The sequence below is a fragment of the Hippopotamus amphibius genome, chromosome 2, assembly GCF_030028045.1.
Source record: "Hippopotamus amphibius kiboko isolate mHipAmp2 chromosome 2, mHipAmp2.hap2, whole genome shotgun sequence".
Taxonomy (NCBI): domain Eukaryota; kingdom Metazoa; phylum Chordata; class Mammalia; order Artiodactyla; family Hippopotamidae; genus Hippopotamus; species Hippopotamus amphibius.
In genome coordinates this window covers 137,508,124-137,580,212 of record NC_080187.1, presented here as the reverse complement: position 1 = coordinate 137,580,212, position 72,089 = coordinate 137,508,124, and the positions used below count along the sequence as shown (strand labels likewise).

The 72,089-nt window shown below is 44.7% G+C and overlaps 1 protein-coding gene and 1 long non-coding RNA gene across 7 annotated transcripts; one reads left to right on the top strand and one right to left on the bottom strand.

The window, feature by feature from the left end:
- Positions 1-23,234: 23,234 nt before the first annotated feature.
- On the top strand, positions 23,235-23,912 carry LOC130845156 (protein ripply3-like). The gene is made up of 2 exons (XM_057721960.1): positions 23,235-23,468; positions 23,592-23,912. Exons 1-2 carry the CDS (start codon positions 23,235-23,237, stop codon positions 23,910-23,912), a joined length of 555 nt encoding a protein of 184 aa, XP_057577943.1.
- Positions 23,913-39,793: 15,881 nt separating this feature from the next.
- On the bottom strand, positions 39,794-66,948 carry LOC130845157 (uncharacterized). 6 transcript variants are annotated; one of them, XR_009051341.1, is made up of 7 exons: positions 66,810-66,948; positions 64,621-64,834; positions 57,749-57,924; positions 55,145-55,281; positions 50,422-50,590; positions 41,774-41,884; positions 39,794-40,594 (listed from the first exon to the last, which is right to left on the bottom strand). It is a non-coding gene; the product is annotated as an uncharacterized LOC130845157 (long non-coding RNA). The 6 variants fall into 6 exon arrangements; XR_009051343.1 differs by lacking the exon at positions 66,810-66,948 and adding an exon at positions 66,208-66,789; XR_009051342.1 differs by lacking the exon at positions 64,621-64,834 and having other exon boundaries at positions 66,810-66,947.
- Between the last annotated feature and the right edge of the window lie 5,141 nt (positions 66,949-72,089).

Here is a 72,089-nt window from a genome sequence, read left to right as displayed (position 1 = left end):
GGGGAAAAAAAGAAAGAAAGAAAAGAAATGAGAGAGGGGACATCACTACAGATCCTGCCGTCAACAAGAGGATAATAAGGAAATGTTAGAATAACGTTATGCCAAAAAATACAACTTAGATGAAACAGACAAATTCCTTGAAAAGAATGACTAGTTGACATGGCCCAAGGCTGTGGAACAAATCTCAAACTTCAATTACAAACTGAGGGAAAATGCCACCGTTTACACATCTACACACTTACACTTTCCCACTTTCTCAAAACCATTCAAATCAGAACATTCATAAATTTAGCAAGCCTCATAATTTAAAATCAAATAGCAAAATTCTTCAAGCCAAGGTGTTAGCAGAGAGACTCAAATGGAAGCTTACCTGCCAGGCTTAATATGAATACAAAAAGAGGGTTAGTAAAACCAGAAAGGGTTTCTGGATTAAGCTTTCTTTCTGGATTAAGCTTTCTGCTACAGAAAGCTTAATCCAGACAAATACCATGATGATAGCTGGTTGCCAAGTCTTTTACATCAGAGATGGCAAACTGGGATGTCAAGGGGGTGAGAGATCAGCTGGGACATCAAGGAGCTGGGTGGTAAGATGCTGACACAATCCTTGCACCTCCAAGGCTCTATCTGGTTTTGCAACTCCAAGGGTAGTCAGGGACTCCAGATTTTCCAGTTTGTTATTTGAAATCCCCCAATGTTTAAATGTTGGCTCAAATTGGAAAAAAAAAAAAAAATACTGTGTGGGCCAAACACACACATCAGCAGACCAGACACAGCTGCACTCTACCAGTCTGTGGTCTTTACTTCATGTTCTGCTTTTAGCGGGTGGAGTGTGGAGAGAGGGGACTGGGGGGGTGTGCTTGCTTGTTTGTTTTGAATTTTTATTTTTTTAAAAGGCTAAAAACTCAGGCTCTGGAAATTATTTTTTTCTTTGTCATGGCCCTTGGGGCACAGGGACTTCACAGCAAAGGGAGACCGCCACGATCACACATCCTGACTCTCTCTGTCCTGCCTCCAGGATCCAGCAGATAAGGAGCTAGATCTTGAGATCTGAAGGGGCTAGGTTTCTTCTCTCCCCTTCAGGCTGCCACCAACTCACAGTCCTGTTAGACACAGAGGTGGTTTTGTTTATTGCTATTTCCATATGGCCAAGACACATGGGGTGATGCCGGGGGCGAGAGGGGTGGGGTGGGAGGCAAACGCTGAGGTTTCATTCAATCTGATGTTATCCTGTGTCAGGAAACAAGATGAAAAGCGAATGTTCCTGAGATCCCTGGAAAGAAAGCAGACTAATTTGGGCCTCCGAGCCCAGGCACTGGGATGCAGAGCTCGCGTGTCATCCTCTGAGCTTGGCTGTCACGGCCACCTGTTCAAGCTCCAGTGAGCCAACCCAAGGTAGCTGGCGCCTGCTCCAGGAGACACTTCAAACAGGCACAACCTGCTCTGTGGAGAATGCCTGGTGCTAATGAGCCATCTCTCACCAGCATCCGGCCTCCCGGCAGGAGAAGAACTTTCCAGCATCACCCTGAAGCACAGTGGCTGCAAGGTAAGCATGAGATGAAAAAGCTCAGGAGGGCAGGACGGGAGTCCCAGCATCCCCCGACCTGTCAGAGGGGAGGCTGAATACTCAGAAACTCTAGGGGCTAAGAGCACTGGGAGGAGCCCATCAGAATGCAAAGGGATGCTGAGAGAATGTCCTCAAAGCCGCTCTCCCAGTGCACTTTGATGGGCTCAGCCAAGCTCCCCACAGATCCAGCCCCACGCCCACAGAGCAGCCCTGAGCAGTTCAGGCCCCAATTGTCCACGTCCTTTGTGTCTCTCCATCAAGGCCACTCAAGCCACAATTTTCAGCAATAATAATCAGTAAGCTTGCAGCAAAAGCATCTCTTTTCACACCAGCTCAAACAGAAAACAGAGGGTTTCCGAGGCATCTTGCTGCTCCTTGTCTTCCTGGACTGACTTCAACCCTCCCAGATCCACGGAGGAGAGGCTGAACCCACCTCCAACTTTAACGGATTCCACCCAAGCTGTACACAGGAAAGAGGGAGGGCACGGCTTCACGGGACAGGCTGGCAGGGAGCCAAGGGGGTTCTTCGGGGGATTCAGGACTGTGCAGACTTGAGGTGTGGGGAAAGAGCCCCCCCCATAACTCCTGCCCAGTCACCTGGAGGCCAGCTGTCCCCTAAGTGAGGGAGCCTTTGTTCCCGGGATGGTCTTCTCTGGAAACATGAGAGCACATTCAGAGAACAAGCCACCTTAATGTTTCAGGAAAGAAAGAACTAAAAGGGGAAACAAGCAGAGAAGTATTCCTACTCGTCTAAATGTCTTCCCAAGTCCTGAAAGAAGTTTTGCCGGAATCGTAGAGTTGAGTATTTATGATGGGAAAAGTATCAAAGTCAAGGCAAATAACAGTACCCCACATTTAGAGTGCAGGTACTGTTTTAAGTATTAGATGTGTGAATTCTTTGTATCCTCACAGCAATCCTATGTGGTAGGTACTTACATAGCTCTCAATCCGCTAATGAGAAAACTGGAGCACAGACAGGTTAAGTAACTTGCCACAGTCACACAGCTAATAAGCAGCAGAGCTGGGATTTCAACCTAGATTGTCTGAGCTTCTGTGCACAGCTGCCTCCTGCAGTTTGATGCTCTATACGAGATGATAACAAACACATAAAGAGCATGTTCTCGACAAAACTATAATCTGAAAAGATACATGCACCCCTATGTTCACAGCAGCACTATTTACAATAGCCAAGACATGGAAACAACCTAAATGTCCATCGACAGATGAATGGATAAAGAAGATATGGTACATATATACAATGGAATATTACTCAGCCATGAAAAAGAATGAAATAATGTCATTTGCAGCAACATGGTTAGATCTAGAGATGATCATACTAAGCAAAATAAGTCAGAAAGAGAAAGACAAATACCATATGATATCACTTACATGTGGAATCTAAAATACGACACAAAGGAACATATCTATGAAACAGAAACAGACTCACAGAGAACAGATCTGTGCTTGTGTTACCATAATAACGACTACTCTGAGCACTGAAGCCAAATAGAAATATGGAGACAGAGATTTTGGAGGAAGAGAGAGATAGCCTCAAGAACTGTGCCTTGCCCCCGCCTCGGGAGCCGGGAAAGATTTTACACGTGGGGCTTGCAGGCCGGGTAAATGATAAGAGTCCAGGTGGTGAGGATCTTGCACTCTTTCCTTCTGCAAATTCATGGCCAAAACTGGCATCAGGCAGCGCAGCAACCAGGTCTGGGGCCCCTGAAGTTATCAGCCCATGACCTTCTTTCTGAAATGAAAAGTGCTACAAAGGGGGGGTACTACATGCAAGGTGTAATTCATATGGAGTCAGAGACTAATCAGCTTTGAGAAGGACACATCCAGCTACAAGTGTTTGTTAGTAGTAACAGCTAAAGAATAACCAGGATTGTTTAACTCTTTCAGGCCAGGTTATCTTTCTCCTCCAGCCTGTTTGAAGTTCTTTTTGTTTTCCTTGCTCTCAAGAGGAAAAAGAACAATCACTTTTTTTTTGCATTGCAACAATTTCCCACACTGCTAGTTTATTCCCTCCATGTCAATGGAGAAACTCACTTCTGTTTGTATTGCAACAGTTGCCAGTGGGGGAGGGAAGGATTGGAAGTTTGGGGCTAGTAGATACAAAGTATTACATACAGAATGGATAAACAACAAGGTCCTAGTGTGCAGCACAGGGAGCTATACTCAATATCCTGGGATAAACCATAATGGACAAGAATATAAAAAAGAACGTATATATGTGTATACCTGGGGCTTCCTAGGTGGCGCAGTGGTTAAGAATCCACCTGCCAATGCAGAGGTCACAGGTTTGATCCCAGATCCAGGAAGATCCCACATGCTGTGGAGCAACTAAGCCTATGTGTCAAAAGAAAAAAAAAAAAACTGCTCTTCTATATGTGTATACCTGAGTCACTTTGCTGTACAGCAGATATTAACACAACATTGTAACTCAACGACAATTCAATAAATTTTTTTAAAAAACAATATTGATCAAAATTTGAATCTAAATTGAGGTCAAACCATAAAATAAAGAAAATCAATCTGGATTTAAATCCTTTGAAGATGGAAAACAAAACCCAGCAAGTTCTAACTAAGTGCTTTCACTGATTTGTTTGTTCCCTCAAACTGTTTTTGTTTAGCACCCACCAAATGCAGACCCCAGAGACAGAGTGGTGAGCAAGCGGTACCCAGGCCCTGCCCTCATGGTGCTTCTCCTGGAGCAGCAGAGACAGACCAAGCCAACTGCTCCTGAAATTAAACACAAGGGCAGTCAGTGCTACAAAAGAATGGATATAAAGGTCATTACTGTGGAGCCCTATAACAAGCACACAGAACAAAAAAACACCCGGACTGAGGCCATAGCAATTGCTGCCATGGGCTCCCCTGACCTAGACCAGATAGCCCCCAACTCCATATTAGGTAAAACATACACCATATAGCAACCTAACCAATCACCTAATGACCCCCTTTCAGCAGGAAATTTCTTTGTCTTGAGACTATAAAAATTGGCTGCAAGCCCATGAAAGGGGTCGACTCTCCCTGGCTAGCAGGAAGTCAGCCCGCTGTTCTAGAAGTGTCCCTTCTCTTTAATAAGTCCTGTCTTCTTTACACTCTGCCTTATGTCTGGAAATTCTTTTCCAACCTGCACGTGGACCATGACAATCACTTTTTGAAACAAATTTTATTTTCCTGATTTTACAGATAAGGAAACTGGGATTTTAGAGTGAAATGCAATATAATAAAAAGAACACACTAAATTTAAATTTTTTAAATTTTATTTACTTTCAGTGGGTTCTCAATGTATCCATACAATTTGACATTCAAAAGATACCAAAGGGTATACAGAGAAAGTCTCCTTTCCGCAACTACCCCAGCCTCCCAGAGGCAATCAGGGATGGGTCTCCCACCGGAGACACACAAAAGCAATTGAATACACACACATCTTCTTCCTTTACACAAATTACAGCATTGTTCTGCCCCTTGGGGTTTTTCTCCAACAAATAATTACACCATACACTTCCTCACTTTCTTATGGCCGCACGGCATTTCATGGTCTGCTTTTGCTTGTCCCCTACAGATGGTCATTGAGGCTATTTCCAATCTTTTACCAGCACAAATAATGCTGCAGGAACCCACTAAACATACAGACTACTTCACACACATGTGAGTGTATCTGCATGATAACCTCCCAGAAGTGGAATTCCTGGGTATACGGCCATGTGCATTTGTAATTTTGATAGATATTAGCCATACTGTCCACCGCTGAGATGTCCACAATTTACACTCACCCAGCCGTGGATGGGAGTGCCTGATTCACCAAACCCCAACCCAGTGAGAGAGCACTGCTTGAGAATCAAATGACCCGGGAGCCCACTCCATCCCCGGTTAACTGTGGGCCTTTAGCCTCTCAAGCTCTGGTCCTCAAGGACCTCACGAGAAAAGTGGACTTAGTAGTGACCCCTGCCCTGTGTTCCTGAGGTGTCCAAGCCCCTTGGAGCCAAGGTGGCTAGCCCTGGAATTCCCCAGGAGAGCAGCTCATGAGACATGTCCCCGAGGCCAAGGCCAAGAGGGCCAGCTGCACTGGGCCAGGGGCCAGACAGGACATCTTGAAGCTGACACCAGCAGAACAGCTCAGCCTCTGCAGCCAGACCGGCCACTGCACAGGCTGCATGACCTTGGCAAGCTGCTTCCTCTCCACCTTCCTCTCCTGTGAAGAGTCAGGCAGGCGAGCACGTGAAGCCCTGAGCACAGAGCAGAGGCTCCAGTGCCGGTCATGGTCACTGGGCAGACCCAGGGCTCTGGGTACATTCCTGAACACGCCAGCACTTCACTCCCATGACCACCTGGGGCTCTCTGCTCAGGGTGACGAGCCCGCTCTGCCCTTGAAGGTGGGACAGCCCTCAACCAATGCAGGATAGGAGCTGGGGACGTAGAATCCAGCTTCTCCATCCCTGGGCGGGGAGGGGCGCTGTAGTGTGTTTGGCACAGTCTCCCGGAGGCCCTGGGGGGACTGCGCCCAGGTTCCCACAGCGATAACGGCTCGTCAACCTGCCCTCTTGGCTCACGTCCCCGTCTCACCTCTGACTCCCCAGCAACGCAACCCGGGACACTCCCAAATCAACCGCTTGTACTCGGATCCTATCTCAGGCTCTGCTTCTGAGGCAGCCCCACCTAGGACCACCGTGATGGCTGAGCAGAGGAGGGACGGACAAAGGAGCGAGCAGTGGCCGGACACGGAGGCGCGCACATGAGGCAGCCACCACCCAGGCCAGATCTCGCGGGCTCTCAGGGCCCAGAACAGCATCTTCTTGTGTGTCGGGCAGAGACGTTCCGGTCAGGCCTAAGGTAGAGCCTGTTCAGGGGAAGCCGCTAGGAGACACTGCTCTCTCCTGAGCTGCCCTCCCTGGAGGAGCCAGACGAGCATTTCTTGACTCTCCAAGTAGCAGCGCACCAAGCTACTGAAGGCATGTTTGGGGTGGGTGGCAAGCCCCAGGTTGTTTTCCAAAAAGTTCTATAATTGGCTTAGGACCCTGGAAGTCTGAAGGACGCCCCAGCTGTGTGGTTTCTGAAGTAACTAAGGCAGCTGGGGGACCGTGGAGATCCTCAGGGTGCAGGGGTAAACCCTAGAAGACCAGTTTTCAAAGTACCAATGTAATCTGCTCTTGGCTTACATCCTGGTGGGCAGAGGGAATGTGTGAGAACCAGGGCAACCCACTTCTGCACTCTAGCTCATTCCTGTAAGACACGTAAAGGACAACAAATGTCATCACCAGGGTGTGGTGGTGCCTTAGGGAAATGAAAGGAAGATACAGAGCCTGGAGCAGAAGCCAGTGGCTGGAAATGGGTGGAAAGTTTGTAGGACAAACTTTAACACCAAGGTAGAAAATAAGAGAGAAGTGAGAGGAAAAGAATCTCATAGTGATGCGAGAGCTACTGTCCTTGCCCTGCCAACACCCCGTGGGCCAGTGCTCTGGGTGACTGCCCCTGCCAGGGGCATCTCTTTGCTTGGGGCTCTCTCAAAGCTCTAGAAGATCAGCAAGTATTCAAGGAATCAATACCCCCAAGACTCCACCAACCGCTGGCAAGTGGGAGTGTAAATACCCCAGCTCCCTTGCCCCTCGGATGGGATAATCTACTATTATACATCCCACATTTCAAGTTCCAGCTGCCCATGGTGGGAGCTGGCTTCATAACACCCCTTTGTTGGCAGCCTTCCCTCCCTTGTTTCATTTCCCCCAACTCCTTACAGTATGTCTCAGGTTTTGCTTCCGGGGATCCCAGACAAAAGCAGTTGGGCACCTGCTGCGTGCCAGGCACCAAGCTAGAGTGCAGAGCTGATACAGCTTCTATCAAGAAAGGAAAGCATACAACAACAGCCCATGCATAATGGGAAAGGCCAGGCCTTTGTTTCAAAACAAACGTCCAAGATAACACAGGGAAAGTGATCCAGTTCAAGGCCAGGCCAGGTGAACATGTGACCAAGCTGATCTTTTTCGGGTCGTGAAAGCTCTGACAGAAGAAAAACAAGGCCAATGGAGGGTGAAAGAGGTTTTTCCAAACCACATCAAATGCACACCCATTGTCTGGGGTCGTGTGTCCTTGCTGAGCACACACTCCTTGGGGAAATCGCTTTGCCAAAGTAGTTGGGGTTTAATCTGCCCAGCTTTTGCAAATCTGCGCCTTGCTCCAGGGTTGGCCTGAATTCACCACAACAGGTGGGGGAGGGGGTAGTTTTCTGTACCTCTTCCAGGAAAGGCAGAGTGAACTCTAGTTAAGTTTAGAAGCTGGACCATTAGCATCTCATTAATGACTCTAATCTCTCGCAAGCTCAGAGAAGGCACAGAAAATCATTGCCTGAGCCATGAGCTGTAATTGCTGCCCTCCTTCTAAGCAGGGAGGAAAACAGGCCATGCTTTGTAGCTTCTCTCCAACAAAAGCCCCATTCGTTAATGAGGTTTCTTAATTTAGGGCAGAAGAAAACTTTTGGGTTATTATTAGGCCACAAATGAAGGCCTGTATTTCATTTTACTGCCCCACTTAACAAAAGAAACTTTGCTTTGGTAATTAAAGAATTATTTTTAAATGGTAGAGGCTTCTGGATAACCTTGAATGAAGCCTCAAACGTGATGAGGCCTTGGTGCCCCATCTGTAAATTTAACAAACTGGGGCAAATGATCCCAAAGGCTTTGTCCAGCTCTGACGATCTATGGTTTTATTCCTCTCACCGACTTTCCCTCATGGGGTGCCTTCAAAATCCACGTCCTAATGTTATCTGTTCTTTCTAACTCTCAAGGTCTTTGGATACCGTTGGGAACCACAGCATCTCCAGTCTATCTGGGATCTCCACTCCAGTTCCCACAGAGGATCCCACCTATGGGCTACACATCTCCCCTCTGCCACCCATGGGAGAAAAAAAAAAAGATAATCACCTTTGTCAGTTTCATATGTTAAGTCACCAGGTATCCTCTGAGGTCTCCTCCTGGCTGAGTGAACTACACAAATCATCGCCCCAGGGGGAAGTTCATGGGTCCTAGAGAGGGGCAGCCCTGCGTTATGAAGGCTTTAAAACCCATACTCATAAAATGTGGTGGGGAAATTCATCTTTGAGGTTTACGGCCAACAAAATCTGCGATGTCTCTTTTATGGCTGCTTTTAATGTTCTCTGCAGAGCGGTGAGTGGCTGACCCTGGGGGACGTGTGGGGTTGAGGCTGCTTCCTGAGTGGAAACAAGAGGTGGTCACTGTGTGTCCCCTGTCGGTGACCCTGCCCAGGCTGGTAAACCAAACCCCAGGCTCCCAGGGGTAGCTCATCCTAGAGTCTTCTCAAGATGCCTGGCTACACACAAAACGAGATGGATTCAGCTCCACCATCCAGGCTTTGGGGGCTTTCCTTTGGGCATTTGTCTGGGAAAGGGTGTGACTGACCCCAGAATGACTGGCTACCCTCATGGGTTCTCGCTCTGTGGTCACCATGGAGACAACAGAGGATGCTCTTTGGGGGCTTTTCTGAGCATTTGCTCTCCTTGCTACTAGCTCTTGACTCCAAAGCTACCCACCATTCCCAGCACTAACCTAAGCACCTCGAGGAGCCCGGCTCAGGCCCTGGGGGTCAGGCGAGGTCCCCACACGCCGTGGGCTGGCCTTTCCCGTGGCCTCTCTGCTCCTGCGCATCAGCCTGGCCCTGCCCAGCTTGAGCTTCCTTGGTGAGCTGGCCTCTTTCTGCTGCTCCCTAATTGCCCTGTGCAGATACTATCTCCTCCTGTAAGGATTGTTCCTGCACAGTAAACAGAAACGCCCTGGCGGAGAGCCAAATACCAATCATGCTGAAAATTTATCACTGGCTCCTCAAAAATGAAAAAGGCCCCAGTCCTGCCCCAGCCTCTCTCCTCCCAAGCTTCCTGACTTCCGGTGAACTTGCTGCACTGTATTTGAAAACACTTCTCACTCTGTTCAAACTGCAAAGGGCAAAGACATTTAATGAAGTTCCAGCGGACCCAGGAGCCCACCCATTTCCTCCAAGCATCACTCCGTGTTTTTAGTAATGGTAACGCTGTCTCCTTATGAGCCTGCCAGCTCATATTCCTACCCCAAGGAGGAGTCTTTTGCAGCAGAAGCTGAGCCGGGCAGACGGAAGCTCCAGGTGTCATCCAGGCATGCTAATCAGTCTGTTTCTAACAGAGCCTTCAAGGTGGGAACCCTGGCACACGTGTCATCATCTGGAAGAATGAGTGTGGTCCAAGAGCTCCAAAGGGCTTCCAGGATCCCAGGGAGATGCTGGTGACACTGGACTATTCCAACTGAGAACTGGAAATCAGCTCGGTGACCTCCAATGACAGTCTTAGACTCCAGTACTGAGAAGGACCCTAGAAACCAGTTAGAGCAGGGCTCACAGTAGGCTCCTCTCTGCTAAAGATGCCTCACACAGGGACAAGATTTGGGGGAGAGCAGAGATTGAGGAGAGGAACTGGAAGGCTCTCTGTGCCCACATCAACCTAAGCACCTCCCTCGTTAACTGAGTTATGCTTTGGGTTTCTTGTATACATGGCTACCATTTCGGAGCACTTACTGCATGCCAGGAATTGTGCTGAGATCTCTTTATACGCTATCTCGTGTATGCCTCCAACCAAGCTATGTGGAAGGAATTATTACTAGCCCTATCTGCCAGGTGGCGACACTGAGGCTCAGAGTAGCTGTGACTCAGCAACATGACAGAGCTGGTACATGCGGGCACTGGGGATCTCGGGGTCACACACTGCACCCCACGCTCTTCACCGCCGGGCCACACCGCACAAGCTCGCGACTGAAGAAAGACTCTGTAACTTAAAATAGATAAACAGAAACCGACTTCTCCAGGAAATGTAAATCAAAACCACAGCGAGAGACCATTTCATGCCCACTAGGATGGCTGTTATAAGAAAAAAACAAAACAGAAACGAACAAGTGTTGTGAGGATGTGGAGAATTTGGAAACTTTGGGCACTGCTGGTAAGAATGCCAGAGAGTGCAGCCACTGTGGAAAACCATAGGGTTGTTTCTTGAAAAATTAAACATAGCATTCTCATCTGATCCAGCAATTCCACTTCTGGGTATACACCCAAAAGAATGGAAAGAAGGGACTCAAAGAGATGTTTGTACACACGTTCACAGCGGTGTCACAGCACGTCCCCTACATAGCAACCTTCAAGTTGCCAACTTTCAAAGATGCGGACGTGCGTTCCGTCAACGTCAGGCCCTCCGCCTCCTGTTGCTGATGATCCTTCAGCTCTACCCTCTCCCACCTCCTCTCCCTCCTCCAGTCAGGAACTCTTCTCGCCTGTTCCCTCGATGCCCGCCCCTGTCTGCCAGCTGTTGTACTTTTCAAGGTACTGTACTGTAAGATTTAAAATGCTTTTTTCTTTATTTTTTGTGTTTGTTTTCTACGTATCATTTGTGTGAAAAGTGTTATAAACCTATTACAGTACAGTACTATATAGCCGATTATGTTAGGTGGGTACCTAGGCTAACTTTGTTGGACTTACGAACAAACTGGACTTATGAACATGCTCTCTGAACAAAACTCATTCGTATGTAGGGGACTTACTATATTCACAATGGTCAAAAGCTAGAAGCCACTCAGATGCCCACTGATGGATAAATGGGTGAACAAAGTGTGGTCTATATATACAATGGAATATTATTCAGCCTTAAAAGGGAAGGAAATTCTGGCACGTGCTACAATGTGGGTGAACCCTGAAGACATTATGCTCAGTGAAATAAGCCAGATACAAAAAGGATAAATACTGTACGATTCCACTCACATGAGGTCCCTAGAGTCACCAAATTCATTGAGACAGAACAAGAAAGAAGAATGGTGGTTGCCAGGGGCTGGAGAAGAGGGGAGTGGGGAGCTGCTGTTGAATGCATACAGAGTTTCAGTTTTGCAAGATGAAAAGAGTTCTGGAGATGGTGGTGGTGGTGGCACAACACTGTGAATGTGCTTAATGCCACCGAACTACACACTTCAAACTCATTAAAATGGTAAGTTTCATGTTCTGTATTTTACCATAATGAAAAAAGGATTTTTTTTAAAAGATGAAAATGTTGTTTTATGTTATGTATAGTTTACCGCAATTTCTAAAACACCAAGCTCTCCATTCTTTAACTGAAAATGCGGGCCCGAAGAGGAGAAGCGCCCTCTCCATCCCACGTGGCTGCTCTTGTTCCTCCCCCGCTCCTTAGCCTGTGGCCACCAGGAAGCAGAGACTTGCTGGCCATCCGCTCGTGAGAGGCACTGCTGGACGAACGCTCACTCAGGAGCAGGCTGGGGAGCAGCTCCACTCCTCTGCCTTTTTCTCCCTCTTTCTCCATCTCCTGCTCAAGGCCTACCTGCCTCTTCTACAGATTTTGAGATTCTGAGGACAGGCAGCAGGGCTGAAGAGTTTTTGCAAAGCTTGTGAAAAGGCTTCCTGGAGACAGTCAAGGCTGTAAGGGTGGGCAAAGGCCAGTGCTAGCTCCCCCTGCTTTTCAGCACCCCGAGATGCCACCTCCCAGAAACAGCTTCTGTCCCCCCAACCCCAGGCGGCCCCTGTTCACTCAGGTCCCTGGGAAGCAAATCCCGCTCCACTTCGGCTCTCTGGCGCCATCTTGTGTTAGTCTGTAAACACCCATAAGATTTTTTTTCTCAACTCTAATATTTTTAAAGAACAAAATAGTTTTCTAAGTTTTATTGTAGGAGAATTTCTACAATAGTCTATAATAATATAAAAACTTGAGAGTAATAGTTACAAAAATATTCTAGAAGAAAATCAGCTTCACCCATTGTTTTAGCAGCGAGGGCTCAAAGCCTTTGTTCCCTGAACATATTCATAAATATTTCAAAGATAACCTTACGTATAGAAGCTGGTTTTATTCATCTTGCCTTTAGCATTGCCTTTGACAGAAAAACTACTTGTGAAATAAAAAGGAAGGTACGTTTTGTGTTTAAAATTTTATCAGCACTAGAAGAGGAGCAGTGTAAGTAAAAGATACCATAACCCTCATCTTTACCTGGTGTTTCACCTGCACACACTGTACGTGGGCAGGATTTCAACAGATGCTGGAAAAACTGTCTTGTGCATAGGAAGCAAATTCAGTCCAGGGACACTCCCTAATAATTGAATCTGTACGTACAGATCTATAAGTCTATACGGTGGGTTACGTTGCTAAAACCAAAATTGATACCTCAAAGGAGAGGAAGAGGAAGCAAATGACACCTAACTGTGAAGAGAAATCCATCATTGGTTAATCTATAGTAAAACTGGTTAATCTAGTAAGATCTAATATCAGGACTGTAAGCACCTGCACCTCAGAAGTTTCCTGAGCCTTTCTTATTCTTGTGGAACGGCAAACACATTTGCCCTTGCTTCACAAGGAAATCAAGAAATGAAAGTTGCTTCTGGCAAGTTGCACAGGAAAAAAAAAAAAAAGTGCTACTTTGGTGTTATAATCCCATCTCGGGTTATCTGTGTCATTGAGAGGGCTTTAAAATATCCGCTCCACTCACAGGAGGCCCTAAGCTGAAGGGAGACTCACAGACCTGGACTTTGTTCTGGAGATCCAGACCTTTTTCCACTGACGAACTCCACCAAGTCTGTGAAGTTCAAATAGAAGAGAGAGGCCATAAGACCCCGGGAAAGGGAAGGACGCTGGGGCCTTCCACATTGGCAGCCAAGACGTCAGTCAATTTTATATTTAATTTTTAAAAGTAAATCCTTACAACTTGAAGTAGAGAAAGTCTCAAAAGGAAAACCCAACACTTCCCCAGTGAGAATGAAAGCACAGGCCTTCTTTTTCTTTATACACGTCACGTTTGTCAGCCCTGCAGTAAAAGGAGTCAGGCTTGGAGGTCAGAAGAGCTGAGTTAAGGCCTGCCTATGGTGCTGTCTGTATGACTTTGGACGGCTTCTGCAGCAGCTCTGGGCCCCAGAGGCCTCATCTTAACACCAAGGTTAGCAAGGCCTGCCTTGGAGGATTGAAATGAATACAAGTGAAGCACCCCTAAAACAGAGCCTGGCACTAGCAGGGGCTCAGTAAAGGACAGGTGGCCTCCTGATGATGTAATGATCACCATTCTACAGCTCCCCTCCTGCTGGCCCACCATCCTCCCAGACACAAGCCTGCCTCCTTTTCTAACTGGCAGGCCTCTTCCCTCTATAGCAATGGCTAACATGCCCTGAGCACTTACTGTGTGCCAGGTGCTGTGCATTACATTATTTCACATAGGGTGAAATTCTTAGGGTACCCAAGCGAAGCTATAGCTAATACCCACCTTTACAGGTAAGGAAACTGGTTCAGAGAGGTTGGGTGATGTATTAGGGCAGGCAAACTGCTGTCACAAATAACCCCAACCCCTCAGTGACTTGACACAGTGCAGGCCTCCCTCTCCTCCATGTCCTGTGGGCAGAGGGCACGGGAGGAAGGACTCACTCTAGCAGTCATTCAGAGACCCAGGCTCCTTCCATATTGTGACTCCACCACCTCCTGCACCTGGGTCCACTACTGGCTCTTCTGCATCTAGCTAGCAGGTGGGGAGGAGAGACTGAGAAAACCCATGGCTCTTACTCCCCTCAATCCAAGGTGACACGTGGCACTTCTGCTCTCACTCCACTAGCTAAAGCTAATCTCTTGGCCCCACCCTACATGCAAGGGGCTGGGAAGTACGGTACTGGTGTTCCCAGGAGGAAAAGAACAGAGATAGATATTGGCAAGCAACAATAGTTTCTACCACAATGAACTTGCCTAAGGTCATGCCAATGAGAAAGGAATTGGGACTTCCTAGGTGGCACAGTGGTTAAGAATCCACCTGCCAATGCAGGGGACACAGGTTCGATTCCTGCCCCAGGAAGATACCACATGCCACGGAGCAACTAAGCCCATGCACCACAACTATTGAGCCTGCGCTCTAGAGCCCGTGAGCCACAACTATTGAGCCCATGTGCCACAACTACTGAAGCCCACACACCTAGAGCCCATGCGCTACAAGAGAAGCCACCACAATGAGGAGCCCACACACCACAATGAAGAGTAGCCTTCACTTGCCACAACTAGAGAAAGCCTGTGTGCAGCAACGAAGACCCAACACAGCCAAAGAAAGAAAGAAAGAAATAAACACATTAAAAAAAAAAAAGGAAGTGAGGTGTGACCCTAGGTAGTCGGAGTCCAGACCCTAATCTCCTAACCACTTGACTACACTGTCATCTAGGGAACTGGGGTGGTTTTAAAACAGAGCCCCCAAATTCCCTAATTCCTCCAATCATGAGGTGGGGGCAATGTTGAATCTGGGCCATGTTAGTCCTTGGCCAGTAGAACAGAGCAGAAGTAACACTATGACTGTGTCCAGGCCCTCAAGATAGCATCTACTTCCTACCTCCTGGGATGCTCACTCTGTGAACCCAACTACCCTGCTGTGAGGAAGTTCAAACTAGTCTATTCAAGAGACCACATGGAGCAGTCACCTGTATTTGCTGGAGAGGTCCCGGCCATCATCCACAATCACCTACTAGACATGTGAGTGAAGATGCTGCCATCCTGACCAGTGTGGGATGGTACCTCATTGTAGCTTTCATTTGCATTTCTTTAACAATGAGTGATGTTGAGCATCTTTTCATGTGCCTGTTGGCCATCTGTATGTCTCCTTTGGAGGAAAGGAATATTCCTCAGCCTAAAAAAAAAAGAAGGAAATAATGCCATTTGCAGCAACATTGATGCAACCAGACACTATCACACTAAGTGACATAAGTCAGAAAAAGAAAAATACCATATGATATCACTTATAAGTAGAATCTAAAATATGACACAAATGAACTTATCTACAAAACAGAAACAGACTCACAGACATAAAGAACAGACTTGTGGTTGCCAAGGGGGAGGGGGGTGGGGAAGGGGTGGATCGGGAGTTTGGGGTTAGCAGATGCAAACTATTCTATAGAGAATGGATGAACAACAAAGTCCTAGTGTATAGCACAGGGAACTATATTCAATATTCTATAATAAACCAGAATGGGAAAGAATGAAAAATATACATATGTATAACTAAATCACTTTGCTGTACAGCAGAAATTAACACAACATTGTAAATCAACTATACTTCAATTTCAAAAAAGAAAAAAGAAAAAAAAGGATGCTGGCAGAGAATTCCAGCCCCCAGCAGTCAAGTCATCCCCAGCTTTTAGCCTTCCCAGCTGGAGCCCCGGACATCACAGAGCAGAGACAACTGATCATGGCAGTGCCAGTCTGAATTCCTGACCCACATCATCTGCAAGCATAAGAAAGTGATTTATGCCACTAAGTTTTGGAGTGGTTCCTTATGCAAGCCATAGTGATGGAAAAGAGAATTATACAAGAACTTCATGTTACTTAGCCCCTGTCACTTCTGGGGGAAAATTTTCCAGTCTCTTTACACCTTCCTTTTTATCTTCTTTCTTGTGCTATTTGATATTTTCCAAACTTCGCACAATAAAACTTTGTAACTTCTACCATCAGGGAAAAAATAGATTTTTAAATGACTCACCCTCTGCTTAATCACGAAACGCCACTAACTTCTGGGCGCCCTTGTCGCTTCACTGCCAGCAAATGAGAGTATTTGGTCCACATGGTAAAGCTGGGTGGCTCTGCAGATCCCAGGGGAGGTCCTTGTGCCTCTTGCAGTAGGTCTTGTTGTTTATTTCTTTTATATATAGTAGTGTGTATCTGCTAATCCCATACTCCTAATTTATCCCCCCACTTTCCCCTTTGGTAATCATAAGGTTTTTTTCCCTATATCTGTGAGTCTATTTCAGTTTTGTAAATAAGTTCATTTGCAGTATTTTTTTAGAATCCACATATAAGTGATATCATATGATATTTGTCTTTCTCTGTCTGACTTACTTCACTTCATGTGATGCTCTCTAGGTACATCCATGTTGCTTTTTGCATTTTTGTTTTTAATGAAAATACATAGGCGTTCAAGTCCACCATAGGTTAGCTAGTTATTTGGTGCCAGCTCCAGCATTTATGTGTTTTATATGAGGAAATACTGTTCAAATCCTAAAATCCAATGATATAAATGAACATGTATAGTACAATCACTTCTTGGGTTTCACATGCTTACACTCTAGTGCTATTGTTTTTAAATTTTTATTTTTGAAGCACCAAAATAACTATTTTATCATGTAAGAGCTAAAGTGTCCCAAAATGAAGAAAATACGTAAACTTGGATCTTCCATGGCTGAAGGGGATGAGGCCAGAGTCCAGCCTGTTCAGCCTCCTTGTCCCTCCCTTCAGATTTCCTGGCCTCCGCTGGGGACCCTGGGACTCCCTGGGAAACGTTATCTTCATAAATTAATCTGCAGTTTCAAGATCCAACACTAGAGGGCCCATGGCTGAGCCTCAGCTGAGCTCGCGATTCATTATTCAATTTGTGCCCAGGATGATAAAGATTCCTGTTGCAAACCACATTTTTTTTTATTCTTTTTTTTTTTTCCCCCAGCCAAGCTGTGCAGCATGCGGGATCTTAGTTCCCCGACCAGGGATCGAACCAGTGCCCCCTGCAGTGGAAGTGCGGAGTCCTAACCACTGGACCACCCTGGAAGTCCCAAACCACATTTTTAAACAATCCATTTTCAGAACCTAAAGTTTAACTCTTCTGGAAATATAGGTCTCCATTAAAAGCAAGAGTTGTTGTAAAAGGGAAAATTAAACAATTGAGTAAAACCATCCTTCAGAAGATCAGACTTCTGCTCTTCTCAAACAGGAAAACAGCTAAAAAATATATTCATTGAGAAGGCAATACACGGACCTTGAGAGGGGACAAAACATGGACAAGCTTAGGTAATAATTTTTTTAAAACATAATAAAATAATTATACTAAGTCTTTAAACATAATGAAACCATCTCATTAAGCCTAAATTAATTTAAAGGTCAACAATGCATAATTTATGTAGGCTCATAAAATGTATTATGTAAATAATGATTAAACCAGTATCTCCTTCTTTTTTCTTATCTCTATCCTATTAACTCTAAAAACACTAGAACACTGGTATATTTTATGTGATACTAACAAATTTTAAAGGTATCACATTTTCCTAAGGTTATTTCTGATAAAAAAAATAACACAAACTCCAAAAACACCTAATTCACTGACATTTTATCAAATTCCAGTTTGTGTCCCAGGAGATCAGCATTGTAAGGAAGGGGCTGTAAGGAAGACGCTATAGGAGTGAAGAAAAATAGCCCAAGATAAAATATGCCAGTTTCGTAATATGGCTGGGAACTGCCCTAGACATGTTTTCGGTACAGAGGAGCTGAGCCTCTATGAGTCCCAGTGGAAAAAGATTCACTCAGCACTCACCTGTTCCAGGCCACGGGAATACAGATGTGAACAAAACCCCCAAAATCCCTGCCTTCATGGAACTTACATCCTTATAAGGGGAGACAGTTAATTAACAAGCTGATTGCAAGTGCTATGGAGATAAAGTAAATCAGGGGAGATGGTAAAAGACTGTGAGAGGAGCAGGGGTGTAGGGATTTACAATTTTAAATAAGGTGGGGGAAACCTATTTCAGGAAGAGAGAACAGAAACGGAAAAGGCCACAAGGCAAGTGCAAGGGACAGAGAGAGGGTCCGTTTGGCAAGAACAGGGTAACTAAACTGGAAAGTAATAGGGACACCAAGTCAGACAGAAAAGATAGAGTCGGGGTGCGGATACACTGGAGGACAGCGCAGCTGACTGCAAGGATTTAGGCTTTATTCTGAGGGAGATGGGCTTCCAGTGGTTGGCTTGTAAGGAAAAAAACAGCACCGTCAGACTTACTATTCTAATAGGATTACTCTGGCTACTAGGGTGAGAACAGGCTATAGGGGGCAAGGGTGCAAGAAAGCATATTACAAAAATACAGGCAAGAATGAATAGCGGCTTGGTAATAGTATAGTAACTCAGCACAATATCCGCCTATTCCTCCTGATGGTCACAGTTACACACTTTGGCCTTTAATAGACACAGCTGTTTGAAGACACCATAGAATGACCAGAAGCAGACAGATAAGGATTTGATGTTTGGGGAAAAGGGAATCACACCAGGCAGGGTCCCTGTGCCCTTGCTCACTCCCCAATCCGTCCGGCAAGGCAGATAGAGTCAGGCAAAGCCTGGAGATTTTTGGTCTGTGGAGTCATAAGAGAAGTTCAAGGCTGCAAAAGCAACTGGTTATTGAGTGGAGGAACTCACAGAATTCCACAAAATGGAGGAAGCCACAGAGGAGGTAAACTTGAAATCTCCATAGAAACTCCTCTCAAATCACTGGCTGATCCCAGAACTGCACATGTGCAGAACAAGACTACAAAGAGCCCAAGAGAAAACCAGCCGGAAGGACCAAAGAGCTGAGATGAAATTTTAGCACGTGCCCACTACAGGAAAGACAGAGTTTATAGATCAAGTTCTCCCAAGTTAGAAGGGCTTTCCATCAAAAGTCCATAAAGGCCACATGTAGGAATAAAGACCATCTTCCAGGACTAAGGTATTCACTTTAGAAGTAAGGGTAAAACTAAAACAGAGCTGCCCTAACAAGTGTAAAATCAAGCCTCCACAAGATTATGGTGATGTAAAGTAATTTAACTACCTTCTAAAACAAAACTCAACATTCTTCAAAGGTAGCAGAGAGATTTGAGATTCTCTACAGTACATCTTCCACAAGGTCCAATATCAATAAAAGATTATTAGAGAGGTGAAAACAAAAGAAAATGAGACATAAGACAAATAATAAAAATAAGAGAAAAATAAGTCTATAAAAATTAATTTCAAGATGACTCAGAAGTTGGAATTAGTAGACAAGAACTTTAAAATAGCTATTATAGTAGTTCCCTGGTGGTCCAGTGGTTAGGATTTGGTGCTTTCACTGCCATGGCCCAGGTTCAATCCCAGGTCAGAGAACTAAGATCCTGCAAGTGGTGCAGTGTGGCCAAAATTTTTTTTTAAAAAAAGCTATATAAATATGTTCAAAGACTTAAAGCACAACGTGGTCATGACGAATGAACAAATTAAACCATTAGCAAAGAAATGGAAAATCTAAAAAACAACCCAATGGAAATTCCAGAACTGAAAAATACAATATCTGAAATTGAAAAAACAAAACAGAAGGCATTGAATAGCTTATGTGTAGACGGGACATAACAGAAGGAATTATCGTGACCTTGGAAAGCAGCCAACAGAAATCATACAAACTGAAGTTTGAGAGTACTCACCAAGTTCCCAGAATAATCAATAAAAGGGGATTCACACAGAATCAGTTGAGAATTTAATTGTCATTACCACCCCTAGGCCTAAAGAAGTGAGAGGGTGAGGTATCGAACCCGGAGAAAGAGATGCAGAAGGACTGACCTCACTCCCTTCCTGCCCTTGGTCCTCTCCCCGTGCCTCCCAGTGGCCCAACCAAGCAGAAGCTCTGGGGCATGGGAGTCGATTGATTCAGTCTGCAAAATTCCCAGGGCCCGGGCTTCCTAGGTGGTGCAGTGGTTGAGTATCCGCCTGCTGATACAGGGTACACGGGTTCAATCCCTGCTCTAAGAAGATCCTACATGCCACGGAGCAACTAAGCCCGTGCATCACAACTATTGAGCCCATATGCTGCACCTACTGAAGCCCACGCGCCTAGAGCCCGTGCTCCACAACAGGAGAAGCCACGGCAATGAGGAGCCCGCACACCACAACGAAGAGTAGCCCCCACTCACCGCAACTAAAAAAAGAAAGCCTGCGCACAGCAAAAAAAGACCCAACACAGCCAATAAAATAAATAAATAAATTTATTAAAAAAAAAAAATTCTCAGGGTCCGAAGCAGGGTGGGGAGCATGGAGACTGGATCTAGAGGGGCAAATGGAAAATATCTAGCTCACACCTCTAAGTATATCCCAGTAAGTGATTTAAAAGACAAAGAAAAAAACAAAACAAAACACTCCAGCATAAATCCCAGGTCATTTACAAAGGAATAAAACCCACACTATTGCCCACACTATTGCAGCAATAGCAAGGAGTCCCAAAAGACAACAGAGTCATAATATCTATTCAATTTTGAGCAGAAATGTTGCAATCAAACATTTTTATATCTAATCAAAAGGGTTTTCATGCATAAAGGCAACACAAAGTTATTCTCAGATGTCCAAGGATTATAAAACATATCCTGCATGTTGTTTTTAGAAAAAATTATTGGACGACATACTAAGGCTCACTGAAAGAAAAGTCAAAATTAAGAACTCAAAAACAGGAAATTTGTGATATAAAAGAATTTCTGTAATGATTCAACTTATGCAAGGAAGGGTCTGCACATTAGAATTATCTACCCTTTTTTATTTTTACTTTTAATTCACAGTTGAACAACACAAGAGATGATGGTATGCCTCCCACCAATAGCCTGCTTCTAGGGTGGGAGGGAAGAGTGGGAGGCTTGGTATCTCCACAGAGACAGGAAGTTTGAAGAAATGGTCCATGTTATATAGGCACTGGACCAATGGATCCTTCTTGCTTCTGCTGGGCACGAAACTCACCAATCCCATTACATTATGTCGTATCTGATGGAATGTGGAGCTTGGGGCAGGGCTTGGCCCTGCATGCGTCTCTCGTGTTCCCATTCTGGATCCGGTGCTCCCCACCTGCTACATTCTTCACCCTGCAAAACACACACAATCTTCCATGTTCGATTCCCTTGAAACAATAACTGTATTGTCCTGCCCCACAACTTTCTAACAATGGCTAAACTTTTTAAAGGATTGGGACACAGTGCCAAGAATCACTGAATAATCTCCACAAAAACTGAGTTATAACAAGGAATCACACACTAGCTAATGTCATTGCAAAGTAACTTGAGAAATGACTTTTCTTATCGAGTGAATAAAAAAAAAATCTGGTAGAATATATGCCAGACAATTAACAGTGATTATTTCTAAGGGTAGGATTATGGCAAACTTGGACTTTCCATATTAACAATTGTAGTTCTGTAATTTTTCTCATTTTTTACGACAATCATTATATACTTTAACTAGAAAAGTCTTTAAAGATAAATCATTTTAAAATAAAATAAAATACAAGGAATATAGGAACTAATTAAATAGCAATACAAGGAAGCAAACTGACAAATCCAACTGTAGGATAGTTTCTAAGACAATTGAACTAGTTTTTGCAACATGACAATGGCAGTGAAAGGGGATAAGGGGTTGGTTTAGATTTTAAAAGAATTAAGGATCAACAGGCAAATATCATATACTGACTTCGTTTAGATTCTGAACAATTCTCTAAAGTAAGACTTTTTTCGGTAAAAAGGGAAATTTTATTGTGGACCGGATGATACCAAATTTTGTTGGGTATGATTGCAGTGTTGTGGCTATATAAATAAGCCCAGACTATTAGAGATGCATATGAAAGTATGTGGCAGCAAAATGACATGATTACTAGAATTTGCTTTTAAAAGAAAAAAGGAATAGATCCTTATGTGGGAAAATTTTATAATTACTGAATCTGTGTGAAGGTATATAAAGGTTCATTGAATTATTCTCTTTATCTTTGTATATCTTTGGACATTTTCATAATTTAACTATTTAGTGAAATTTAAACATTATTTTTAAGAACTAAATTGCTAGTATTTGTAACTGTTGAAGAGAAGTTAACCACCAAAAGCAGAGATTACCTGTCACCAAGGCCAAGGCTCATTTTATATTGTCTTTCATCTAAGACTTTACTCCCATGTTAACTTTGCTGAAAAATAAGTATATGCAGTCGTTTTCATTATCTACAAATTGCAAAGAAAATAAAAGACTCTAAGATACAAGTAATTTTTAAAAAGTTAATGTTTATCACATGGGCCAGTAGTATGCAAGCATTTTCTAAGAATTAGTTTTTTTTTTTTTAATGTATTTATTTATTGGCTGCGTTGGGTCTTTGTGGCTGCACACAGGCTTTCTCTAGTTGCAGCAAGCAGGGGCTATTCTTCATTGTGGTGCACGGGCTTCTCATTGAGATGGCTTCTCTTGTTGCAGAGCTCAGGCTCTAGGCGTGTGGCCTTCAGTAGTTGCGGCACATGGGCTCAACAGTTGTGGCTCATGGGCTCTAGAGCCCAGGCTCGATAGTTGTGGCACACAGGCTTAGTTGCTCCGTGACATGTGAGATCTTCCTGGAGCAGGGATCAAACCCGTGACCCCTGCATTGGCAGGCAGATTCTTAAGCACTGCGCCACCTAGGAAGTCCCTCAGAATTAGTTCTTTTAGTTTTCAAAACAGCTTCATAAGGTAATTGTAGGAGAGCTTCAGGGGGAGCTAGGTGAGAATTCTGCCATATAACTCAGACTTGAGGGTCTGGAGTCTTAGCTCTGTACCAGTCTGCCTTGGGAATATTACAGATTTCTATCTCTTGCCATCTATTAAAGAATGTCACTCAGTGACCCAAAGTTCACTGCAGCACTATCTACAATAGCCAAGACATGGAAACAACCTAAATGTTCATCAACAGAGGAATGGATAAAGAAGATGTGGTACATATATACAATGGAATATTACTCAGCCATAAAAAGGAATAAAATTGGGTCATTTGTAGACACGTGGATGGACCTAAAGACTGTCATTCAGAGCACCCTTGCCAGAGCGGTTAGAGGCACGGCGGATCGCCAGGGCTCCGCTGGAGGGGCGCGGGCTCCGAGGGCACCATGAAACCCGAGGCAACGGCCGGAGCCCGGGAGGCTTGGGGACGTGTCTGTCACTGCCCCAGGGACGGTCCCTGGGGACCACCATCGCCACGCGGGCCTGAGAGCCAAACACCATGGAGACCCTGGATCCTCACCTCCCAGGATGCTGAGGCCACCAGAGCTAGAATCGAGCTCGAGCCTCGGGATGACCAACAAACCTTTGGATCAAAGGGTGCCTTTGGGTTTCAGCATTCTGTAAGGGCTTGCGGGATCTTAGTTCCCCAACCAGGGATTGAACCCAGGCCCTCAGCTGTGAGAGCGTGGAGTCCTAACCACTGGACCACCAGGGAATTCCCTCATATCTGCTTATTTACTTAGATATTTAGACTTTACCTACCCATTTCTAAGCGTCAAGAGTATCTGCACAGTTCTGGGGAGAAGGTGCTGGCCAGTTTCCCCGTGCAAGCCACCATTCACTTCTACAACGATGAGTCTGATTCAGATGAGGAGCAGGAGGAGGACACCCAGCCCTCCGACCTTCAGTGCCAGGAGGTGGAAGATGGCCCAGGAGGAAAGGGCAGAGACCGGCCGACAAATCCAGGACGGCAACCCCGAGGCTGCAGTGGCTTCGGTGGTAAGGGTCCACTCCCCCACCCTGACTCCACGATGGAGGATACTGCGTGCCCCTCATCCAAATAAATCTGTCTCTCCTGCACCAGACCTACATCACATGTGCCTTGGGGGACAGCCCTTGGGGACAGCCATGCCAGGACACTTTGTGTTTCAACTGGGTGTACAAGGACTTGACTTTCTCTAACCAGCTCCCCCCTCGCAGCCAGGACTCAGCTTTTACTCCTTCTCCTAGTGATTCTTTCTGCCTCAGTCATACCTTTGAGAAAGGATTCTAGGTCCGAGAGGCTTGCTTCTACATGGGTTGTTATGAGGTGGGGCCAACTTCCGGAGCACATTCAGCAATGTCACTGTGCCAACCAAACGACAAATTACTCCACGTCAGTTATTAACCCACCCATGCCTCTCCCTTAACCTGAGACCCCTTACTGGGCTATTTCCACTTTTGTAAAAATGATTCAGATGTTGTCCAAGGTTGATGTGATTGCTTAGTGGCATTCTGAAAAAATATATATTTATGAAAAGCATACAAACACACTGAATAATTTCCATAAAAGTAACAAAAATAAATAAGGATTTGGCAGTGGGGGGACCATTCTGGATAAAAACATATGATGCTTGTCTAAGGGCTGTGTGTATGAATAGAGAGACGAGTTTAACTCTTAGTTGGGAACTGCTTTGGGCTTATTACTTGAATAGGATAACACTGTTTTCAATCAAAGTACCTAATGTAATATTATTTTCAGCTTTTTGTATTTTGATGACCAAATGAGTGTATTCATCAAGGTTTTTTACTGAACTATTTTACATGCGGTTGTCTTCCCAGTTTCTGCTTGAAATAAATATTTTGAGACAAAAAAAAAAAAAAAAGACTGTCATACAGAGTGAAGTAAGTCAGAAAGAGAAAAACAGGACTTCCCTGGTGGCGCAGCAGTTAAGAATCTGCCTGCCAATGCAGGGGACACAGGTTCAATCCCTGGTCCGGGTCACATGCTGTGAGCAACCAAGCCTGTGAGCCACAGCTACTGAGCCCATGTGCTGCAACTACTGAAGCCTATGTGCCTAGAGCCCATGCTCCACAACAAGAGAAGCCACCGCAATGAGTAAGCCTGCATGCTCCAGCAAAGAGCTGCCCCCGCTGGCTGCAACTAGAGAAAGTCCACGCACAGCAACAAAGACCCAACGCAGCCAAAGAAACAAATAATTATTAACATACAATAACATTTTTTTAAAGAGAAAAACAAATATCATACATTAGTGCATATATGTGGAATCTGAAAAAAACTGGTATAAATGATCTTATTTACAAAGCAGAAATAGAGACACAGACGTAGAGAACAAATGTATGGATACCAAGAGGGCGGATGAACTAGGAGTTTGGGACTGACATATATACACTATTGATACTACGTGTAAAACAGATAATGAGAACATTTTACATAGCGCAGGGAACTCTACTCAGTGCTCTGTGGTGACCTAAATGGGAAGGAAATCCAAAAAAGAGGGGATATATGTATAGGTATAGCTGATTCACTTTGCTGTACAGTAGAAACTAACACAACATTGTAAAGCAACTATGCTCCAACAAAATCTTTTTAAAAAGAAAATAAAGCAAAAAAAAAAAAAAGAATGTCACCCAGTGAAAATAAGTCTTAAAGGGATTTTCAGCTTGTCACTAAATGATATCTAGATTCTTTTTAATTCTGAGTATTTTATCTTTGCTACTAGACATGAGACATGGACCATACTAAGATACCTATACAAGCCCAGCTCCAATGTGTCACAAGAACCCAGGACTCGTAGGAAGCTTGGAGAATAAACATGTATGACTGGATGAGGCAGCTGTCTTCAGCCTCGATTTGGGAGAATTACACAGGGCCATCCCAGCTCCAGATATTCTAATGGAATCAGCTGAGCCCTTCTTGAGACTGCATTGCAGTTCAGTTTCTCCTCTGCCCAACCCCACAGGTGTTAATTCCAAGAGCACTCTCCAATAAACCCCTGCATGCAAATAACTGACTGAGTCTGTTTCCCAGGGAACCAGACCTAAGACAGTGACCACCAGCCAGAGAATCCCTTGCTTTCCTCCAAGTTCCTCTCAAGATCCTCGAAGGTCATGATGACCGAAAGTAGGATTATGGCCCTAATGATGTTGTGAACAAAAAGCTCTGTTTAACAAATGAAGATACAGCTAGCAACATGTTTAATGGTGAAAACAATGCTTTCTCCCTAAGATCAGAAACAAGACAAGGATATTTGCTCTCACCACTTCTATTCATCCTCGTGCTAGAGTTGATAGCCAGCAAGAAGACAAGAAAGGGAAATAAAACCCATGCAGATTGGAAAGGAAGAAATAAAACTGTCTTTATTTGGAGACATAATCATCTGTATAGAAAATCCTAAAGAATCTATAAAAATGCTATTAGAAATCAGTAAGTCAGTTTAGCAAAGTTGCAAGATATGAGATCAATATAGAAAAGTCAGTTGTATTTTTATATACTAAGAATGAACAATTAGAAATTAAAATTTTTCTGGAGAGAGGCCCTTCAGACAGCAGCAGCATAAGCGACACAAAGCATTCCCAAGTGCCAGGTGTCTGCTGAGTACCTGCCACACAGGGTTCCAAGTAAAGCCTGTGGATGGGCACCACTGTGGTCTGCATTTCACACACCGGAGAACAGGTCACAGGCAAACCAGGAGCCTACCCAGACCTGCCCACGCCTGGCCTGCAATTCCCCTCCCCCAGAAGCTCCAGATGTGTTCCCTCCCATCGCACCTGGGCCCACGGCATCTGAGCTCCTCCCTCACTGGAGATCTGGCCAGTGGGTCCCTGCACCTGACTTTCCTCACTGTGATCGTGACTGTGGGCCATGCGCCTTCTTTGAGGGCCTGGGCCACGAACACGCTGTCTTATTGCTCTCTCCCGCCCATCTGCACGTGGCTGTTCTGTCTAGCTGCGTGGTGGTCCCGAGCGCCGTCTGTGTAAATGGGCATGCCCATCCCATGCCTCTCACTGCCCATGCGCTGCACCTGCTCGCCTGGATCTCTGCTCTGCGCGGCTTCCTGGGGCTTTGGTGCCACTGACGGCCCCCTGAGGCTTCACTTGGCCACAATAGGGGATAGGGAAAGAAACGGCGTGGGGGTGGCGTGGGATACAGGAGTGGGTTTTCTCTGGAGGAGTACCCCAGTCAGGCCTCCCACCACGGCCACGCTGGGGGGGCAGGTGGGGGGCCTAAGGGCCCGGGGTCCTATCAGGTGATGTTGGGAAGTGAAGACCCGTGTGCGCGCGTGCGCACATGTGTGCTGCTGTGTCACTGTCAAGAGCAGGCCGCTGCCACTCCTGCCACTGCTGCTGCGTGTAGCACGTGGGTGCTACGGCTGCTGCCGCGTGCCGTCCTGCGCAGGGAGGCCGAGTGTCACGGGTGTGTCGCCGCCTCGTGCCTGACCGGCACGTGCCGCTGCTCTGTGTGGGTGTGCACGCCGCCCGGCGTCTGTCTCAGACCGCATGGACTTGTTCAGTCGTGTGCTGCCACCAGCCTCTATCACCACGCAGCCGGCCCAGGTCCTTCGGGGTCTCCTCATGATAACAGGGGGAAGTGGTGTGGGGGGGACTTGGGGAGGGGTATTCCCAGAGTCTTACTCTCCGGGGTGCGGGTGGATGGGGCAGTGTCCAGAGCTGGCGTCATGGGCCGTCAGAAATGGGGTGGTCAGCCCTTTGCCCCAGAGGCTGTCTTTGCTCTGGCGGCGCCCTTGGAGCCCCCACGGAGTGGAGGGGACCAGGGGTCTTACTCCTCACAGTCCATTCAGTCTAGGGCCCCCTCCCCTCCAGCAGGGCACTGGCTCCGCCTCTGGGGGCCAGGCCAGAGTAACCATTAGGACCCTACCCTTCTTTCTCCCCCTGGCCCTAGGGCTACCCCCCAAGTCCCAGCCCACGCCCTCCTGCCCTCCCAGCGTCCTCCGGGCCGCTGGCCCTGTGCCCCTCCACCCGCCCCCACCTCGCCTACTGCCCCTCACCTGGCCTTGACCCCCTCTCCCTCCACCTGCTCTTCAGCAGTCTAGGTGAGCTGAGCTCCATCTCAGCGCATCGCAGCGCAGCCCTGGGGGCCCGGGCGGCGGGGTCTCCTACTCGGTGCGGCCGCTACCCGGTGGCGCGCCGCGCCCCGCCCCGAGCTCAGTGAAGCCCGCGTCGCTGGAGCGGATGGAGGGGCTGGGGGCGGGCGCGGGGGGCGCGGGGCGGCCCTCTGGCCTCAGGCCCCCCACCATTCTCAAGTCGTCCAGCCTCTCCATCCTGCAGGAGCCAAACGAGGTGCGCTTCGCCCTCACCTTCACCGCTGCCCTCGCCAGCGCCCCGTCCCGGGGGCCCCCAGCCCGCGCCGGCCCTTCCAGCAAAAGCCGCTGCAACTCTGGAGCAAGTTCGACGTGGGCGACTGGCTGGAGAGCATCCACTTGGGCGAGCACCGCGTCCGCTTCGAGGACCACGAGATCCAGGGCGCGCATCTGCCAGCACTCACCAGGGACGACTTCGTGGAGCTGGGCGTCACGCGCGTGGGCCACCGCATGAACATCGAGGGCGCGCTCGGGCAGCTGGACGGCATCTGACCCCACCCCCACCCCCCCACCGCGCCCTGATTGCAGGGCTCCCCACCTCCGCCCCCGGGCTCGGCCTGCCCCTCACCCTAACGGCGCCCGGGCCAGGAATGTTGCTTGAATCGTCCTGTTTGCTGGTGCTGGGAGACTTGCCCTGTGCATTGCTCAGTGCCCTCCCAGGTCGTCAAGCCCCACCCAGCACACGATCAGGAAGGGCGCGGGCCGGAAGGGCTGGAGCGGGAGGAGGCTGGGGGTGCGGTGCTCCGGCCTGACCATCTCCCGCTCAGCTCCTGGCGGCTACCTTCCCAGGGCGGGGAACCTAGTCCAGCATGCGAGGTCAAGACAGACCTTGGTGACTCGGGGGGAGAGGGGAGACATTGGGGTTCTCGGTTGGGGGCCATGGAGCCCCCCTGTTTTGCATATTTTAATCCACTCTATATTTGGAACGAGAAAAGGAACAAATATCTTTGTCCTTAATAGCCTCCCTTCCCCTCCCCTCCAGCCCCCCACTGGTTCCGCTGCGGCTGCCCAGTCTTCCATCTCTGGCCCCTCAACTGCACCCCACATGGGGCGGGGGACGCTCCAGCCGGTCTGGGGCTGGCTCGGGTCCTAGTAAGCCGCCCTGGCTGAGCTAGAGTGTGCCCCCCTACCCCCGACCCCTCAGGTGCTGCGTGGTGGAGGCGCGGCAAGCAGCGAGTCCTGCTGGGCACTGGCAAGGTCAGGTGGCGTGCGAGACCACGGCCCTGGGGCGCGGCTGGGGGGCAGGGCCCTGGCACCCGCCCCCCGCTGTCTCCCTCACAGGGTCCCTCCCCAGTAGGGGTCTAGCCTCCTCCCTGCGCTGCTGGGCGACTAGAGCAGAGAAGCCTGCCTGCCTCAGACCCGAAGTCTCCGGTTCCACCCTGTGTGTGTGCGCACAGGTGCACGTGTGTGAAACCCCGGGTGTGACTGAGTGCATCGGAGCCCCACGTGTGCCTGACTGGAGAGCGGTCCCAAGGGGCCACTCTGCACTAGTGTCGGGGCTTCAGAAGTGTGCACAGTGTGCGTGCTGGGTGTGTGCCTGTGAAAGCCCCCGTCTCCACTTCCAAAGAAAGTCAGAGGTCGTCTTGCACCCTGGGACCTGCTATTTGCCCAGTCTGTCCCTCCAGAGCCTCCCGGAGCCTGAGCAGGCCTTCTTGGTGAAGCCCCACTGCTTGGGAGAGGCCCCCAAGGGCCCTTGGAGGCAGTGGTCCCCCCTGTTGGGCTTCTAGGGGGGATCTAGAAGCACCCCTAGAGTCAGGCCACCATAAGCCCTGGGGAGAGGCAAAGACCCCAGCGGGCACCCCAGCCCCCCTTCCTGTGACTCCTCACGCTCAGCAATGACCTGTGGGGAGGGGGGCCCAGGATGTTTTTAAATCTAGGGTTTGGAGTCTGGACTAAGCTCCAGCCACATCACTCACAAGTTTCTGTTTATATTTCTAGCTTTTTTTAATAAAAATTTAAAAACCCAGAAAAAAAAAGAAATTAAAAATTTTAAAAACATAGCATCACCAAACATGAACATGTGGGGAAATTTTAGGAAATATGTGCAAGACTAGCACACTGAAAACTACAAAACATTGCCGAGAGAAATTAAAGACCTAGAAAAATGAAGAAATATATTCATGAATCAGATGGCTCAATATTAAAATATATTTCTCACCAAAATGATTGATATAGTCAATTAAAATCCCAGAAGGCTTTTTTATAAAAATTGACAAACTGACTGTAAAATGCAAATTGAAATTCAAAAGACCTAGAAGAGCCAAACCAATTTTGAAACGGAAGAAAAAACTCAGAAGACTTACACTACCTATTTTCAAGATTTACTATAAAGCTAGAGTAATCAAGACAATGTGGTACCGGAAAAAGGATAGACAGACACATGGATGATTGGAACAGAAGAGAGTCTGGAAACAGACCCACACATGTATGGTCAATTGGTTCTCAACAAAGCTGCCAAGGTGATTCAATGGAGGAAAGAATAGTTAGTTCAGGGACTTCTCTGGTGGCTCAGTGGTTAAGAATCCGCCTGCCAATGCAGGGGACACAGGTTCAAGCGCTGGCCCAGGAAGATCCCACATGCTGAGGAGCAACTAAGCCTGTGTGTCACAACTGCTGAGCCTGTGCTCTAGTGCCCTGGAGCTGCAACTACTGAACCCACATGCTACAACTACTGGGGCCTGGGTGCCTAGGGCCCATGCTCCGCAACAAGAGAAGCCACCACAGTGGGAAGCCCAGCAACGAAGATCAAACACAGCCAATAAATTAATTAAGTTAAAAAAAAAAAGTTAATTAGTTCAACAATAGTCCTGCAACAATTGGTTATCCGTATGGGATAAAAAGAAAAGAACCTCAATGCTTACCTCTCATAACACACAAAAGTTAACTAGAAATTGATTATCAATCTAAACATGAGTTAAAACTATAAAACTTCTAGAATAAAATATAGAGAACCTCTGTGACTTTAATAAGACACACATACCCACATTCACATGCACACACACACACACACAAAGTCCATGAACCAAACAAGCCAAATAATGAATGAATGAATAACCAATTATGGTATATCCATACAATGGAATATTATTTAGCCATGAAAAGGAACTAATAACTGATACATGTATGCATGAATCTTGAAAACATTATGATAAGTAAAAGAAGCCAGACACAAAAGATCACCTATTATATGATTCCTTTTAGATTCCCTTTATATCCAGAATAGACAACTCTATAGAGATAAATCAGATTAGTGGTTACTAAAGGATGGGGTAGGGGAGAAATGGGAGTGATTACATATGGATATGGGGTGCTTTTTTCTGAGGTGATGAAAATGTTTTGAAACTAAAGAAAGTGATTGGGCAACACTGTAGATACACTAAATACCACTGATAAATTCATCAGTGGTATCTAAAAGTGTAAGTGATAATTCTTACACTTTTAAATGGCTAACTGTATGTTATCTGAATTTAAAAGAAAATAAATTATAAAAATAAATGACAATTTTAAAAAAAGAGACAACTTGAGACTTACCCAGAGATTCGAGAAGTTTGTGCAGTGGACCTCAGAACGGTCTGGATTTAAGGACATCCTCTTAACCACCACATTTAGCTGCTCCCCTCAGCCTCACTAATTATAAGCAGAGCTATCTCTGGTTGTAGGAAGCTGGAAGATTTACATTCCCTGTTTAGGCCAAATTTTTTATAGTGAACAAAGAGACATGTTTCTATAAACCGTTGTACATCATGCCATAGGACCATGACTCTATGAATAAATTATCACATCATAAACACCAGACAACACGCACAAAAGCGTTCTCTGAGAAATGGATTTTAATGAGCCTTGTCTTTTCTGTCTTCTACTTCTCAGGATTATCCTGATTTTTTACAATAATCAATTTTTTATTTTTTTAATAATTCTTATTGGAGATTTACAATGTTGTGTTAGTTTCAGGTGTACAGCAAAGTGAATCAGTTATACATCTACATATATCCACTCTTTTTTAGATTCTTTTCCCTATAGGTCATTATAGAGTATTGAGTAGAGTTCCCTGTGCTGTACAGTAGGGCCTTATAAGTTATCGATTTTATATATTGTAGTATATATATGTCAAGCACATTTAAAGTTTCATAATGAAAGAAACAAACTTTAAAACCTTTTAAATTAAATAGCTGCCCCAGACAATACTGAGTGTTCCCAACATTTTAGGTGTTCAAGAAGAGCTCAATTTATCTCTTGATGGAAATGTTGTAGATGGACCAAAGCACTGGCTAGGAGACTGAACTCGATGGCTCCTGAGGTCCTTCCCAGATCTAGTAAGTCCTTGGCCTTAGATAATTCAGAACTGCTAACACCTGTAGAGCAACTGCCTTGTGTCAGATGCTGTAAAGGCACTTTACATCACAAATCTATATGATGAGTACTCTTATTGTTCCCATTTTCACTTGAAGGCACTAAAATGGAGACATTCTCCTCAACTTGGCCAAGGGTTCACAGCTGGAGATCAAGCCAGATCTGCTCTACTATGGAGCCCATGATTCTAATACCTCCTATGCCCTAACTGCTGTACTCCATACAGCATATCAATGCATGTAAGCAAGGGTTCCCAGTCATAACTGCACAGTAAACTAGAAGAAGCAAAGATTGAGTATTAGAGACGTTTTCCCAAGATCTGTTACTAACTCACTGTGTGACCTTGAACCTTCTCTCTTAGCTGCAGTATCCTTTTCTGTAAAATTCAGGGAAAATCACATTTAGCTCTAAGAATCCACTCTCTGCTGGCCATTATAGTGCACACTCTCTGACTACCACTGCTCTTGGATTCCTGACAACTACTTTACTTCTCCAGGGTAAAACTGGCAAGATTTCTTGCCAGAACCAAAACTGTATAACCTCCTAAGTACCATTTACTGTCTTAGAGAATAGATTTCTCCAATGGAACTTTGATTCTCAAGGACTGTTCATTTCTCTCTCATTTCAGATAGAAGCACAACACAGAGAAGAGTATAAATTCGGGACAACCAGCCAATGAGTGGTTTCAGCAAGATTCACATAAAGCAGATAAAAAGTTGTCAAAAAATAAAACTGAAGAAGCCAGCATCTTTAGTGTTTCCATAGGTGGCCTCAAGGAAGAGAAAGGAGAACCAGACAGCAAAACCAGAGAGGCCAACCTTGGGGATACCCCAATACCTTCTCATTACAGGCAAACAGGTGTAAACTCACCGCTAGGCATGACATCAGGGAGCTCTGCTCTCTAAGGAGCTGGAACAAAATGCCAGGGAAGAATAAGGGCATTACTTGTGTGTGTCAGCCCAATGCTAAGCCCCACGCATGTAGAAAAGCTCTATTCTGCCTGCCTGGGCTATCATTTTCCATCTGTTGAGATGATCGCGTGGCTTTTATCCTTCATTCTGCAAGTATGATGTATTACACTGGTTGATTTTTTTCTATAACCTGTTTTTTTAATTTTTATTTTTTACTGACGTATAATTGGTTTACAATGTTTCAGGTATACAGCAAAGTGATTCAGTTATACGTGTGTGTGTGTGTATATATATGTATATAAAACATATACATGTGTATATATATTCTTTTTCAGATTCTTTTCCATTATAGGTTATTACAGGATATTGAATATAGTTCCCTGTGCTATACAGTAGGTCCTTGTTGTTTACCTATTTTATATATGTGTGGATACATTAATCTCAAACTCCTAATTTATCTCCCCCCCCACTCCCACTATCCCCTTTGGTGACCATAAGTTTGTTTTCTATGTCTGTGAGTCTATTTCTGTTTTATAAATAAGTTCATTTAGAAATGCAGATGGCTAACAAACACATGAAAACATGCTCAACGTCACTAATCATTAGAGAAATGCAAGTCAAAGCCACAATGAGGTATCACCTCACATCGGTCAGAATGGCCATCATCAAAATATCTAGAAACAATAAATGTTGAAGAGGGTGTGGAGAAAAGGGAACCCTCCTGCACTGTTGGTGGGAATGTAAGCTGGTACAGCCACTATGGAAAACAGTTTGGAGATTCCTTAAAAAACTAAAAATGGAACTACCATTTGACCCAGTAATCCCACTACCGGGCACATACCCAGAGAAAACCATAATCCAAAAAGAAACATGTACCATAATGTTCACTGCAGCACTATTTACAATAGCCAGGACATGGAAGCAACCTAAATGCCCATCAACAGATGAATAGATAAAGAAGATGTGGCATATATATACAATGGAATATTACTCAGCCACAAAAAAGGAGTGAAATTGAACTATATGTAATGAGGTGGATAGACCTAGAGACTGTCATACAGAGCGAAGTAAGCCAGAAAGAGAAAAATGAATATCGTATGCTAACTCATATATATGGAATCTTGTGGGAAGACATTCAGAAGTCTTTCTGAAACCTTGTAAATGCTACTAAAAGTAATTAAAGTATGTGGGCCGAGTGACTGGATGCAGGATGTCCTGCTTGAGCAGTGGAGGAGCTAAGGGTGCTGGGCGTGGAGACCATGGGGGCATAGGCTACCGTGGAAAAAGAATATTGACCCTCTCTGGGGGCGCAGCCCCTTTCTCTCTTGCACACCTCATATCACCCTGTTTGGCCCCGGAGGATGGCTGGTTAGCCAAAGACGGGTAAGATTCCTCAATGGAGGAACAACCTAAGACAGGCACAGTCGCAGAGGGGCCAACAGGGGTGGGGCACAGACCCCTAATTCATCTGAGAGAGGTCTCCTGCCCCGAGGGCTGCTTTGCTCTCCATGCCCAGCTCAAACTCACGCCACGCCCAGCTCAAATCCACACCCAGCTCAAATCCACACTCAGCTCAAATCGGACCCAGGAGGCAAACAAAGATCATTGACCCCAGTCATGTGAGGCCTTTGTTTGTTTACTTCAAAGATAACCTTGTTTGTGGGACTAAAGTGGGAGTGTTAGACCCTTAGGCTATGCCAAGAACTCAATAAAAGCAACGTGGGATGAATCTGCGACGCTCTTGATCCTAGAGGTCTTGAGCCCCCCGGTCCCATCTTTCTCTTCAGTCTGTGTCTGTGTTTTCTTCAGTCTGTGTCTGTGTTTTCTTCAAGCTTGCAGCACCCGTCACTCACCTCGAGTCGCCAAGCTGGTCTCGGCAGAATCTGAAGAAATGGTACTGATGAACCCAGTGACAGGGCAAGAGTGGAGATACAGATGCAGAGAATGGACTTGAGGACACAGGGCTGGGGTGTGGGGCGAAGGGGAAGCTGGGACGAAGTGAGAGGGTAGCATAGACATATATACACTACCAACTGTAAAATAGATAGCTAGTGGGAAGTTGCTGTATAACAAAAGGAGATCAACTTGATGATGGGTGATGCATTAGAGAGCCAGGACAGGGACGGGGGGAGGGAGTCACGGGAGGGAGGGGATATGGGGATATATGTACAAATACAGCTGATTCACTTTGGTGTACCTCAAAAACTGGTACAAGAGTGTAAAGCAAATATATTCCAATAAAGAGCTTAAAAAAAAGTATTTTTTTTTAGATTCCACATATGTGATATCATATGATATTTGTCTTTGTCTGACTTACTTCACTTAGTATGATGATCTCTAGGTCCATCCCTGTTGCTGCAAATGACATTATTTCATTCCTTTTTATGGCTGAGTAATATTCCATTGTATATATATATACCACATCTTCTCTATCCATCCGTCAGTGGACATTTACATTGCTTCCATGTCTTGGCTATTGTAAATATTGCTGTTATAAACACTGGGGTGCATGTATCTTTGCAAGTTAGAGTTTTCTCTGGATATATGCCCAGGAGTGGGATTGCTGGATCACATGGTAACTGCACTGACTGATTTTTATGTACTGACCCATCTTGCATTCCTGGGACAAAAACCCCTTGGTTGTGGTGATAATCCTTTTCCTGTGTTGCTGGATTCAGGCTGCTAGTATTGTGGTGAGGATTTTTGCATCTGTGTTCTTAAGGGATATTGGTCTGCAGTTTTCTTTTCTTGTGATGTATTTATCTGGTTTTAGAATCATAGAGAGAATGAGAATGTTTTTCCCTCTTCTGTTTTTTGGAGGAGTCTCTGAATGATTGGTGTTTATTCTTCCTTAAACATTTGGTGGAGTTCACCAGGGAAGTCATCTAAGCCTAGGTTTCTATTTGTGGGAAGTTTTCTGATTAAGTCAATCTCTTCACTTGTTATAGGTTTATTTAGATTTTCTATTTCTTCTTGAGTCAGTTTTGTGCCTTTCTAGCAATTTGTGCCTTTCTAGCAATTTGCCCATTTCATCTAGATTATCTAACTTATTGGGATACAATTGTTCATAGTACCTCCTTATAGATTCACTTTATTTCTGTAAGATCAGTCGTAATGTGTCCTCTTTAATTCCCAAGTCTAGTAATTTGAGCCTTCTCTCCTTTTTTCTTGACCAGTCTAGCTATAGGTTTGTGAGTTTTATAATTACGTTAATGAGATTAGAAACCAAAATGCTCCCTATAAGGGAAAACAGGTACAAGGATGAAATCTAAGAAGTTATGTAAAACCCTTGGAATGATAAATTTGGATTGTAAGTATCAGTAGTAATGCATTATTTTTACTTTTGTCACTGGAAAGGTTTAGAAATAATAAAAAGCCTGAACAGTAAGTATTGTACTGTACACTCAGACTGTGGCCTCCAACAACCATCCTCCACAAAGGTAACCAGAGATCATGCAAAAATACCTGGTTCCAGGTCTGAGGAAGGAATTGTCTGGAACAGCTGTACAGAAAGCAGGCAAGCTAAGAATAACGGGGTCATTTCGAAATGACACAAAAGCCAACTTAAAAGGATTCTCATTGGCTATAGATGGTACAGTGGGAATATCAAAGCACGAAGGGCTTTCTGTGAATAAACTCAGTTAATCTTTACATCAACCCTGAGTTACCTCCAGACTATCGATGGGGAAACTGAGACACAAAAAAGAGGTTAAAAGTCACTTGGCCCCTCTCTCACTGTTGGGAAGGGGTGTACCTGAGCTCAAACCCAGGCCCCCAACCCCAGAATGTGCACTCAACTTCCATTTTTAACTGCCTGTCAATAGTTATTTTATCATCAGAAAAAGAAAATGTTGTTTTTAAAAGCTCTTATCATATACTCTTTAAGTTTCCTAAAGCTGAAATTAAGACACTGGCGCTGACGTTTACCATTTGAACTTGGCTCTTTGGGTGAAATGCCTCAGACCAATGGTAGACATGGAGCATTATTTAAGATCAAAGCTTTCAGATTCTTTGGCTTGGTAGGCAGAGCTGGGTTCCAACTCCAAGGTGCTGTCTGGAGGTTGCCCAGTTCTGTGCTGGAGGCTTATAAAGAGATAGATACATCAAATGCCAGATGTTAAATCCATGGCAGTTCTTATTAATATGAAAATCCCCACTCGCAAAGGGCTTTTTCTACCCCATTGAACTGGCCCAGTAAAGTAATCCTGTTGAAAACAAAAACCTGTCTCCTGAGGCCCAGGAGGAGTTGCATGTTATTTGCATAGATTTGCACAGATTTGCACATCAATTCAGCTGGTGAAGTTCCTCATTAAGGGTTGGATTTCTCCAGGCTACTGAAATCCAAGGAGGCAAATATTTTTCAACTAATCAATTTTTTTATTTTTATTTTTTTTAGGCTCTTTATTGGAGTATAATTGCTTTACACTCTTGTACCAGTTTTTGAGGTACACCAAAGTCAATCATCTGTATTTCAACTAATCAATTTAATAGATTAAAAGTAGTCTCTCTTTCCCTGCTACCAACCTCTCATTTTAAAATAATAATAGTAAGTCTTCACCCCAAACACAGGTTTTCCCTGGAAATTCTAAGGGGGATTGGGAACTGGATGTCCATTGGTTGAGGATTCTAAAGGAGGGAGACAAGAAACACACTTCAGGCCAGGAGCCAGCTCAGATCCAAAGGCAGCATCCCTGAGATCCAGAGCCTGCAAAGGAAGCCCAGAACAAGGGCAGGAGCCCCTGGCTTCTCCACAGTCTCTGTTTTCTGGTGTTCCCTCTCAATAGCCTTATCTGATTCCCCTCTGCCTATATCCAAAATGCCTTTAGTTCCATCCTTCCTTTCCTTCACATTCTTCCCCCGCATCTTCAGCACCCTCCTCTGTAAAGTAAGGATGACAATAGCATGACCTCAAGGATTAAGGAGGGGAGGCCTCGCTCTACACATTTTTTTCTACAAATTTTTATTGAAAGATAGCATCTGTGGCTAATTTAGGATAAAAATCTGGATTCTTTCTGGCTCCCAACTTATTTGGCTTTTATATATAAAATTATGCATAAAAGCAATTATATATAAAAGCAATTATAAGTAAAAAGTTAAGAATATAATAGACAATACTTTGGGAAAGATAGCTAATGCTAATAGTGAATATTAAAACATTAAAATCATGAGATCACATTGAATCTGCAAACCAACTCATGGGTAATTGGCACCTTAAGACTATCACCTAGCACTATACTGTGCAGAATAGTCAAGAAATGTTAGCTGTTTGTCTGGGGTCTCCAGTGCTGCATAAAAAACTACGCTATGACTTAGTGGCATAAAACCACCACTTTGCTTGCTCAAGATTCTGTGAGTCAGGAACTCAGAGAGGCTCCGCTGGTGCCTTTTCCACTCCACCTGGCATGGCATCTCCAGGGGTCATTCACTTGGCTGCACTAGGCTGGGGCTGCACTGGAGCGGAATTTTCAAGGCTTCACTCCTCTTTGCTTTTTCATGTGGCCTCTCTCTTTTCATATGGCTAGCCTGGGCTTCCTCACAGCATGGTGGTCTCGAGGTATTCATACTTCTACAGTCTGATTCAAAAGGCAGCATTCTCCATGATGCTTCAAAAAAAGCATTCCAAAGAGGAAGGCAGAAGCTGTCAATCTCTTAAGATCTAGCCTTAGAAGTTACACAGTGTCACTGCCAATGCTTTCAGTTAGTCAAAATGAGTCCCAAAGCTAGCACAGACTCAAAGAGCAGGGAAATAGGCTCTACCTGTGGATGGGAGAGTGGCAAAGAATGGCACCCACCTTTTTAATCCATCTCACCGTTGTCTGGCAATGCTGTCCACTTCTATGCTCTGACTATGTGCCTATCTTCTAAACCTTTATCTACTGCCCTGGGAATTCTCTCAAACCTGAGATCACAGGTCTTTCCAAAACACTGACTTAAACATGTCATCGTCTATTAACATCTTCCAGGCTCCCCCTGCCTTTGGAAGAGAATCCAGATTCCCTAGCTTGGCATACAAAACCTTTCATAAATGGCTCCGCTCTACAGCCTAACCTCTGACCACTACGCAGGCGCACACACACACACACACACACACACACACACACAGTTCCTCTCACAGATGCTCTTGCACAAGCAAGTACACAATACACACACTCAAACACATACACCTTCTTGACTGCCAATTTCCCAGAAGGACCACCAGAAGAGCCTGTGCCCCACACAGACCCATGTCCTGTACTCAACCGCAGTCAGAGACAGCAGCTCCACCCTGACCAACCCCAGGAGTGTCTCAGAAGGGGGAGACCAGGGCAGATACCTACTGCGTTATGGTGTCTAAGCTCAAGTGGTTCAACACTGGGTAGAGTTCATGATGTTATAGTTTAGGACTGGTGGCCACAGCAAGGCAAGAGCCCTAGAGTGAGTCTTTATTAGCACATGGTTGGTTGGCTAGTGGAGTTTTTACCCAAGTGAGCAGCCAGTTGTTCTGAGAATGGGGCTATGTGCCCAAATGCACAAGCCCTTATTTGAATAAACTGGTTTTCAGGAATTTCCAAAGCACACAGTGAAATATTTAATGGTTTACAGTTGTATCTTCCTGTACAACTTTCTGGAATACACAGCAATCTTGTTGACACAGGTGGTTTTGGTCTCTCATCCTGAGAGCTAACCCATGTGCATCTCAGCCTTGAGCACAGAGTCACATGCACCCACCTCTGCCAGACTCTGAGTGGTCTTCCTTTTCCTCCAGCTTTGCATTTTCACATCCTCACCCTCTTTCTTAATAAAGTTTATTTTCTCTTTACAAGCATAATGCATGCTCATCACTGGAAAGTTTGAAAAGAAAAAAGGTTAAAAGAAGTCATAGCGTATACATGGAGATTCATGGAAAGATGGGGCTGTATTCTTTTCCTAGGGCTGCCAGTAGCAAATTGCCACAAACTGGGGTACTTAAAAGAAATGTATTCCCTCACAGTTCTGGAGGCTAGAAGCCTCAAATCAAGGTGTTGGCAGAGTTGGTTCCCTGTGGAGGCTGTAAGACAGAATTTTTTAAAATAAATTTATTTATTTATTGGCTGCATTATGTCTTCGTTGCTGCGCACAGGCTTTCTCTAGTTTCAGCGAGCGGGGGCTACTCTTCATTGTGATGCACGGGCTTCTCAGTGCGGTGGCTTCTCTTGTTGCGGAGCATGGGCTCTAGGTGTGCGGACCTCAGGAGTTGCAGCACTCGAGCTCAGGAGTTGTGGCTTGTGGGCTCTAGAGCGCAGGCTCAGTAGTTGTGGCGCATGGGCTTAGTTGCTCTGCAGTATGTGGGATCTTCCCAGGCCAGGGATCTGTGTCCCCTGCATTGGCAGGTGGATTCTTAACCACTGCACCATCAGGGAAGTCCTGTAAGACAGAATTTGTTCCTTGCTTCTCTTCCAGCTTCTGGCAGATCCCAGAAACCCTCGGCAGTCCTTGGTTTGGGGCTGCGTTAACTGCAGCCTCTGCCCCAATGTCTGCCTGGCCTGTTCTGTGTGCCTCTGTGTTTATTCTCTCTTCTTACAAGGACGCCAATCCCTGGATTTATGGCCCACCCGAAATCCAGGATGATCTGATCTCGAGATCCTTAACTCAATTACATTTGCAAAAACTCTATATCCAAATAAAGTCACATTCTAAGGTTCCAAATGAACATGAATTTTGGGAGGCCACTATTCATCCACTGCAGGGGTATAAGAGACCTAAATCCTTATCTACCATATCAGGAAGCCCACACATAATGTCTAAAATCAATAAATCAAGAAATGGCATGACCCAGCAATCCCACTCCTGGGCATTTACCCTGAGAAAACCATAATCCAAAAAGAAACATGTACCCCAATGTTCACTGCAGCACTATTTACAATAGCCAGGACCAAGAAGCAACTGAAATGCCCACCCACAGATGAATGGATAAAGAAGATGTGGCACATATATACAATGGAATATTACTCGGCCATAAAAGGAATGAAATTGAGTTATTTGTAGTGAGGTGGATGGACCTAGAGTCTGTCATACAGAGTGAAGTAAGCCAGAAAGAGAAAAACAAATACCGTATGCTTGGGACGCAGTGAGAGAGTAGCGTTGACATATATACACTACCAAATGTAAAATAGCTAGCTAGTGGGAAGCTGCTGCATAACACAGGGAGATCAACTCGAGGATGGATGATGATTTAGAGGGCTGGGATAGGGAGGGTGGGAGGGAGTCGTGGGAGGGAGGGGATATGGGGTGTATGTGCAAATACAGCTGATTCACTTTGTTGCACAGCAAAAACTGGCACAACAGTGTAAAGCAATTATATTACACTAAGAGCTTAAAAAAAAAATACCTGCACATGATTGTTCACAGGGGTTTTGTATGTAATAGTCAAAAACTGGAGAAACTAAAATGCCCCTCAATAGGTGAATGGAAAAAGAAAAAGAAAAAACCAGCAACTTAAACATGCTATCGTGACCTAGGGGTGGGGAGAATTAAAGGCTTGAAAAGGGTTTCCCAGGAGAGTAGGGAGAAGTTGAATGGGGGAGAACTCTTTTTCATACTCACATTTTCTAGTACTTCTTGACTCTGAATGATCAAATTACATTTTTTGATAACCCAAAATTAAGAAGATAGTCACCCATGTGTTTTTTCTTCATTATGCTTTTGTGCACTTATCTAGAAAAAAAATTTTTTTTATTTCAAATGAATGAAAATTCCTCTTACCCAGTGATAATTAAGAGTTAGAATGTTAGTGTATATATATTCTCTCCAAATCTTCTAGGTTAATCAGACTATGCAATAGTGAAACCTATTTAGTTCCACCTCATTTCATAATATAAACATATCTCCATGTTATCTTTGTATCATAATGAACATTATTTTTATTGGCTACATAAAACCCCATCCAGTAAAAAGTCCATCATCTACTTTAAATTAGTTCCCATTTTTTCACATTATAAATAACAGTGAAATAAATTTCTTTGAGCCGTTTTTGTTTTTTATTAATTAATTTATTTATTTTATTGGCTGTGCTGGGTCTCCTTTTTGCTGTGCGCGGGCTTTCTTTAGTTGCAGTGAGTGGGGGCTGCTCTTTGTTGTGGTGCGCAGGCTCCTCATTGCCGTGGCTTCTCTTGTTGCGGAGCACAGGCTCTAGGTGTGTGGGCTTCAGTAGTTGCAGCACATGGGCTCAATAGTTGTGGCTCACGGGCTCTAGAGCACAGCCTCAGCAGCTGTGGCACATAGGCTTAGTTTCTTCACGGCATGTGGGATCCTCCTGCAGCAGGGATGGAACCCGTGTTCCCTGCATTGGCAGGTGGATTCTTAACTACTGCACCACCTAGGAAGCCCAACTTTGAGCTGTTTTTTGTTGTATTCAGATGACTTCCTTGCAATATAGTCCAATTTCTAGAAGGTTCTATGATAGGGGATTGGCTGTTTTGAAAACTGGACATGTTTGCCAAAGCACATTTTGTGGGAGAAAGAGGTACCAATGTGTCCTACCACCAGGTCCTACAAAATGTTGGTGTTTCTCCTCCTCCTCCTCTTCTCAGTGAAAGCCTATATTATACAATATTGAAAACGCCTTTCCTGCTGCCCCGAAATTTTACTTATGGTCCCAAAGCAGAGGACTCTGAGATCAGCCACAGGGCTTCCTAAAAAGTAGATAAACTGGCCTTCAATGCTCACCTCCCACCAGACAACAGAAGTAGAAAACTGAAGTCCTTTTGACAGATCCCCACCCATTTTTTGGTTTTACTTTCCTTCTGTTCTGTTTTTCGGTCACTTCTTTGCTTTCTGTCACAAGATGCTCCAGGATCATCTTACATTTTCCCTGCCCCAACCCTAGAATCAACCATTTCTCCAAGGAGCCCTAGTTCCTTTCACTGGAGAATAGGGTTTAGAAACTAAGATGCGGGCTTTGAGTATACTCATTGTTACTGGGGTGTCACTCTTTCAGGTCCTCTCAGCAGAAGGAGCTAGGAAATATATGTATCCTTCCTAGCAGAAGGAGCTAGGAAATATATGTACCACCTTATGTTATTCAACCAGCTTGTGGGGTTTTTTTGCTTTATACTGCCGAACTTTGGGTGCTGAAGAAAATATCAGAGCTTGAGCCATCCTGAATTTTCTCTGTCCAAGAAGGCAACCTGCTAGGGAAAAAAGGGATCCCAGCAATTTTTTGTTGCCTTACTAATGGGGTAGGTTTGCTAGATAAAATACAAGTCTCTCAGTTAAAATGGAATTTCAGATAAACAAAAAATTTTTAGTGTAAGTATATCCCATGCAAATATTCTCTACCTGAAATTCCAATTTGCATGGAGTCTTGTATTTTTACTTGTTAATTCTGGCAACCCCACAGTGGGGGCAGAAGTTGAAGTAGGGGTTAAAAGAGCTTGCCTAGAGGAAGCATCATCACATCAAAGAAGTACAAAGACCTGAGTCCTGCATAATCTCTGCACCTGCTCCCAACAGGGCCTGTCATATAAAGGGCATCATTGTCAGCCAGGAAAAATCTATAAATAACACCAAGGTCAATAAACTTGGTACACCTAGGTGTCCTTCAGAAGGCAGCTCAAATGTCACAAATTCTTTGAAGTTTCTTTAATTCTGCCCCAAGCCAAACAAACAGAGACTTGGCTGTGTTCTCCAAAGCCTCATGTCCATGCTCCTGTACAGGCCATAGCAATCTAAAGAAGAGGGAGGCATTGTTGTTGGACCACTGAGGTGGTTGCTCTGCAGGTCTCTGAGCTCTCTGTGTGCAGAGCTCTCACTCTGCCCATCTCTATTGAAGCAGTGCCTACCATAGTCCCAGAAAGAGTCTGCAGAGGCTCTATAAACATTTGTTCAGTGAACAAGTGAATAAATGAACAATCGCTCCCATTTTAGAGATGGAAGAACCAAGACCCAAAGAAATTCAATTCAAGTCCACACTTTTTGGGGGTTGTTTTGTTTATTCTATTTTAATGGGGCCACCATAAACAAGATTAATAAATGATGCTTCAGAAGCTGCAGTGCAGGACCTTGATGTGCAGTGATGGGCAGAGACATCTGCTGTGAAGGACACTACGCCCTGCCCTTCCTAGCCTGGGGCCAACGTGGCATTGAAGGTAGCAGGCCAGCTGCCCTCTCGTTTTGTTTTTGTTTTTTTGTTTGTTTGTTTCGGATAAGTATTTTACTTATTTTTTTAAATAAATTTATTTATTCATTCATTCATTCATTTATTTATTTATTGGCTGAGTTGGGTCTTCACTGCTGTGAACGGGCTTTCTCTAGTTGTGGCAAGCAGGGGCTACTCTTCGTTGCAGTGCATGGGCTTCTCATTGTGGTGGCTTCTCTTGCTGCGGCGCACAGACTCTAGACACACGGGCTTCAGTAGTTGTGGCACATGAGCTCAATAGTTGTGGCTCACAGGCTCTAGAGCGCAGCCTTGGTAGTTGTGTAGTACGGGCTTTGTTGCTCCGCAGCATGTGGGATCTTCCTGGACCAGGGCTCGAACCCATGTCCCCTGCATTGGCAGGCGGATTCTTAACCATTGTGCCACCAGGGAAGCCCCTATTTTACTCCTGCTGGTGTTGGAGGGTTGCCTGCAGAGGTGGGGGGCGGCTGCTGCTCACTGCAGGGATGGGGACACTGGCGCCAAGGGCTCTGGGAAGTGCCCATTGGCTTGAGCCTCAGCTGCTGTCTTTTGGATTGAAGTCAAAAGCTCCAGGTTCCATTCTGACTCTGACCTTGGGCAAATCACTCTGCCTCCATTTTCTCCTCTGCAAACTGCCAGAAATGATCTAAACTAAGCAATCTCCGAACTGCTTTGAGCTTGTTTCTCTGTTCATTCATCAACTAGCATTTGCTGAGCCCCTTCTGTGTAGATCTCTAAGGATACAAATTGAGATATGGTCCCTGTCCTCAGGGAACTCGCAGCCTACTAGCAAGACAGGGAAGTGAAATTAACTGGCCTGAAGGATGGCTGGTACCATGATATTAAAAGCAGTAGCCTCCATTTACTTTCCATGCACGCTCACTGTGTGCCAGCCATAGCACCAATTCGCACCATTGCCTTGTGACTGGGTGTCATTTTAATCCTCACTTAGGGAGGTGACACAACTTGATCAAGGTCACTTAGCTAGTAAGTGCTAGAACTGCCATTGAAACTCAAGTTCATCTGACTCAAAAAACTAGTACTCATAACCACTCATCCATGCTGCTTCCCCAATAAAAGCATGTGAAAAGAAGAACGGATGGTGCCAAGTAGGGCATAGGGAAACTTTCTTAAGGCCCTTCTAACTATGACACAAAATCCGGGAAACATTAAAAATAATTTAAATAATAATAGGTGTCAAATATGGAATTTACTGTTCTATAGAGAGCATCGTTAAGAACACTTTTAAGGAACTTCCCCGGTGGTGCAGCGGTAAAGAATCCACCTTCCAATGCAGGGGACATGGGTTCAATCCCTGCTCTGGGCAAGAAGATTCCCCATACTGAGGGCAACTAAGCCCACACACCTCAACTACTGAGCCCACGCGTCACAACTACAGAGAGGAAAACCCACATGCCACAGCTAGAGAGAAGCCCGCAAGCCACAATGAAAGATCCCACATGCCTCAAAGAAGATCCTGAGTGACGCAATTAAGACCCAAAGCAGCCAAAAAAAACCCACAAAAAGCAAAAAACAAAACACTTTAAACATACGAAGCATTTAATCCTCAAAAAAAGCCACATGAGGTTGGTGCTATAATCCCCATTTCACAGATGAGGAAGACAAAGCACAGAGAAGCCAATTTCCAAAGTCACACAGCCTCCTTATTGGCAGAGCTGGAATGTGAAGCTGGACAGTCTGGCTCCAGCACTTGTGCTCTGATCCATTACACTATACTGTCAAAGTCAAACATAAATGACAAATTGGAAGGAAAAAATACTTGAAATTCTGACCACAAAGGGCTAATCTCCCTAATATACTAAGAGCTCCCCCTAAGAAAAGGCCAACAACCCCACAGGAAAATAGGCAAAGCTTAAGAATAGATAGCTCACTAAATTTAAATACATATAAGAAAAATGTGGATTTTAACTCTACCGAGATACCATTTCTCACTGACCACATGGGCAAAACCCCAAAAGTTTAACAAAATACTCTTGTGAGGCTGTGGGAAATGGTCTCACATCCATTACAGGGGGAATGCAAATCAGTACAAGATCTATGAGTGGCACTTTAAAATGACAAACCTACATAGTCGGCAATTCTACATCTAGAAATTATTCTGCAGATAACTCACATGCAAGATGGCATTAATGTAAGGCTCATTTTGCAACCTTCTTTGTGACAGCAAAGTCCTGAAAACAACCTTAACGCTCATCAACAGAAAGTGGTTGAATACATTTGGCACATCCATGTAATGGAATACTTTGTACTTTAAAAAGATTGAGGAAGCACTTCATGGACTGATATGAAGACAATTTCAAGATACATGAAGGAAAAAAAAGCAAGGTGCAGAACAGTGTGTAGGATATATTATTCTTTTGTGTATATTATATATTCTTTTGTGTAAAAAGAAAAGGAAAGGAATATTTCTTGTATTGATTTGTACAGACATAAAAAATACCTTTGGGGGAAGATAGGAAAAGGGCAGATGGAGGATAAGGATGGGAAGGGGAGGTTCCTTGTGCACCTTTTGCATTTTTTGAGGCTTGAACCACATATTTGTATTACTTATTTTTTTAACTTAACAAAGAATTTTTAAATGAAAAAAAAAAGGCCTTTCAGAGGAGGGGTCATTTTAGGACTCTCTGGCTCGAAGATGACAACTCAATGGTCCTATAATGAAACACACTCTTCATGAACCCATCAGGGCTAAAAGAACAAAAGGGATATTAAAGATTCCCGTGGGTGCAGGGAGAGTCTTTTGTTCTAAACCACTCAGTTCCCACTGCCTTTCCCCATTATGCTCGAGGCTCATTCAGAGCGAAGACTCAGGCGCCACTGACATCTGGTAACATAGGTAACCGTGGGCAACCGGGCTTCTCTCATGGTTGCCATGGCAACGGTGATGTTCCTACAGTTGGGTTTCCATTGTGAGGTAATTATCAGGCCTTGTGGTGGGCTCCTCCACATTTGCCACTATTTACATCAATGACGGTTATGAATGAGCTTAAATTAGATGCAATTTCAATGGAACTGTTAAGAGAGGCTGTGAATTGAGTAGATTTACATATCCTTCCATCAAGGCTGGCAAACCTTTTGAATTGTATGCCTGGTGCAGTTCAGGGATGGGGGGCCATTTGCACAGCAAGCCATCAAGCCTCTGGATGGCTAGAGACCTATCATGTTCCAACCCAAGGTGGACAGTCCATTCTCTACCCTCCTTTCCGCCTCATCTACTGCAAGTCATAGGAGCAGACCCAGCAAGCTCCTGGTTTCAACCCCAGTACAGAAAACAAAATTTCTTATTTATCAGAACTTTATTAAACCCAAAGCCCTATATAATTAGCCCACTTTACACTGGAGAAATCTCAGGTTTCTGCTGCTCAGAGCATCTCCCCTGGAAAGTGATGGAGCCAGGATCATCACCACATCTCAGAGCTCCTTCCACTTTTGCTACCTCACTCAGGGCCGGGGGATGAAAATTTTCTTTGTGTTTGGAAAATGACACTGAGTTTCATAAAGTTCATGTGTCTCAGTGAAAAGATCAAGTGCTTCTCCATCTATCAGCCAAAGGTCAGTAGGAAGTGGCTTGGTCCCAGCAGCCAAAGATCCTGCTTGTCTCTGACAAGCTCCCAGTGACTCTTAACCCCATACAGACCTTTAACCCCTGATTTGAGTGGATACACTATGCTGTCAACTGAGAAAAACCGCACAACCTAAAAGTTGAGAATTGTGTTTTATTTAGTGGACTTTCTGAAGACTTGATGCTGGGATACTTACAGCCTCTTAGCTCTGAGGGACTATTCTGAAGAGGCAAGGGAGGAGCCAGGATATACAGGAGCTTTTGCAAAAAAACAAACAAAAAAACCCAAGTAGTCAAACATTAAAGATTACTGCTAATTAAAGAAAAATCTCAAGTTAATGAATTTAGCCTTTTCTATGTATGGGAAGATGCAAGAGTCGGGGCTTAATGAAATTATTCCTTTGATATGCACCTTAGCTATCTGGGGTCAGTATCCCATTTTTCTCCATCCTGGATCCCCTCAAGGTGCATCATCAGGTCAGCTGCAGGGGCTGACGGTTTGATGGCAACAACTTCCTCTGTTTACTAATATGACAGGCACCATTCTTTGTCCACATCACCCACATTCAGACACATTACAATCTCTCCCCATTCTGTATTATTCAATTCCTCTGCTACGTACCCTCTTAGAAGTGAATCCATTTCAATGGCCTGTCACTGAAATACAGTTAAAGGAAGAAAGCAGAAGAAAGGAACTATCTACTATTTGGTGGGGTGATTTTTGTGGCTTTTTGGTTTTTTGTTAACTTGTTTTGCTTTGTTTTGTTGGCCGTGCTGCATGGCATGCAGGATCTTAGTTCCCCCAACCAGGGATCAAACATGTGCCCCTGCAGTGGAAGTGCAGAGTCTTAACCACTGGACCACCAGGGAAGTCCCACAAGTATCCAGTGTTTGGCAGAAGCATTGTCCCCACCTGTCCACACTCCTGCCCCAAGTAGGTGGCTTATGACTTCCTCGGAGCCTCAGGCATGTGGGGCAGCTGTAACAGCAAGAGCTGGAGACAAGTGAGGAGGACGGGGGCAGGGCCCCGCGCTGCTGTTAGCTTTCACCGGCTCTGCATGTGAGAGCCCCAGTAACCAGCTTTTTGGCTTCAGAAGGAAGGAGGATGCTGCCAAAAAGCCAGAGGAAAGCTCCACATACATTCTACCTCTGATAGTTCTGTTTGGGTCAACCAACCCTTCTTGACAGGCAAAAATGTGCCCTGAGGAAGTTCCACTCAGGCAGCCTTCATCCTCAGGACAAAGGTTCTTAACCTGGGATGAGCCATATCTCCTTGAGTGGGCTTCCAATCACCAATGAACCCAAGGACAGTGTATGCAGCAGGTGTGAATCTGGAACCACAAATCCGGGTGTGTGAGAAATTTAGCAATTCCTTACTTTTGTTCAATCAACTTAACTCTGTGTCTAAATGTTATACATTTGGGTTGGCCAGAAATTCAGACATTACTGGTCCTCCTACCACACTAACCCCTCTACCTTTATCCCACCCTTCACCGCATTTTGTGATGGTCTTGGCTCAAGTGCAAGAAAGAGGCAGTATGAAGTCTCCTTGGTCATCAGTTCACATTGTTTATCACTGAGATGTCTCCTGTTCTAACTCACATGGTTCTTTCAGGTTCTAGAGCCCTGCTGTGTCTGTGCCACATTTGGGCATTGGCTCTCCAGCATCCCCTCTGAGGACTTAGATCCCAGGAACCAGTGGGAGCCCTCAGATCCTTGACCTCAATACTAGGATTCAGAACTGAAATCGTGGACAACAGTATGATATATGGTGGCAGAAGGGTGATATAAATCAGGGGTCTTCAAACATTTTTGAAGGAGGAGTGTTCTTCCCAAAAGAATTTTGTAAATCTGTGTCTCTTCACAAATTTTAAAGTTAGCATGCAAATATTTTCATTCCCCAACTACATAGTTGCAAATTACATAATTTTCAATACATTAAAAGAGCATTTTAAAATAAAATTGTTACACTACTCTTTTTTTTTCTCACTACTCTTTTAAACATACCCAGTAGAATCTAAATATAATGAGTTGATACCCATCATTAGCCTTTCAAGAAATACATGAGCAAGCTCTTCATTAAAAAGCAAAAACTTTTGTCAGGGCTCCCCAGGTCAAAATGATCAAGAAAAAAAAAGCTGAGTTTACTGACTCATTGCAACAAGGGAGAACACTTACAATGGAGAAATTTCAGGCATCTCAGTGCCAGGATATTAGAAAGGATGCATAGGATTTGGCTTGTGTTAGGTACTTCAGGGAGAAATCAAGGAAGTAGGACTTTGCTCTGAATTAGATGCTGCCAGGATACATATGTAATTCTATGTTGGGTTAAAAAAAATCTTAGCTGGAAGGAGGGAAGAAGAGGGAAGACTAAAGCTTTAGAGAAACAATCACTCATGGCAGCTGGGAGAGAAGAATTATATTAGTTTTCTATTGCTTCATACAAATTATCACAACTTTAGCAACTTAAATCAACACCATTTAGTATCTCACAGTGTCTGTGGGTCAGGCCGGAGCATGGCCTAACTGGGTCCTCTGCTCAGGGTCCCATAAGACTGGAATCCAGGTGCCAACCAGGCTGCATTCTCATTTGGAGGTTTGACCAGGGGAGGATCCATCTTCAAGTTCTCTCAAGTTGCTGGCAGAATTCATTCCTTTGCAACTGTAAAATTCATGGCCATGTGTTTCTTCAAAACCAACAAAGGACAGAGAGCCTCTGCCGATGGAGTCTCTGCTATCAGGAAAGGCCTAGACCTTCTGCTAAAGACTTCCCCTGATTAGGTCAGGCCCACCCAGAAATGTCTCCTTATTGATGAATTCACAATCAACTGATTAGGGACCTTAATTATATCTGCAAAATCCCTTCAGCTTTGCCATAAAATGTAAAATAACCATGGGAGTAAAACCTCATCAGCTTTATCAGATCTGATTTGTTAAAAGCAAGTCACAGGTCCCACTCAGTCAAGGGGAGGGGACTACTCAGAGGCAAAGACTCCAAGGGATGGGAATCATGAGGCCCCCCCTGGGGTATCTACCATAGGGAGGTCTGGGATTCTTTTGGTTTGCACGGGTGACCTTGTTTTTGTCTCTGCTTAGAGAAGATTATAAAGTGGCCCTGTTCCTTTTCTGGCTCAAGTCACCAGGTCACAGAGTGACCCTGACTGATGTTAGTATACTGTAAGATCATCATGGTACCACATCTTGGGCTGCGAGTGCTGGGCCAGCTTCTAACCACGCTGAGGCCAAGCTCTTGGTCTCTGGCTAGCCCCCAGATGTGACAGGTTGCCTCTTTCTTTACAGCTTTCCTTTGTCCCTTGAATAGTTATTTCTCTTTCACTTCCCCCAAAGAATTATATTCTAATGTAAGCATTTATATTACTGAAAGTCTTTTATAGACCACTCTATCAAACTGTTCAGCAGCAAAAATATGAATATAAAACGAACATTTTTATTTTCTGTATAAGGCTAAGTGTTAAAATTCTTCCAGTTTAAGTTGGCACTACAATTGATCAAAGTATGCAACTGATCAAAGCAAAATAAAGATAATACACTTTGACATATAATTTTTAAATACGTAAAGTCAAATTTTAATGAAATGTATCTACTAATGAAATGGATGAGACTGGTTCTATTTCCAATCAATTCATGCATTCATGTTTGAATATTAACAATTACCAGCATGGGAACAGTTCAGCATCAATTCTATTCTAATTTTTGTTTGTCTAGATGCAAGTATTGAGAAATCTTGCTCATATAAATAAATAGTTGGAAATGGTAGAATGTTAAAGTAATGCCATTCAAGTCTCTGAACTTCTGAATTATATGCCTTTGTTAAATTAACATGTGTTAAACAGACCCCTAAAGTGTTGAATGTTCAACAAAATACCACAAGGTAACTGAAATAAAGAAGTTTACTACTCATGTCCTGGAAGAGGTACATAGCCCAACACCAATATCTTTGAATCAACCCCTTGTTGATAGCTGAAAAGTTTGTACACCCAGGGCAATGTGCCAGAGTTAGATTCAGGATGGGCAAGAAGCAGGAAAATGGGGATTATAAGAAAAGAAATAGGAAAGGAAACCCTATGCTTTCATCTCAAAAGAGTTCCCAAAAAGAAGATCAATTTTCAGAAAAGAATGCATACGAAAATAGAGGATCTGGAAATTGATTCCCTTAAAACAATCCCCTTTGTAGAATGTATATGTAAGAGTAATTGAATTTGAAGATACTGATCTAAAGCATTTTAAGATCTTTGTATCTGAAGGAAGATAAGAAATTGATTAACCTTAAACTTTGTTTAGTATGTACACCAGAATATCTAGGGTAACCACTAAAAGAATAGATATTATTATACAGACACAGAATGTCTAAAATATGGGGGGAGAGGGGAGGTGGACTAGAAATAAGAGGAAAAACAAAACCATCTATCACCCAAAAGAAGGCAAGAAAAGTAGGTGGTAGAGAGGGAGAGCAAACAGAAAAAGTGGGAGAAATACAGTAGAATATAATAAGGTAGTAGAAATAATTCTGAATGAATCAGTAATTATAATAAACTTAAAGGGCAAAACTTTCCAATTAAAAGGCAATTATTACAGAGGGAGAAGGGGAAGCTGGGACGAAGTGAGAGAGTAGCACTGACATAGATACACTACCAAATATAAAACAGAGAGCTAGTGGGAAGCTGCTGCATAGCACAGGGAGATCATCTTGATGCTTGGGGATGACCTAGAGGGGAGAGAGAGCGAGGGTGGGAGGGAGGCTCCGGAGGGAGGGGATATGGGGATCTATGTATACATAGAGCTGATTCACTTCATTGCACAGCAGAAACTAATACAACATTGTAAAGCAATTATACTCCAATAATGATCTGGAGAAAAAAAAGAATTATTTTTCAGACTAGATTTTGTTAAAAAAAAATTAGTTATACTTGCTATGTTAAAGAGAAACCATCTCCCTCAAAAGGTAAGGGGAGAAGGGAAGGAAGGAAGGAAAGAAGGAAAAAGAAAGAGGCACACAGAAAGGTAGGTCAAAAGTCCCGAGACTGAAAATAATACAGCAGGCCGACACTGAGAGAAACCTGATGTCTCTGTATTATCAGACAAAACAGGCAGTAAACAAAAAGATGACAACATAACTATATAATGACAAAGGGATCCATTCATCAGAGAGATGAGTCTAACTTCGTATGCACATAACATGTAGAGCAAAAATTCACACACCTGCAAGAAGAACTTGAGAAATCCACCATCAAATGGGAGACTCTTAACTTTCCTCTCTCAGTAATGGATAGATTAAGTCGACAAAGAAATAGTAAGAGATACAGGAACAATCATAAGAATGAAGGTGAGACCATTAGCAAGTTTGGCCCAATGGACATACATGGAACATGGCACCCAGCAAACATGGAATGGACATTGCTTTCAAGCACACGTGGGACATTTACAAAAAGCAGCCCTATGCTAGGCCAGCAAGGTTAGCTCAAAAAAATTCAAGGGATTGACCTCATACAGACCACATGCTCTGACCATAATGCAGCTAACGATTACACAAAGATAATAAGAAAAACTCCATGGTAGAAAACTTAAGATAGACTTCTAAATAGCTCATAGGTTAAAGAAGAAACCATAATAGAAATCTCAAAATATTTGTACGGAAACCATAATAAAATAACTACACTCTGAGACATGTGGGATATAACAAAAAATATTTAGATGGAAGTTTACAGCCTTAAAAGGTTTGCACTAGAAAATACGAAGGTGGGACTTCCCTAGTGGCGCAGTGGTTAAGAATCTGCCTGCCAATGCAGGGAACACGCATTCAAGCCCTGGTCCGGGAAAATCCCACATGCCGCAGAGCAACTAAGCTCATGCACCACAACTACTGAAGCCTGTGCGCCTAAAGCCTGTGCTCCGCAACGAGAAGCCACCACAATGAGAAGCCCACGCACTGCAACGAAGAGTAGCCCCTGCTCGCCACAACTAGAGAAAGCCCAAACACAGCAAGGAAGATCCAATGCAGCCAAAAAAATAAATAAAATTAAATTAAAAAAAAAAAAAACGAAGGTCACAAAATTAATGTGTTAAGCCCCAGCTTGTGACTCTAGGATCTATCTCCCACCCTTCTAGGCTCCTTGCTGCCCCCTGAATCTCCCCACACCTTACACACACACTCCCTCTCCTCCTATCCCAAGAGCCAGGCACTGCCTCCTCCCCCACTGTCTTTAGCATCCACTCTCTGAAAGTGCTCAGATTGCCTCTGGTGTATTATTGGAAACACCTGGGGTGGGTAGCACTCACTATAACCCTCCTTGCACTCGTTCATTTAATAGTAACAAATACCTTCTGACTATTGACTATGTGCCAAGATGGCCCAGATGCTGGGGATACACAGATGATAAAAGCAAGCCCAGGGACTTCCCTGGTGGCGCAGTGGTTAAGAATCTGCCTGCCAATGCAGGGGACAAGGGTTCAAGCCCTGGTCCAGGAAGATCCCACATGCTGCGGAGCAACTAAACCCATGCCACAGCTACTGAGCCTGTGCTCTAGAGCCTGTGAGCCACAACTATTGAGCCCACGTGCCATAATTACTGAAGCCCTTGTACCTAGAGCCTGAGCTTCGCAACAAGAGAAGCCACAGCAATGAGCAGCCCGTGCACCACAACAAAGAGTAGCCCCCGCTCGCCACAACTCGAGAAAGCCTATGTGCAGCAACAAAAATCCAACACAGCCAATAAATAAATAAGAAAAAAGCAAGCCCAGTCCTTGCCCCAGAGCAGGGATCTGCACAGTGTAGCCCCCAGACGAGCCTCATGTGCATCAACTGGGAGCTTCTTGAGAAGTGAAATCACCAGGAACACCCCTTACTTCCTGAACCAGAAACTCTGGGGTGGGGCCCCGCGCTCTGTGCCTTCACACGCCCTCCCGGTGATGCTGACGTGCTCTGGAGGGGTTTGAGGCCCACGGCCCAGAGGAGTTCAAAGTGCAGCAGGTAGGTGCAGCCACCGAAACAGCCATGAAAGAAGCCATGAAAGCCTGCGAGGGACACTGCCCTGGCCTGTAATGTCATGGGAGGCCCCCCTAGGAGAGAGTCACACCTCAGCTGGGCTCTGGAGAAAGAGCGGGTCAGGCGACGCAAGGCAAGGAAGAACACTCTAGCATTTGAGCCAGAATAGCGCACAGACCAGAAATAAGAGAATTTACAGTGTGCTCAGCAAACCTGGAGTCTTTTAGGAAGTTACTAGGCAAAGGCTCAGATCCTGAGAACCTTCAGTGCTGATAAGGTGCGGTGATCAGGCAGCCGAATTTCCCAGAAACCAGGAACATTATGAATACCTTTTTATTAAATTGGAATATCTGAAACAGAAAAAGTATTTGTCACTGATAACCAATGTCCAGGACACGTCTGTCGCAGTGTTAGTGTGCCGGCGTGATTTTATAGTCAGCCGAGAGAGGCAGGACTTGATAATCTCCCAGATTTTAATGGGGTGAAAGGCAGCTGAAAGACTGGCAGATGGGCCTGCATTGTTCAGGCACTGATGAGACCGTGACACACATGATGGCGATTAATGCAAACAGACACTTTAGTAATCACCAGACATTCATGCTACCGGAAGGACTATCCATCACTCCCGATCCGGAGACACTGGCCCCTTTTGGACCCAGACCCAAGCATCTATTCAGACAAGCCTATCAAATGCACCTCAAAGCTTCAGACTGCTTTAAAGGAGCAAGCACTCAGAATTCTGCGCTTAAACAGCCACTGAGAGAGTGTAGAAAGTCAAGGCTTTGACCTTAAATTCATCTGGATGGAACTTTTTCAGGTCAACTGCTAAGTACTGCACAGATCTGATCATTGATAAGATTCACTTATGAAAAAGTCCCTGGTGTGGTCAAAGAATCAGATCCATAGTTAATTTTTACTGAGAGTCAAGAGAATTAACCAGCCAAGTTTAATTTAATTTGGGTCTTTCTTACTGACTTAATTTTTTATAAGCCTAGAATATCCCTCCTTGTGTGAGATCTACAGGGAACTAATCACTTCTCCCTCTGGACAGGTTATTTGCTTTCTTATCAGCATTCTTATTTAATAATACGTAACACCTAAAAAGAAAAAAAACGCCTGGTACAAAATGCAAAAAGATATAAAAAAAGCACCCAGAGAAAAGTACATCTGCCTCCCCCAGAGGCAGCCTTGGCAACTGTGGAAAGCATGCAAGTCTGTGCATATGCCCTGGGTTTTGTTTTGTTTTGGTCACATACCAAAGTAAAACAGTCTACACCGCTCTCATTACTTTAACATTCCATTGTGGTGACTGTTCTGTATCAACACAGATGCAGAGGCCCCCTCCTTATCACTGCTGCACAGCGACAAAGGTCATGCCTTCTAGTTATGCCCACACTGTAAGGTGATGCCTATTTTAGATCACTGATCCCCTTCCAACCTTTTGCTATTTCAAACAACGTTGCAAATTAAATCCTTGTACAGAGACTTCCCTGCTGGCGCAGTGGTTAAGAATCTGCCTACCAATTCAGGGGACGCAGGTTCGAGCCCTGGTCCGAGAAGATCCCACATGCGGCAGAGCAACTAAGTCCATGTGCCACAACTACTGAGCCTGCGCTCTGGAGCCCTCGAGCCACAGCTACTAAACCTGAGTGCCTTAGAGCTCGTGTTCCGCAACAAGAGAAGCCACTACAATAAGAAGCCCGAGCACCTGAAGGAAGAGTAGCCCCGGCTTGCCACAACTACAGAAAGCCCACGTGCAGCAAAGAAAACCCAATGCAGCCAATAAATAAATAAACTTAAAATATATATATGTAAATAAATAAATCCTTGTACAAAAATCCATTCTCTGTATAAAAGGACAAAGAAAATATGGTCTATACAGACAATAGAATATAACTCAACCTTAAAAAGGAAGGAAATTCTGACACACGCAATAACAGAGATAAACTTTGAGGACATTATGCTAAGTGAAACAAGCCTGTCACGAAAGGGCAAATACTGTATAATTCCATTCATATGAAGTGTCTAGAGTAATCAAACTCGGAGACACAGAAAGTTGAATGGTAGCTGCCAGAAGATGGGGAGTTAGTATTTGATGGGTACTAAGTTTCAGTTTGGTAAGATGAAAAATGTTCTGGAGTTGGATGGTGGTGATGGTTGTACAAGTGAATGTACTTAATGTACACTAAAAATAGTTAAGATGGTATATTTTATGTGTATTTTACCATAATTTTTAAAAATCCATTTTCGGTATCCTTATTTATTCATTCATGCATTTGTCCAATCATTCCATAAACCTTTGTGTGCCAGAACTGCAGAATTATGTAAGGACTTATCCTTGGGCTAAGAAAGACAAAAAGGAATTAAACAGGCAAAGAAATGCCATGAGGGCATTCCAGGCGGAAAGTTCAGGATGTCAAAAATCAAAAAGCTGCATTAGAGAGAAGAAGGATGGAGAGGTAAGCGGGGGGCAGACATAAAGACCTCAGGTACCTTGCTAAAAAGGGAGGGAGTGGTTTTTTTCTGTAAGAATAAGTAAATATCGTGAAAGGTTTACGCAGCACATCAATCACCTAACCTGTGTGTTACGAGAGCTCTGGCTTCTGTGTGAAGACTAGATTCGAGGGGGCCAAGCAGGATGTCAGACCTGGAGTAGACGGGTACAGAATCCTGGCAAGAAATGATGACAACCTCCACCAAGGGTTTCAAACGCACACATCCACACAGGCCAGGCACAGGCATTTCCGAAAAGGCTACGTGAGCCAACACTGATGGACCACAGGACCTACAGCGGCCACCGGCGTTAAGACCTCTCACCTGGCCACGGCAGATGTCAGTAATGAAGTCCTCCAGAGCATCGGGGGGCCAGGCCCAGGTTCACTGGCCACTGCCAGATCAGCAGGATAAGGCAGGAGCCATAAAGACGGAAGCTGGAAAGGAATCCCTCTGTCCTGCTTTCCTCCACAAGCTTGGGAAAGCTTGACCTGTCCAGACTAAGACAGAAAGCAGGAAACAGACGGCAGTAAATGAGGGTATAAGTCACTGCTCTAGTAGTTTACAAAGTGTGATCCCTAGACCAGCCACATCAGCATTTCTAACCTGGGAGCTGGTTAGAAATGCAAATTCTCAGGTCCTCCTGAATCAGAAACTGTAGGAGCAGGGCCCCAGCGAGCTAGGCTTTAACAAGCACAGGTGACTCTGATGCAAGTTCAAGCTTCAAACCACAGCCCAATAACAATTCACCACAGGTGTCTTTTAAACAGCATATTTCTTATTCCTCCACCCAACTTGCTGATTAAACTTAACACTGGCTTTTTTTTAATTAAAAAAAAATTTACTGGAGTATAGTTGATTTACAATGTTGTGTTAGTTTCAGGTGTGCAGCAAAGTGAATCAGTTATACATATACATATATCCACTATTTATTTTTTTTATTTTTTTATTTTATTGGCTGCACCACGCGGCATGTGGGATCCTAGTTCCCTAACAAGGGATCAAACCCGCGCCCCTGCTGCGGAAGCTCAGAGTCCTAACCAGTGGACTACCAGTGAAGTCCCTATCCACTCTTTTTTAGATTCTTTTCCCATATAGGCCATTACTTTATTGAGTCGAGTTCCCTGTGCTATACAGTAGGTCCTTATTAGTTATTACTCAGGCTCCTTTTAACTTACTCAAAAGGTAGACAATTTACTCAAAAGACAGAAAATGTTATCAAATTTACCCCCCCCCGCCAAATTCACTTGCATAAACTTGTTATGAATATAAAGCAAAGAACAACTGTTTCATACATTTTACGAGTGTTCTACCTGGTTTCAAAAAATATTCTGTGGCTGGTAATTAATGTAATTAATGTATACTACAGACCTCAAAGGCACTTTATGAAGACTGTTAGAAAACTTACTCCATAAAAGATCTGAAACTTTGTAGAGACTTGAAGGCCAGAGCTGCCTAGACCACAAAGTCAAAAAGCCTAGGAAAGATACACCAAGACAGACCTGGGAAACACCCAGAAATACTGCAGGTATCAAATTGTCCTAGGGCCTTTAAAATGCATGCATTCACCGCGGAACCAGTGAGCATTCATCTGTGAATGCGGACCTGTTACTGAAATTCCAGGAGCCTCATAAGAAGCCTCTCTAGCTACAAAATATATTTTCTGCCACTGAAGAGAGTTCTGCTCAGTCCCTCTGCAACCACTGCGACGATTCCAGTTTTCTTATGGGTACATTCCATGTGACAAATGGCAGAAACACAGAAGCAGTGGGGCACTGTGGAAAAACACAGGCTCTGTATCCTGGTGTTGAATTACGGGGCTCCTCCTTAGCTTGTGACCTTGGGAAGGCAGCTTACACACCCTCTGCTCAGGTATCAGGTAGGCAGTGTTGTGAGCGCCTACTACAATACCTGAAACAAGGCAAATACAAAACAAGAAGCTACTATTCATATACTGATTACCTTCTGGGCCAGCAGTACAGCGACAGATCTCTGTAAAGGGCAATCCAAGGACTGAGAATGGGCCCAGTGGTATAATAACATCAGTCACCACTAGATGGCAATAATGGTGCTAAGTAATTGGTTATCAACATTGGTCCTCAGAACTCAGCACTGCTTCTGTTACTCTGTATTTGCTCATTCATTCATTCAACAGGTATGTATTCAATGCCTGCTATGTGCCTAGCACCACAGTTAGAACACAAGGATCAGCGAAGGAAGACAGTCCCTGTCCATGGACCTTATGGTCTAGGTGAGGAAATGAACAGAGCGTCACATCAATAAAGTAGCACATCTTAGTAAGTGCTGTGAGACAGCACGGGGGGGGGGGGGGGGGGCGGGCTGGGGACGGGCTGGGGACAGGAAAGCATCCCTGAGAAAGGGATGAGAAAAAGCGGGAGGAGCCGAGATCCCAGGAAGAACAGGAGTTAGCAGGTGAGGGGTGAGAAGGCAGAGGGGAGGGCCTGTCAATGGCTCCTAATGAGCAAGATGACTGTTGAGCCACTTGGCTGGAGAACAAACAGCAGGGGAACAGGATGGGAACTGCCCACCCTGGAGGGACCAGCAGGAGGCAGTCCGTGCAGGGTCTTTATCCTTTGGGGGGATTTGGGTCTAGATCCAAAGAGCAATGGGAGCCCACGGATGGGTTTTAAAGCCCAGGGGGGGAGAGCGCTGGGTGACTAGATTGGATTTGCATTTGACAAACTAAGATTTGCATTTTGACAGAGTGACTCGGTTTGTCCTGGGGACTCAGCTGAAGGAGGAGCCTAGTGGGTACCTGGAGAGCAGTTAGAGAACTACCACTGGAATCCAGGGAGGAAGGATTTGTCTTGGATCAGGGTAGGGGCACAGAGTTTAAGGGAAAGGACTGAGAGGTGGGGAAAGTACCAGAACTCAACAGCTAGCGTTTGTGCAGAAAGGGGGCGGGTGCCAGAGATGGCTCCCCGGTGTCTGGCTCAGACAGGCCAGCAGGTGGAAGGGAAACTGAAGGGGGCAAGGGGTCTCAAATGGTGGCTGGGCAGCAGAGAAAGAAAGTCATGAGTTCACTTTCAGACATGCTGACTTTGAGGGGTTTTCGAGATATCCAAAGGGAAACTCCAGAAGGCAAAGGCAACTTGAAGTCTAGAGTTCAAAGACGGAACCGACTAAGTCAGCTGGGCTTGGATGAGACCACCTGGGCATGAAGACAGGAAAAGAAGCAAGGCCACCTGGATGAAGGCCAACAGCTTGGGCACTGGAATCCAGCAACTTGTCCACTGAAAGAAGGATTTGCTGAAGGCAGCATTAGAAATCTAACAGAGACCGAGACTGGGGTAGAGATACAGAAGGTTTCAAGAGAATCAAAGCATAAAAAGAACAAAGACTGGGAGATATCAGATTATAAGAAGCATGTGATTCAGTTCCCTTCCCAGCAATGTGCTCTCAGTTTTCCCAAACTCACCCTCAGAGATGGGGGACAGCTCTTTTCTGTGGTCCGCAACTGCTGCAGGGGCTATTTAAATAGCCACGTCTAGAAACATAAGGGCTACGTTCCAGACACCTTATCACAGTCAGCCTTCAGCTTAGACGCTATGAAAGGAGAGGGGCCTGGCTCAGTGGAAGGCCAAGGGGCTCTGAAGAAGGGTTCTTAACACCTGAGAGACATTCCCCTTGTCCAGTCCTGTTTCAGTTAGAGCACAACCAACTTGATCATCAAATCAACACCCTGTACACCTTAAACTTACACAATGTTACCTACCAATTATATCTCAGTAAAGCTGGGAAAAAACAATTGACAAATCTAGGGGACGTGGCTGTTTATGAGACTACTCTTGCAATTTTTCAGTAGGCTTGAAATTTAAATAAAAAGTGTTGCAGGGATATAAAAATATCTGGCAGGGAGAGTGGGTATGAGTATAGATTAAACAAGACTGGCCATTAGTTAAGAATTATGAAAGTTGGTGACAAGGCACTTTCCTAGTGGTCCAGACTCCCAGTGCAGGGGACCCAGGTCAGATCCCTGGTCAGAGAACTAGATCCCACATGCCACACTAGAGTTCACATGCCTCAACTAAAGATCCCACATGCCACAACTAAGACCCGACACAGCCAAATAAATAAATAAATAAATATTTTTGAATAACAATAAAATAAACTTGGTGACGGGAACACAGGCATTCATTCCATTATTTTCTACTTCTGTGTATTTAATGTTTTTTTCGTAACATTTTTTTTTAAATACAGTTGCCCTGTAGAGTAAAAGATATGCAAAGTACCAGCACACAGTTGTTTAGTGGAATCTTGTCCTTAATCCCTTCCCACTTCTTTTCACTTGCCCTTCTGCCCTAGGGAACAAAGGTTGCCCCACAGTGCAATTTTCTTTTCAGATTTGCTGTAAGTCTTAATTTGTTGGGTTTTGTTTTTTTAATTTCATCTTGAAACAGCTGAAAATTGCTGACGACTAACTGGAAGCTTTGCACGATTCTTGGATTTCAGGGCGTGAGAGCTGGAAGGACTTCCCTTCCTGCAAGCACACCAACCCTGAGCCGTAGAAAGCCACAAGAATGCTGGGGAGGGAAATACAGGAAGACAGAAGTCCCCCTGGACTGCACATTCACCTCGCACTGCCCTGGCCAAACTCTGAGGATCCCAGGCTCCTTCCTCCAGCCTGGGGAAGGGTGGGGCAGGGTGGGGGCAGGGGCTGGCACCTCAACTGAGAAGTGCCCCTGCCCCAGTTTGGAGGTACGTGCCCCCCACTTCTCTTTCCTGCCTCACCTCTTGTCCCACTCCTCCATCAACCCATGTTCCAGCCATGTTAAACTACAGGCAGTTTCCAGCTGGACTTGGCTCTCTCCATGGGTATGTTTTTGCCCTTGACCATGTAGGAGCTCACACCTGAAACGCCCCTCCCAGCATTTCCCTAGTAACCCTGCTTTCCCACTCACCAGCTGGGTGAAATTAAACAAGCTGCTTAACCTTCTAAGACTCTCTTTTCTAAAGGGATATTAATACCTTCCTCCTAGAACTGTTTGGAGGATCAGGAGAGATGGTATACAGAGATGGCACTTAGCACGAAGAAACAGCTCAACCAATATTTACTTATTTAACACTTACAGACTCTACTGAAATGATCTTACTGCTGCATCTTTTCCTTGCTAGACTGTAGGCTCCTTGAGGACAAGGAATGTATCTATTTACCTTCTTTGCATCTCTAATGTCTATCCTAATACCTAGTACATAGCAGATGGATGGACTTGCAAATGTGCAAGATCTATATGAGGGTCTGTTTTCTTTTTGTTTCAAAATACTGATTCCTGGGCTTGAAACCTATTGGGGAAGGGGTGCTGACATGTACACAGCAATGACTAAGTCAAGGGATGACCCTTTGTGATCTGTATCAATAGCTACCCTTCACCTCTAATATGGATCTTTGCTAAATCATATGTAAAGTGCTACTTCAAAACAAGCCTTGTCCTAACCTGTATTAGTTTCCTAGAGCTGCAGTGACAATTTACCACAGACTGGGTGGCTTAAAACAACAGAAATTTGTTCTCTCACAGTTCTAGAGGCTAGAGGTCCAAAATCAAGGTGTTGGCAGAGCCGTGTTTTTTTGTGCTTTGTTTTTTGCCACACCGACCGGCATGCAGGATCTTAGTCCCCAACCAGGGATTGAACCCATGCCCTCTTGCAGTGGAAGTGCAGAGTCTTAACCCCTGAACAGCCAGGGAAGTCCCACAGAGCCATGCACTGACTCCTCAAGAGGAAAATCTGTTCCATGCCTTTCTCTCTGCTTCTGGTGTTGCCAGCACTCCTTGGCATACCTCAGTTTGGAGACACAATACTCCAGTCTCTGCCTCTGTAGTCACATACTCTTCTGTGTAGTCAAAACTTCCCGTCTCCCTCCTACTAAGATACATGTGATGACAACTAGGGCTCACCCCGATAATCCAAAATCATCTCCCTATCTCAAGAGCCTTAACTTAATCACAGCTGCAAAGCCTTTTTTTTAACCAGATGAAGTAACATTCAGATTCCAGAGACTAGGATGTTTTTAGCTGGGGGGGGCTATTATTCAGCCTCCCACATACCCGAACACCATCAGATTAAACTGAGGCAAATTTATGAGCTTCTCATGTAGCTACGAAAACCAATGAGATGGGCACTTATAAGTCTGTTGAATGAATGAATGAATGAATGGCTTCCTCTACTACAGAAAATCCCCCTCTTCTTCCATCCACCTCCTTCACAGACTGACTTTAGATATAGCCCCCCAGCCAGAGATCCTTCTATAATACTCCACTCCTAAAAAGGCTGTTTTTGGAGTTCCTGCCTCCAGAAATACGATGGGTCACAGACACCTCCCATAAGTGAAGAGTATGCCCCTGCCCCCATTTAGTTCCCTTTTGTTTACAATGCAAGTTTCCTCAGAAGGGTTAGATGGCAGCCTAGGCTGCCCAGATTCTCCTTTGTCCCCAGAAATAGTTATGCAACACTGGACTAACTCACCCAGGAAAAACTCGTGACCCACCATTTATTTATAGTCTGGTTTGACTAAGAGACTAAGGCTGTTGAAACATTGGCCCCAAGGCCACTAAGGGACTCCTGAGTCCAAGCCCATAGTAACCCTGGGCAACCTGAGGGGAGATAGGTGCCCTCTTTGGGCTTCTCCCAGCAGGGCTCCTGGAGCGACAGGCTGTGGTGTGCTGACACGTGTTTAACAAGCAGTTCTCTTGGGCAAATGTCTCGAATTTGTGGTGTTCACCTATTTCTGGCGAATAAATAATCCCACTGTGACCAATTTCAAGCTGCCAACGTGATGCCACTGAAAGTGCAGCTGGGAAGAGAGGGGCACCATCATTCCCACCAACCGACCCCAGCATGTCACTGCAGCTCCCAGTCACTTACTTACGGGAAACGTCAGTCTTCTCTCAGAGAAAAATTCACAAGTGCAGGAGCGGGACAATGCAGCTTTTAGAGGATCATTACAGAGAGCCAATTTCCTAATTTCAGGGACCAAAAACTATTGCTAGGAACAAGTGTCTATTCACACATCTTTACAATCCCTTCCAACAATAAACTTCCAGGCACAGAATAAACACTGACATCTTCCTCCTCTGCACTGTCATCAGCTTTATTTCTATACCTCTGGTTTTTTTTTTCCAAGTTAAGATTTCTCTAACAATGACTCTGCCAAGCCCTGTTCCAAGTGCAGTACATACCTTGACTCAATTTATCCTCATAATGAGCCTCTAAGGCAAGTACTTTCACGAGCTCTGTTTCAATAGATGAACAAACTGAAGCACTAAAAGGTTAAGTAACATGCCCAAAGCCACACAGCCCTGAATTGCCTTTGCAATTTCCCACGAAGAGTGGCAGAATAAATGATCAGAATCCCAACCCAGGATGTTCTTCATATATTTTAGACATAGATTCCTGTAATAAAAATTAAAAAGCATCACTTATACATAATTAATTGTAAATGGAACCTCATAGATAAATACACTGATAAAATTATTCGCAATGATTAGTCTCTGGAATAACAGCACTTAGCCATCTCTACTGAAAGAGCTCAAATCCCTTTGCAATTATCAATTAATGACATCAATATTTCTCAGAGACTAGGCATTACATTTACAGTCTGTTTTACGGTTATTTTATAGCTGTTACCAATAATGAAAATAAGAACAATTTCATGCACCATACAATATGTCATGAAGGGACCAGAATTAGACATGGTCATTGTTCAAAGGTTAAAAACAAACTAAATTTCTAAGTAATATTTCATTATTAACAATATCTCAAATTTATAGAACATTTTATGTTTAAAAGTCAGTCATGTGCAGTCAATGGAAAACCTGGAATCTGCAGTCAGCCAGCACTGAATTCCAATTCTGGTTTCAGCTCTAATATCGTTCTAAGTAAAATTTTTACCTGTTTAATTTTACTTGGAATAAGATACAGATTCATATGATGAAATAACATTCATATCTTATGGCAAGACAAGAAAATTTTTTAAAAGTTTTTTTCTCTGCCTGTTTGGGCCTCCTCCCTCCCCACTAGTGTATGTTGTCCAATTGCATTAACCAGACCTCCTTAGGTAATAACATTCTTTCTTAATCTCATAAAGAGTCATATCTCTTTAGGAGATAACCATCCTTCTTAATCTGGTAAAGGGCCATGATCTACCCATGACCCATGACTCACTTTGTACACGTAGGTCTGGATTTTGCAAACTGTCAATTTGACAAATAACACGTCATTCGACAAATAATCCTTTTGTCTCAAAAACTTACATAACTGCTTTGACCTCTAACAAGGTGGAACAGTCCTCAGAGCTTTCTCAAAGAGTATCTCCCAGGTTATAACCCTCAGGTTGGCTCAAATAAAATTTCCCATTTCTTTCTTACCATCAACTACTAATTAATTTTTCATCAACAATGTGGCAGACTCACAAAATTTACAAAGACTCACAGAAAAAAAAAAAACCTTCCCAACTCAGTCCTTCTAGCATCCTGCCTCCTTTCCTTGGAGGTAACTGCAACATTAACAACTTCTTGATATCCTTCTAAGGGATATTTCACGCATATAAGGTGCAAGCAAACAGCACATGTAAGCTTATACCATTTTATATAAGGTTAACGTTTTACACACATGGAAAGTTTCCTCTGCACTACAGTTTACTCTCCTGCAAAAAAAAAAAAAAAAAAAGACTTGGGGAGAATTAGATCACAGAATTAGGAAAATGCCTAACCCCTAGTGCCTGGCATGGAGTTTGCCCTCAAAAAACACAGCTTCCTTTTCCTTACCCTTAAAAAGGCTATGACGTAGGGGCTCTTTTAGGGTGCCTGAGAGTCACTCAGCGCTTGTTAAGCACAGATCTTCTCCCGCCCCCTCAGCGATTCCCATTTAGCAGGTCTGCGCTAGGCCCCTTTCTCTGCATTTCCAACCAGCCTGCAGTTGCTGCTGATGAGAGAGAGCCATCTGACCACCTCCAGGCTTAGCGGGAACTGAGATGCCCCAGATTCCAACGCAGGTTCTGCCTCTGGACCAAATGACCCGCCCCCCCTTCAGTTTCCAATAAACAACTCGCATCTCGAAGGCTCTGGAGCAGGTTCAATACGATACAACATACGCAGCAGCCTTTGTCATGGCAAAGGCTCAAGAACTGAAAAGTACAAGGGACGTGGAGAAGCTGGGAAGGGGGGGACCGTGGCCCTTGTCTGCACCCCCAGCCGGTGCGTCGCCCCCCGCCCGGACGCCGGCGGGGCCAGGCACGTGCCCGGGGCCCGGGGCCCCGGCTGGGATGCGGTCTGCGGGCGGAGGGCAGAAGCCGCATCTGAAAAGTGAGGTCCTGAAACATGGAGCGCCGCGTGCCAAAAATTTCTGGATGCGGCTGTGCGGGGCTTACTGTCTGATACGCGGGTAAAGATGCCGGTGACCCTCGTTGACCCCCACGGGAAGCGTCCTCGCCCAGGGCTGGGTGCACCGGGCGCCCCGCCCCCGCAGCGCGCCGCTGCGCTCCGGCGCGCGACTGGCGGACGTGCGGCCAGACGCGAAGAGAATGGCGCGGGCCGGGCGGGGCGGAGCGCGGCGCGGCGCGGCACGGCCGGCCGCCAGGGGGCAGACGCGCGTCTGCGGGCCGCGGCCGGCTGGAACCGGCCTAGCCGGAAGTTGGGGCGGCGCCTCGGCTTCCGCAGCGACGCGCCGCGTGGCCGACCGGGAGGGCCTGGCGTAAACAACAAGATGGCGGCGGGGCGGGGGCGGAGTCCGCCTGGAGGGGGCGGGGTGCCCTGAGGCCACACAGCCCTTAAAGGGCGGCGTTGGCGGGGCGGGGTGAGTGGTGCGAGGCCCCCTTTTGTCCAGAGTCAGAGGTCGCCTGGCGGGACCTTGGACGGGGGCGCAGGCAGGTGCGCGAAGCCGTTGTGTCGGCCGCCTTCGGGGCTCCGAGCCCTGCTCCCAGCGCAGGGTCCCCGCGGCGTGTTCCCGTGAAGCCGCCGGCTTGCTTCTCACTTACGGCCCGTTTTCCTTGGTCTGCGCGTTTGCCTGCTCCCTGCCAGCAAGGACGGCAGAGATGCCTTCCTCGGGGCGTTTTCGTCCTTTCGGAGAGATTAGGTGCTGCATTTCGAGCCGGGGAGTCCTATTTAGATAGAAACACATCCTCTTCTCTCCTCCCAGCAGTTTCAGTTATCGTTTCCTGCCTTTGTTCAAAGGGTTAGGACTGCCTCCCTTCTGATGGAAGCAAAAAAGCAACCCTCGATGATCTGGGTAGCTTCCTGGCCCTGTCCAAGCGGGGTCGGAGGTTGTACAAAGGAGTTGCTCTGGGATCTTCAATGTATGGCACAGTCTGAAGCTCTGTTACTTTATATCTGCCCCCTTGGACGTGTTTTCAGAAAGACTAATGTACATGTGGGTTGTTGCCTATTATAAAATGCAGGAAATAAAGCAAAATCGACTAGTGTTGGTGGCCTTTCGATAAAGGCCCGTAGTTTCGCTTTGGTGTCTGAGCATCTGGAACTGGAAGACCGAACCCTTCCATCTCTGCCTGGCCAATCGCCCAGCTGGGTTTTTTCATTCCCCATCCCGTTTCATTTTACGTGAGTTTGACGCAGGAGAGCCACTGTGGGTAAAAATAGTTAACACACGCCTTTCGGTTTATGGTGGTATATTTAGAATAAAGGAGACGTGTGTCCTTGTTTTTTTTTTTTAAATAAATTTCTCGTTTTAGAGTTAGGATTCAGGTTCTCTCATTCCAGCTAATTTGTGAAGTTTTTGGCAAGGCTGAAACGATGCGTCTGTTTTGTTTTTAAGTAATGAAACTTGCCTCCCAAAGGTTTAGGGGGCTTAATAAAAATTTCAGAATGTAACAAGGGCCCTGGTACAGTGACAAAGTTCCAGAAGGACATTACTTCCTCTATGCAGGAGCCCTTATAGTTTCATCAGTCTGGTAGGGATTTTAACACTTGTGCTGTGATCAAAATTGCGTTGCTGCTAAGTGACAGACTAGAAATAGTATGATGGGATCAGGAGAGGAAAAACGGGGGAAAAAAAAAAGCTCAAGGTTTTAGTTTTAAGGATTAAGTGCGGATTTTTTTTTACCCGGAGATTTGAGAGAATCTCCCTTCAGCCACTTCTTTTGGTAACCGTGCCTTCAGGGGTTTCACTTCAGACTTGTCCATCATTTGGCAGAAAAAGGGCTGGACAGAGTTTCCAAAGATTCCTTTCACCTGGAGAGGTGAGAACCTTCCTTTGCCTGAGCCTGAGAGAAGAACGCAGCTTCCTTCATAGCATTTCTTCTGAAGGAGCCTGCCTCATCGTGTTTATGTGTTGCAGTGATTACGCTCTTCTCTGTCTCGTTTTGTACATACAATTCAGACAGAAACTTGGGCAACTTTTTCTGCAAATGCCCGTGATATACAGGAGCACAAGAATTAGCATCCTCAGGCCTTCAGTTATTTGCTTCCAGAATTTCACTAGCACTGCCATCCTGTTAAAAGGAGAAAATGTATTTTAATTTTTTTAATATTATAGCAAATTTGATTTTTTTTTCAAACAAGGAAAACTAGTAAAAAGAAAATTAGAAGAAACCGTAGTCTAACAATTCAGAGATACTTGTCCTTGTAGGCATAGATTGAAGTCTGTTTTGGGGAGATTATGGTTGTACAATTTGGTACCTTCTACACTTGACTTTTTAAAATATATTGTTTTAGTTCATATTACTTAAGACAAATTATGCTGAAGACAAAACATAAATAATACAGAAGAATACAAAGAAAAAAAATCACCCAGAATGCCATTTTCAAGGAATAACCACTATTAAACAAATTGCCTGTAGTTGTCTTGAAAACACTAAACATAGTTTGTAGCCTACATTTTGCATTTAGCCACTTGTAATGTACATTTTCTAAGGTCAAATAAGAATCTTCATGATTCTTAGAGCCTGCATCATATTCTGTCAAATGAATATACCAAAAGTAACACTAGCCGTTCTCTTGCTATTGGACACCAAATTTGTCTTTTTTTGCTCTTGTAAATGACGTTGGCATGAGTACTGCTGTACCAAAAGCTTTTTACGTATTTCTGTAGAATACAGCTTACAGTGAATCTGAGTTTTTAGGGTTGGTTGGTACATATTTGACTCCCCAAGTTGTTGAGTTCATGGTGTTCCATCTGGAGCCTTCAAGTGACTGTGCCTCAGCATCCCAACTGAGGTCAGATCCCATCTGTTTTACTTTGTATACCCTCACTCTTCTAAATTTATTTCTTAATTATAGATCATGTATTCTTTGTATCTTTGTCTCTTTTTATTGAAGTATAGTTGAGTTACAGTGTTGTGCTTCATGTATTATTTTTTATATGAATGTGGGTCTAATAACTACCAGACATGGATGTTTAACTTCAAGTTAAATATTTGAAAGGAATCCTTTAGTGTCAACCTGTTAACAATACAGAAACCTCTTTTGCCTTTAACAAGTTCATTTTTTTACATAAAGTCTATTTTTTAAATTTAACTTAATTTTATTTTTGGCTGCACTGGATCTTTGTTGCTGCACACAGGCTTTCTCTAGTTGCTGCGAGTGGGGGCTTGCCTGTTGCGGAGCATGGGCTCTAGGCACACGAGCTTCAGTAGTTGCAGCACTTGGGCTCAGTAGTTGTGGTGCATGGGCTTCATTGCTCCGCAACATGTGGGATCTTCCTGGACCAGGGATCGAACCTATGTCTCCTGCATTGGCAGGCGGATTCTCAACCACTGTGCCACTAGGGAAGTCCCAACAAGTTCATTTCTATGTATAGATGTGGTGCAAAAAAAAATAATAGCATTTTCTTTCCAATGTGCAACAAGTGTAAAAACTTTGTAGTTCTCCAAAATTACCTACTACAATGAACTTTGGGGGTGGGGTTTTTTTGTTTGTTTTTTTATTTTTTAGGGTAAAAGGCTCTAAACATCATCTGTCATTTTATTTGCTATTTTCATTTATTTTATTGTGGGTATGCTGCTAATATCTTATCCACAGGGACAGGAAAGACACCTCTGTGACCAATTAATTCTGTTTCTCCTCTATATTAGTGCAATGATACTTGGATACTCCTTACCAGGAAACCATTCCATAGCATATGCTTCCAAAATTCAACTCTATTTGTCCCAATCTTTCCTCTGCTCTCAAAAAAATGATAGAGAAAACATGAAGTAAAGATGAATAAAACACATGAATAATGGGAAAATATCAATCATCAGCCATTATATGATCATTTTAAAATCACCTGGGAGAATGTGACCCGCTTTCTTAGGGTAATGTCAGTTCTGATCACCACCTGTACTTTAAACAACCCTAGTTTCTCTTTAAATGAAGTCCTTCTAATTACTATACTTGGAATAAGATACAGTGCGTTAAAATGGAGAACATCGTTTACGAATATTCTAAAGGATTTGGAGCGTTAAGAGCTACTGTATATGGCAATCATTATTATTCTGTAATAGTCTTCCTTTTAGTGACAGTACCCCAGTGCAGAGGCTTATCTCCGGAAATACAGCATTTGAGGCCAGTTACTAAATAGTCTAATTCTACAGATAGACAGCAATAAACATGCAAAGATATTTTAGCTACATCAGCACTGTGCATCTGAGATTAAAAATCTGTTGTCATCCTTTCAAAACACCTCTAGACTTGTTTATCATTTAGATTTCATAGCTAATACCCAAGGCAGTAAATGGATGAGTATTTTTCATTTTAGTTCTTTTAAGGGACATTGACTTTGAACAGCTTTTATAAGCTATAACTCTTAGAAACCTATCTCCTAGGAGCTGAAGTTTAAAAATCTACTAATATAAATGAAGAAGTGGGGGGAGAAGAAAAATTATGTTTTATTTCCAAAGCCTTTGAAAACATCAATATTCCACTCTCAGCAGGGGAAGGAAACGTTCTTGAAATTTTCTTAACTCAGCACTGCCAGAAATCAAAGGGGGAATCTAGGTTGTCTCCTGTCCTACACTTTAGGCCCAGCGTCTTGGCTGCTGTGTTGGTAAGCTGTGGGCATGTTGCCAAGGCATTCAGGACTCTCTAGGCCTCTGCATCACTACCTTCTAGTCTCCCTAATCTCCCTCTCTTCCCCATATCATATACCCCTAAAGCCCTGCTCTTCATTCTTTCAAGGCCCCTTGGAGCAGCGATTGAGAATTGGGGCTTGAGAGTCAGAGGAAGTCAGAACTGGGTTCTAGATCCATCATTTACAAACTGTTAACCTTGGGCAGGTTAACATCTCTGTGCAGCATACCTCAGTATCCTTCCCCCCAAGTCGGGGATATTTCTTTCTTTGTTGGGAGGATGAAATGATGGAGAGTGCTTAGTGCTTAGGACAATGCCTGGCCCAAATAAGCTCTCAGTGGGTGGGAGTGATTGTTAACCCTTCTACTTCCTTAGTCCACTTTCTGCCTGCGCTCAGCTCCTCATTCTCCTTTGGCCAGTTGCCTCCTGATGGGTCTCCAGCCTGGATCACTGAGCTGCTTGCTGTTTCTTGTACCATCTTCCCTTTAAATGTGCTCTTTGCTCTCTTATCTGCCTGGTAAATGCCTCCTCATTCATGGAAACTCTACTCAGACTTCACTATACTTCTTCAAAGGGGAGTTTTTACAAGAATTATCAGACTTTGAATGCACCAACCTATGGATCCAGGAGTTCTACTTCTAGGAATG

What these genes read in the sequence shown, in the direction of transcription:
- LOC130845156 (XM_057721960.1), top strand. Translation starts at nt 23,235, where the DNA reads ATGAAACCCGAGGCAACGGCCGGAGCCCGGGAGGCTTGGGGACGTGTC. An exon ending in CCTTTGGGTTTCAGCATTCT is followed by an intron (nt 23,469 to 23,591) that starts GTAAGGGCTTGC and finishes TTATTTACTTAG; the next exon opens with ATATTTAGACTTTACCTACC.